The 72089-nt window shown below is 36.6% G+C and overlaps 5 protein-coding genes across 21 annotated transcripts; 3 read left to right on the forward strand and 2 right to left on the reverse strand.

The window, feature by feature from the left end:
• Positions 1-1398: 1398 nt before the first annotated feature.
• Positions 1399-17608, forward strand: LOC110383210 (uncharacterized). Of its 11 annotated transcripts, none has more exons than XM_049844525.2 (8): positions 1399-1545; positions 10538-10655; positions 10768-11007; positions 12913-13155; positions 14412-14576; positions 15426-15656; positions 15969-16055; positions 17295-17608. In XM_049844525.2, exons 2-7 carry the CDS (start codon positions 10565-10567, stop codon positions 16037-16039), a joined length of 1041 nt encoding a protein of 346 aa, XP_049700482.1. In that variant the 5' UTR covers positions 1399-1545; positions 10538-10564; the 3' UTR covers positions 16040-16055; positions 17295-17608. The 11 variants fall into 11 exon arrangements, with proteins under 11 accessions (XP_049700482.1, XP_021199630.1, XP_021199633.1 ...); XM_021343955.3 differs by lacking the exon at positions 1399-1545 and adding an exon at positions 7735-7878; XM_021343957.3 differs by lacking the exon at positions 1399-1545 and adding an exon at positions 7959-8115.
• A 2490-nt stretch (positions 17609-20098) lies between these two features.
• LOC110383212 (uncharacterized) lies at positions 20099-23608 on the forward strand. The gene is made up of 3 exons (XM_049844536.2): positions 20099-20300; positions 20432-20641; positions 21201-23608. Exons 1-3 carry the CDS (start codon positions 20200-20202, stop codon positions 21511-21513), a joined length of 624 nt encoding a protein of 207 aa, XP_049700493.2. The 5' UTR covers positions 20099-20199; the 3' UTR covers positions 21514-23608.
• Positions 22427-30228, reverse strand: LOC110380889 (serine/threonine-protein phosphatase PP1-beta catalytic subunit). 4 transcript variants are annotated; one of them, XM_049844529.2, is made up of 8 exons: positions 30068-30131; positions 29570-29635; positions 28256-28387; positions 27379-27594; positions 26802-26993; positions 26334-26485; positions 25959-26093; positions 22427-23605 (listed from the first exon to the last, which is right to left on the reverse strand). In XM_049844529.2, the coding sequence occupies exons 1-8, from the start codon at positions 30114-30116 to the stop codon at positions 23507-23509; spliced, it is 1041 nt and encodes a 346-aa protein (XP_049700486.1). In that variant the 5' UTR covers positions 30117-30131; the 3' UTR covers positions 22427-23506. The 4 variants fall into 4 exon arrangements, with proteins under 4 accessions (XP_049700486.1, XP_021196714.1, XP_049700487.1 ...); XM_049844530.2 differs by lacking the exon at positions 22427-23605 and adding an exon at positions 24660-25435 and having other exon boundaries at positions 30068-30133; XM_021341039.3 differs by lacking the exon at positions 29570-29635 and having other exon boundaries at positions 30068-30228.
• Positions 30229-30829: 601 nt separating this feature from the next.
• On the forward strand, positions 30830-43377 carry LOC110380890 (nuclear factor related to kappa-B-binding protein). 3 transcript variants are annotated; one of them, XM_064038579.1, is made up of 23 exons: positions 30830-31602; positions 31722-32015; positions 32086-32202; positions 32413-32798; positions 32914-33152; positions 33366-33623; positions 33978-34090; positions 34496-34611; positions 34939-35055; positions 35317-35481; positions 35741-35887; positions 36342-36507; positions 36892-37602; positions 37685-37780; positions 37916-38002; positions 38095-38194; positions 38271-38335; positions 38545-39381; positions 39705-39860; positions 40208-40286; positions 40445-40500; positions 40611-40661; positions 41565-43377. In XM_064038579.1, the coding sequence occupies exons 1-23, from the start codon at positions 31171-31173 to the stop codon at positions 41694-41696; spliced, it is 4920 nt and encodes a 1639-aa protein (XP_063894649.1). In that variant the 5' UTR covers positions 30830-31170; the 3' UTR covers positions 41697-43377. The 3 variants fall into 3 exon arrangements, with proteins under 3 accessions (XP_063894649.1, XP_063894651.1, XP_063894650.1); XM_064038581.1 differs by having other exon boundaries at positions 32914-33050; XM_064038580.1 differs by lacking the exon at positions 40611-40661.
• A 317-nt stretch (positions 43378-43694) lies between these two features.
• LOC110380891 (mucin-17) lies at positions 43695-49556 on the reverse strand. 2 transcript variants are annotated; one of them, XM_021341043.3, is made up of 3 exons: positions 48306-49556; positions 46067-46198; positions 43695-45928 (listed from the first exon to the last, which is right to left on the reverse strand). In XM_021341043.3, the coding sequence occupies exons 1-3, from the start codon at positions 49326-49328 to the stop codon at positions 45845-45847; spliced, it is 1239 nt and encodes a 412-aa protein (XP_021196718.3). In that variant the 5' UTR covers positions 49329-49556; the 3' UTR covers positions 43695-45844. The 2 variants fall into 2 exon arrangements, with proteins under 2 accessions (XP_021196718.3, XP_021196719.3); XM_021341044.3 differs by having other exon boundaries at positions 43695-45925; positions 48306-49550.
• Between the last annotated feature and the right edge of the window lie 22533 nt (positions 49557-72089).

Here is a 72089-nt window from a genome sequence, read left to right on the forward strand (position 1 = left end):
ATTTATTGTAATGTAGGTACATAGCGTCGTAGCGGCTACGTGCTACGAACATAATAATTGCAGTTTTGAAGTAGACAATGTGTCTAATAATAACCTAATTTATTGTTAGTACACTTGTGCCATTAAATAATAGTGTATCTGTCCATATAACACATGTATCTCCTAAAATTACCGATGCTAATTAATGGTTTGTTAGACATTTGGTGCTGTTGTCCACTCCCAATACTTTCATTGCCAAGGTTTGCGACCGAACTGTGTATCATATGTTCTGGCTAAGGTGTTCACACATAACACGGTTACGATATTTTAAAATTTTAACTGATAAAAGCCAAAATAATTTAAATTCACTCATGTTACAAAGAAGCAAGTCTCACACCTCCAAACGGGATTTCAATTATCAAAAATCGCTTGGACCAGCGTTTGAACCCAGGAAGCATCTTCCTATTTATGATGACACTAAACCTAAACTAATTCAGAGAAAACTAACAACATCATCCATAATTAAGTCGTATTTCAACACTCCAATTGCTTTTATAGCAAAAGACACGCTCGATTCGCAAGAGAGATTGTCGGCCATAACTCCAAATTAGACGGAATTTAATCACTCTTTGGTAAGTGGTACTCAACGTTAGAAGTTCTTAGAAATTTCTAGATAAACATGTGCAGAGCTTGTTGTGGTGAACTGCACGCCATATAATTAGCATCGATTAGGTTCCTGAAACATTTCTAGTTGCTGGTGTTACGTTCCGCATTGCGCAGATGATTTATTGTTTAAACAGATTTTGTGCGACGTTTATTGATAGTAAAATGAACGGTGTAGCCGCGGGTGTAGGCAACCGTTTTTACTTGACAATGTCATGGAAGTTATTAAACATGGTAGCTTTCAGGAAATGTGAGCAATGAGTTTTGGCAGGGTAGATTTTTCACAAAGCTTTTCTTTCTATCAAAATATCAATTAGTGAGTAAAATCAGTTTAATTAATATAACCAAGCTACATTTTAATAAGTAGGAAGTGTATCAGTATAATCAATGAAGATGATGAAGAATTGTATGGCTCTTAGGCACATCAAAAGACTACACTCTCACCGAAATTGGTGTTGTAAAGCTTTTCCGAAATATCGTGTATAAAGAGCTACTTAATTTGCGTGTTGTATCGTAAAATGCTTTTATTCTTTCATTTCGACAACTGATATTAACAAATTATTCAAGGTGACCATCAAAAATTCAGATACCATAAAAGGTAAGACGATTTACATCATGTGCACTTACGATGCAAGAGCCAATTTCACATTCCTTTATTGGAAATTTCCGAAGAAAAATAAACAAATTCTCTTCGTGCCATCTCTTTCTAATCCTATAAATAAGACAAGGTGGCGATCGAGTTTGCTATAAAGTTGTCTGTTCGTGTGTCAACAGATAGTATATCTTTGTAACCGAGCTATCTGCATCTGTTTAGTATCATTATTTCTGTAACGAAACAAGCTATAGTTTATTTGCTGTTCAATCTATTTATACTATTACATCAGAACACGTCTTCTTCAGAGTGTAAGTAGAAACGATAGCATAGTCTTTACTTATGCATACTAATAATATATAATAACAAAAATATTTTAACCGTTGGTTTATAAAGGCTCTGAAAATATTGAAAAATTGGAAACCTACACTATCTTCAAGTAACATGGACTATATTTTAGTCCGATTCGGGCAGTAAGTTCCCAAGAGACCCGTGTGAAACCGCGGGAAAACGACTAGTACATATTTATTTTTCGAAATACCACAGACATTCTAAGATACCTTTTGTTTTTAAAACGATTCGGTCGTTTTCATTTACGACGACAAATGCGAATCGTCAGTCATTCAGATATTGCTAACTTGCCAAAATGTTATGTCATGACTGAAACTATGTAAAGCGTATCATAAAAATTGATGGGTTACATCCCATAAACGTATCAACATACTGATACAAACAGTTTTAATATGAAAGTTGCTGATCATAAAGAACATCATGTTATGAAGTGTAATGAATGTTCCGAGTATGGAAAGAAAAAAATGGTTTTGCTTCTCTATAGATAATAATGTACAGTGTAATTGCCGGTATACGTATCTACTATATATCGGCAATTATTACTTCATCGGTTATGTTATGATCTAAAAACACGATAGAGTTATCGTTTTGATCACATAGTCACTCTTACATACAAAATCTCGCCTTTTCCCAACATTTTCATCAAAATTGTATATACGACACCAGCAATTAACCAGTCATGATTTTATTCCAAGTAATCCTGGGCGATTCCATTCCATTAATTGATCCTAAAGCATCTATCTATCATCTAATTCCTTTCCATACTTCTGCAGATGCACAGACTGGCAATTTAAAAGTTTGCTGCCATTCAAAAATAACTCTTAATTCAAACTTTTAATGTTATTTTGTTATATGTTTATAATCTCTAAGCCATATTGCCTCGGCCCATTTAAATCTAAACGAATGTTTAATTAATCATAACAAAGCTGACAATTAAACGCTATTGAACAATAAAATAATGAGACGATTAGCGTTTCAATAATTAACGATACCTAGATGTTTGGACAAATAGTCACAGACAAAAATAAATTACAGCCTATATAATTATCTACGTGTATTAATTACTATTTTATCTACTCGCAACTTGCATCATTTATATCTTAAATGTTTTGGCTAGTTCGCTTGCTGCTGAGAATCTAAGGTGATAGAAATATGTACTCGTAGGTGTATAAATAAAACAAATGAGTGTCGTCACCGTGGTAATGCTTGCTTCGTAGATGAGATGTCGCTAACCGATTGTAAAGGGGAGCTTTGAAAGCTAACTGTCGCCTGCAATTGCCGACCGCACTTGCAGCGACTGCAAGACATCGGTCGATAGCTGAGGGCGATTGTACGTGCTGCTGAATCTTCGATCCAAAACGGTTTCACGTAAATACATACAAACAGTGCGTGGCACTTGCGGTCGGTAGCTGGCATTGAAAACGTACCTTAACACTGTCTGACAAAAGACATTTTCACCCTTTACACCCCCATTTGAACTTCGAAATGTAGCAAATGAGTTAAACGTCATGAAAGGACGAATGCTTCATTTGTCTTTGGCATTAAAATATTTTTGTTGCGATGACAAATGGTACTGTTTTTAGTTTCAACTAATTTTGTAAACATGAACTTCGGACATAAAATAATGAGCAGTGTAAATAGTGTTATCAAAAAATTTTAAACAGTTGATTTTCTAAAAAAAAAACGAGAAAATAAATTACAATAAATCTTCTTATATGTTAATGCATGAAGCTCTGTTCTTCGACAACTTTGCCACCAAGTAGATAAAAAGTCTATCTTCTCGTCTATAGATTCTTAACTGTTACCCTTGAGATAGAATCTTGTGAAAGGAAGTGTAGGTTTAGCTGAATTTTCCAGAATTAAGCTCTAATAAGCCGGAGTTTTATTTGTGTTTTCAAAAGTACTTATTTCCCGCACTTGCTGAAGTGATTATTTTGCAAAAAACTATACTGAAAGGTTTGGTTATTCATAAATTAATGATAGGTACATACATAATATTGTTTCGATTTGAAATCCGTAAAGATTTGTTACGATTGAAAAACGACAACTAGGCGGCTCATTCCCGAGTTTTCCGAAGTTCCCAACATTCTAATAATATCTATAGGTTGAGTATAATTGTGTGTATGTTTGAACAGCTCGTAGTAATTTTAGGCCAGACTTTATAATTGTGCTTGGCAATAACAAAAGGTATCTAGAGAAAATAATTTACGATATTTTTATATCTAGATGCTAAATTCCTGAGATCATTGCTATTTTCAGAGTTTCATTGTTTTTTTCTCAATATCTCACAAATCTCAATATTATACAAGTGTTATTAATAACAGAAAATTATAAAAAAATACTTTAATTTGAATATTTTATTGACGTAAACAAAGTTACAGTACGTTAAATTCTGTAAATTCGTTTCGCTAAGGTGTTAGTAAACATGAGACCGTGACAACATTTCCACCTCCCGATATAATCCCTTCGTCAGCTTTTACGACGGTCACATATGACAAATTTGTCCCAAACGAACCCGGCAAGGTCAGGCTGGAACACAGCACCATATTATTATTAGCTCGCGATAGCCTCTCGAAGGGCAAAGACCTCACAGCACTTCTACTTTCCTTGATCACATAATAATGATTCAAAAATGTTCTAAAAAAGTTACATTACATCACAAGCATAGTCTAGCCAGCTACGTGTGCACCTTACAACTGAAAAAATACGAACGCGACGTGTCGTGACAACAAAGGAAATAGAATATGCCTACCATCGGAAGTTGTCCGATCTTCAGTTGTTTATAGCAAATCTATTTATAAACCAGTTGAATGCGGGCCAAAATTCGATAAAACGTGATGTTTCAGGGTGATGCACGTGGGACGCATGACGGCATACAACCAGACAACACACATACCTAAATAAGTAGGGTTATCCAATGTAAACACGACACACTCATAACATAACAATCGTAAAAAGGAAATGGAGCAGGTTTCTGTGAATGAAATGTTCCAGTGTATGACGTACTAGAGCTTTCGTGCGTCAGGATCGCAGGTCACTCATGAAACGAGGTGACCGATTCGCCTTTCAGAGATCATAGAATTCTAAAACAGAAAATACTTAATTCCAGTGTTGGAAGTGTTACAACCCTGCTAAATACACGTGTAAAACGTGACAAAAAATACGTCTTGCAAGACTAGAAAATTAAACAGAAAATTCTCAAGAGATTAGCCGTGAAAAATTGTTTTCAAACATCTGGGTTTTGGTAGGTATTAAAATATAACACAAAATACTTAAAAACGGGTTGTTTTAAAGGCACATTCTTATAAGCCTGATTTAAAGATACGTTATTATTCGTTACTTCATATTGTTGCATCTACTCCATTTCAGGGAAAGCGCTCGCTTTCCATCCTATTTAACTTGAATTTATTTTGTCTTACTAATAGCTCATAACTAGAGAAAACCATCAACCCTTAGTAGACATAGTTTAATGAAAATGTAAAATAATAATAAAATGGCAACCTTGTCCTGAAAATGTCGAGGAAAACATTAAAACATTATGTGGGCAACCTTAGTGCTAATGCTCACGGTTAGGGCTGCCATCCGTCCGGGTTTCCCCGGATTTGTCCTCGTTTGGAGGCCGTCCGGGGGCCGTCCGGGCGGGGTTTCAAGAAGTGTCCGGGGAAAACCCGGACATTTTTCACAGGGCTGTCTTTACCTATGGTGCTAGGTATGCGAATAACCCGAACGCCGCGGGCTCAGAGGCGCCGCAGAGCGCCCACGCCAACGCCATACAGGCCTATGGCCAGCAGATTTCAGAGGACGATCACTCGATTTGAGAGGATAAGAAGTCAAACAGGTTTTTCAATAACAAAAGTTAAATCCACCATTCCTACCCTGCCTCGCCTCCATCAACTACGAGTTGAAAACATAATATACGTGAGATTGCTTGCCTTGTAAAATTACAAATGACAAGCAAAAGGGCAGAAGTCGAAGAAAAAAAAATGCGCTCGCTACGCTCAAGGTTTTTCTTTCTTTCTAACTTATTCTGCGTTTACTTTTTGAGTTCTCAATATAACAATCGATCCAATCACGGTTTCTTTTCATTTGTGATTAATTCCGAATTTAATTTGAGAGTCCTCAAACAAACAAAAAAAAATCTTACTCGCTAAGCTCTGACTTGTTTAGGTACTTTTATGTCCCAAAACTCAAAAATTTTCGCGCTCGCTTCGCTCGCGGCTTCTGTACTTGTTACCGTCACTGTATTTTTTTTTACGTTTAGCTACTGTAATATCCCCCCAACAGTCAAAACATTTTGCGCTCAATCCGCTCGCGACTTCTTCGTATTTTTTTTATACAAGTTCAGTTTATTTTTTGTCCTAGAGACAGCCCTGACTTTTCATGTCAGGTAGCACGTCATTGAATTTAAGTAAATGGTATAAAAATTAGGTCTTGTTTTGTTTAAAAAAATCGGACTCGTCCGGGGAAAAAATGCGATTTACGCCAAATGTCCGGGTTTTTTTATATGTTTGTCCGGGTTTGGCGAAATTCGAGATGGCAGCCCTACTCACGGTTCACCAGAGTAGGTGTACTGACAGTTTCTATCGAAACGACAGGTGACAGAAATAATTGAGTCATAACTGAAAGATTTGCGCAGCTAACTTCTTTTCGCGAGTACCAAAAGCTTAATTGATTAAACCTCGCTCGATCTTGAGGATTATACTAGCTTTTTTCTAATTAAACGATTTTATTTACCTTTTATCAACTCCAGATTCATCTATGCATTCTACACTAAACACTAAACTTTATTTGAATCCATTCAGTCATTTTTTTGCGAAAGTTCGGGCTTTTTACAAATAGCAAGCACTATGGTCAATCATATTGGGATAAATTAAGATAAGGATAAGACAGTCTTAAAGTTATTTATATAAGTCAAGTTAGTCTAGTTAAATATCTATAACTTTCCTACAAACGGTATCACCGAAAATCTTAAAATACACTCAAGAAGAAAAATATAAGTGTATCAATACGAGGTCACCTGTCGCCGATGGCGCCGACCTTGTAAATCTTTTTCACAAAAATAAAATATTATAAATCACATCAAACATCTTTTATAACTAGTACCTAATAAATTAAACCGTTCATAATACTATAAACATCCTGTTATGATTATGATAATGACGTTTTTGTTTATAGGTACAACAAAAAGGCGGACTTTTTATTTCAATGATCTTGAAAAATCACTACTAGAATACCTGGCTAGACTTGCGTCCGAATATTTGAAATATTGCACATAAACGTTCTTTATACAATCTGTAGATGTCTGCTATTTTATTGTTTTTAAGAAAAACTTATTGATTGATTAAAAAGTTTACAGCATTCGTTATGTGAATGTACCGAATGACGTTTAAAAAGCTTTGATCACAAATACCTACTATCACTTTGAGGCGCATCAAAAGAGAGTAGTGAAATCTTTAGCACAGGAACCTTTTCAGCACATTCGTTCAATTCGTACCAAAGAAGCACGTAATTTCGTATTATTTTTCATCGTATCTTGTCTCGTAATATTTAGACAAACATTCGGTAATATTACACTAAAGAGGCTATACTTGTCTACAAACAAAGAGGATTCATTAACGTGGAATGCAAAGTTGAATCACCCACAAAGTTATAATCTCAGGTGGACGCCGTATCGTTGCTATTTCAGTACTTTCACGGGCGATGCGATATATACGTACTTACATCAACTATGTATAATACCTACCATGTGGGAGGTTTTAATCGTCTCCCCAGAATATTCTACACCAAATGAAGTTATTAAACAAATACTAAAGTTTGTTGTGAAAACTGAAATCTCAAAGCAGGCAGACCGACTCAATCTAAAGAATGCTAACAGACTGACTTATTTTTCGCAGAAAAGTATTCTGGTATCTAACAAAAATAAAAACAGATAAGTTTGAGCAAAATTCAGCATTTGAGGAAAATTCTTCTTTTCCACAATCGTTAAATGATTGTAAGTATAATATAATCGGCAGTTAATGTAATTTTCATGAGCATCTGTTATGATAATAAGAAAATCTGCTACCAGAAAAGTTTGCATCCGGGAACGAATGTAAGCTCATAAGGAGTAAAATACGGGCAAAATAAAATGTTTATTGAATGGTCTGGGCGGGCGGGCGGCGGGAGCGGGGCGGGCGGGCCAAGTGCGGCTCGCGCCCGACGCGGCCAGTGCGCGCCCGCCCAGGTCCGACACTCGACGTCGGCTCGTCAACGAAACCAGACAACTGTGTTATTTAACGACCATTATTTAATCGGTAAGAAACTGCCCAGTGTTGAGTCGTCAAGTCCGCAAGGGCTGGGCCGCGTGAACCCCGCGCGGGGTGTTCGCGCACATCTCACCCCCAAGTGCGTAGCGCCGTCTCGTTCTAAAGTTGCGCAATTGCAACTTCGTCTCTGTCGGTTCGCGACTTCGACTTAAGTCTAGTTTGTATTCTCGCGGGTGATTAGTCGAGATAAGCGGAGATAACCGGGTAACATTTGTTCAGCAGCACGTAAGTTACTCACACGTTGTTCGACAGTGGACGATAATAATACAGGTGAAAATATTTATTAAACGAAAATCAAATAATCAATTTTTAGGAATATTAGTAAACACTGTGTTCAATACCAAAGAAACTTTAATTTCAGTTATTTTCTAAATCAATGTGATGTTTATTTTATATTAGGTTTCCATTAATTGAAGAAATATTTGTAGTGTCCTAGTTTACAACCATTGTGTATTTATACGAACAGGTTCCAGCTTCAATAACAAAATCCATTTGTTTTCAATTTAAATATCAAACAAAAGCAATTAATAAGCTTAGCCAAGATTAAGCTGAGACTGTTCTTCAAAAAAGTATAAAAAATGCTATGTAAGCTCAATTTTTCAAACATCGAATTCAATAGTCTTCTTAAAATGAAAATAAAAAAAAATCTGGAAGTTCTGTATGTGTAACCTCTAACGTTACGTGAGTTCGTGCATAGATCATAGAGCGGAGGGCGCGGCACACCTGTGCGACAATGCTTCGGATCCGGGAATGCTGTGAATCCGATCCGGCCGCGCGCGCCTATTTTCAGCCTCACTCATCCCGCGCCAAATTTGCAATCCCGCCAAATCGACGCGCCTCCATGTATTTTTGTAACCGTTTCACAATCGACTAGCTTTTTTTTATCCAATCCACTTCGTGCCTACATACCTAACCTTCAATTTGTGTCTGATCTAGATACCATGGATTTTTTTACGGATACCAATGGCACTATGCAATCGTAGTACTATGGAATGGAGTATGGAAATGGATGTAGCAAAACATATTTGACATTGGCCTTAAGTCTTGACCTAATTTGTAATAATAGGTGTTAACATCAATCCAGATCACAGGAATCAATTGGCGTTCGATCAAAGATATTGAAAAAGTGCATTGAAAAGCTTTAATCACTTTTTTTATTTTGAATAATTATAGCATTTTTATATGATATTGCGGGTTTAATTGATTAGTATTCAGCAATATTCTAAATTACTGTTTACTGCAGTTATTTGAACGACAACTAATCGTAAAACTGAAAAGCAAAACAATTGTGGATCAATTACATCGACTGCTACTTATTGCAAATGCATTTTTTCAAACAAACAAAAGTTAAAACAGCCTAACCAGATTTATAAACAGAAGCTGCTTTATTTTGATCCATAATTCTTAAATTTATTATAATTTATAAAAAATAACTACTTCAATTTCATGAGCTTAATTGTAGTTATTCAGTTCCGACAAGTCCTTTCACTTTTCTGATAGCGATGATAATGTTACCCAACTCCAAAAATAACAGGAGTTTTAAAGGAGACAAACAAAAAATGAATATTTGGATTATCATTAGGAAAACCTTCCAGTATCATTTCTTTTTCAACAATTTGTACCTGCATTGAAAGTAAGCTACAGCTGGATTACTTCTTTGAAAAGGTTGGCAATGAAGTAACAACTACCTGAAAAGCTTTTTCAATTTCGGACATTAGATTAATGACGTTAGCATAGTTTATAACCGGAGAAAATAGAAAATGTTCAGCATTCCATAGATCCGTGAAGCGTATGTTCTTATCTACACAAACGTCGATCTTAACTGAAAGGCTTCTTGATGAATGATGTTTCTGTTTTACTAAATATAAACCAATGACGCACGTCAATGAATAATCCGAATAAAATCCACACTCTGTTGTGAAAAAGTATTTGTAGGTACGATCGATTTCAGATCTTGTTGACAATTATTTGTCTTAGGTCACAGCGCATAAGTTCATGTTGACAATAACTTATGTTTATTTAATGAACATTTACAAAATCTATAACCTAAACGGCGGGATTTATTGGATTTCAAATGTAACTGTTACAGCAATTTTCAAATAATATTGCTCTAGTATTCCACGATGACAAAATTATGAGCTCTTGAAATACACCGAGGTTGAGTCGTACAACACCCATCAATTCGTCTTCGCATACTTAACTCAACGATTACATAATTAGAAATTGCGGCAGGCCGCTGACTTACCTATCCACATCGTAACTCGCAACAAGGTCGCCACAAACTCGAAAATAGCAGAGCAATGAGTAGACATTCGTAAAAACGGCTGTTTTCAAGTTTCTCCTCGACACCAGTTAGATTGGCGAGTGTCCAAGACCACGGGCCATTCGACACGAGCCAGCCACCGAGACGGCTATTTGCGGCCCTGCTGCTAACTCTCGCGTACGTCATTGCTCTATTTACGAGCCACGAGCACGCTATTGTACTCAATTATGTCACCTGGACATATTTTTAAAAGACATATATTGCCGAACTCAAGGTTAACTTTTGACATATTGACAACACATGCTAGGCGCGCATTCCACATAACTTTAACACAATTCTAAGATTTATAACAACGAATCTTTACAGAAATACATTTTGTTACAGAACACGAGCACGACATAAACTGCCAAAATGTTTAAAAGTCATTTAGAAATGATTGGCAGAAATGAGACGCCGTCGAAGAAAGCCAGATTTTGGCAATCCTTCGTGCGATCTCTAAAAGGTAAGCATGGGACCAAGGACAAGGACACAAGCATTCATATTAGTAAACATTAGAAACAATGTGATACAGAAGGAAGTTTAAGTATTGAAGATTGCTATAATATTTTAATCAGGATCGGAAGACATCAGAGCCGAGGAGAGGTACAGGCCCAGCCGCCGTAGCGTGTTCCCCGAGCTCTTGAGCACCAGCTACCCCTACAGCAAGTCTATCTACGACGACCCCATCGCCGCCGCTGAGAGGATCACCGTCCCCGGATACCGCTACCTGCCCGTCCACCGTGAGGTTTACGGATACTCCCCACGCCCCATCTATGCCCACAACTACCCGCGCTCCCTTGACTCGTACAGGCCAGGTTAGTACCGAACTCAAACACGCACACATCGCCACATACGCACACACGCTACACTAACCAACTTGCCAATCGGTCACCAAAATTGTTTTTCATGATTGTCGCTAATTAAATAAGAACACAAATAATTAATTAGAAAACAAAAATAGACTATGTTGATAGATCACCTGTTGGTAGTGATTCAATAAGTAATCGATTGGCAAGTACATCACTCACACCGATACTTCAATTTGGCAATCAAAGACAATCGAAGTCGGTCACAGAGACCGATCGAATTAGTCTTTCTAGAATTACAAACAAAAAGTGTAATAACAATTAGATGTCAGAAACCAATGCTAAAATGTTCATTGTAAATATTACATTTAGTTCGACTATGTATAATAATTTGTATATAGTGAAAAGGTTAAATAACCGTTACATATTTTAACACAAAAGTGCTTCATACATAGCCACTGTTGTGTTGAAATGGAACACAAATACTTCAACCTGGTTGCATAGTTTTCGCTTCAGTTCTAGAACTGTATCAACGTTTTGTTTCAGCAGAAAAGGTCTCCGGGAGAGTGTAGATTAATTCAGGACTTCTTAAATAACGAACACTACATAATGAATGTATAGTCGCATTGTGAAACATCATAATTATCATTTTCAAAAATGATTGTCATTTTTCTGAAAGCTAACAATGCAGTTTTTTAATACTTTTATACCAAGTTATTGCGGGCTATTCTGCTATCTATATTTTACTATGTAATAAAGTTTTATATTATAAATAAAGAAATTTAAAAATTATATTACGACGATGTACAACCTGCCATCAGCTCGAAGATTGAAATTGGATGATTCGATTTAACATTACATGGAAAACATACAATCACAGATCAGTTTATTTTAAGAGTTAGTTATTCTTTAGTTACACCGTCGGAGAAAGATAGTCATTTGTGGGATATAATAACAGTAAATCGTATTAATGTAATCGTTTTCAGATTTTTTTAAAGTAGGTGTTTCATGATTAATATTTAGCTCATTATATTCATGTATACTAGCTGGCATTATGTATATGTTACTGCTTGTGCAAGTTACGACTTATTGTACTAATACAGCGCATGCGTCATTTGATAGAAGTCACCTCTCTATACATAATATACTCCACACTTAAGACCATGAATGTTATGTCGACTTCATTTTCGCTAGTACATACTGTATGTTGATCTTCTAGCATTTGTCAGGTGATACATTTATTATTATTTATCCCCTTAAATAATACTAATATTGTGACGTAATAAGCCCACAATGATTTTCTCTTATCGCGCCCTCCCGGCAAGTTGATGTAGAGGTGAGTTCTATGAATAACTTTCATCATCGTTATTTTATTTTCCCCAACATTTTCATAAAACCTAAGCTTGGCTCAGCAAACTAATCAAAGACTAACATATTTAGATTGAAACCTACGTCCTATCATTTTAATAGGTGCAAGTATCAATACTTGAATCAATAAAATACCATATACGAATGGTGTACACGACATGTTTATTTTCTATTCTTCAGTACACTCTATTTCTCTATTTTTATTTATAACTACATTTTTATTTTTATTGAAAATCTTCTCTAAAAGGTTACAAAAACTGAATTGTGATGTCCTCTGTGTTTTGTTTGCAATGATTCTATCGACGAATCCGTTGTTTGAGCAGTCGTGTTATCAACGATAGAAATGGCATTGAACGCTGGCTTTGGGTCATATTTTTAATTATGATTTTATTTAACAAATCCTTAAAATTAAGGGATTCTAGGACAAAAATAAATAATAAAATGACTCCCAACCAATTCATTGGCATTTTTGGGTGTAATATTTTAAGGGATTTTTAATGAGTTTTCTACGAGGCTTGATTAACCGATTTCCGTTTCTACTGACAGTATATCACGTACCGAGGCGCATCCGACGAGGCGTCGACCCCTTCGATGCCCACAAGGCGTGGCAGGAACATCTCGACAGACTGGCAGCCATCGACAGGCTGTACCCCTCTCGCTACGGTCTCTACCTGAAGGACCGGGCATACCCCATCACCGACCTTAGCGCTCCCATTTCCGCACCCCTGGAGCCCAAGAGCCTAAAAGGCATCGAATATGAGCCTGACAGCAAGCCCCACTGGGGAACAGGTAAATACTAACAACTTTATGCACGAACAACTTAGGCTAAGCTAGGATAACCACGCCGCGGTTTATCTGTACAAACTTTACTTCTACAACTTACTTGTAGTCGTCTTTCGTGTCTGAGATAGACTGATTGTTATTGTAAATAAAGTACAGGCGAATCTCGGCTGATTGCTGATCCATGTCGTAGGCTATGCACGGAATACCAACATTGCGCTAAACATACATTTCTATCTAATAAGACTAGTTCTAGTTGGGATAGCCGAACATAGCACTTGACGTGGATTCAGTTATTGTAAGATCTTATTGGGACTCCATTCACCTGTAAGATTCAATCACAGTTGAATCTAATACGTGTGGTATGACGATGTCCAGAGAAATACAAGAAGCTATAACAACATCTTATTGAGTTAAAGTGAGTAAAATCTGATTATATTGGTATCTAACTAAATCAACTGATACCATACGAATCTCAATCCGTACATACTTTACCTAGTACATTGTAATAAAATAATCATTCAAAATTCAAAATTGTACATAAACAGAGCTTCATGCAATATAAATTGATGCATTAACATCTGCCATATCAATTTTCGACATCCTATTGTAAAAATGACATAAAATCTATATTTTCTTACTGAGTGAAATTTTAAATTGTATTTGTTACGATATGTAGAAATAATTTTATACTTTCCCATAACTTGTTGAATAGTACAAAGATTTAAGAACATTAACTAACACTACGATATATTTTATATTAAAACATAAAAGACCAACCCGTGTTTTGATTTAGTAGTTTAGTACCTCTCCGCTGTAATTTAAATTATATGATTAGCTAAGGAATACTTTCTATGATTTGGCACAAAAATTATTAACATTCTTACTTAAAAATTTAGGCACTCGAGACTTCCACACATTTCTGCCATAAACTATAAGTAATACAAACACGTATTTTAACACACAAGTCTAGAAATGTGCGCCAGTCTCTGAAATAGAGATGAAATATTCATACATCAATATTTTGAAATGAACATGTTTGCATGAGCTGCATTGTAAATATGAGCAAAGCAACATTCGCTCCGGAATGTATTCGGTATTCATGCTCGGCATACAAGAACACTACACTCTACAATACTCATAAATAGAAGAAGGTGATCTCTCTATTCGGTCTAATGTTTCTGTCGACGTGGTAAATGGACTCTGTATCCAATCCCCGACGTGTGTTACTGTGAATGGTATTGATTATGAGACTTGCCATGAAGGAGCGTGGCCGGCGAGGATATCGGACGTGTTCAAAAGCGACCCTTTTTTCGCTGAAGCCGAAAAATGGGCAGACTTTGACCGCTCACTCCGAGGGAGGTCCCCGACGCCCGTGAAGCCGAGGATTAGCCCACCGCGCGACTGCGAGGTCGCATACGATGCCGACGGTAAGGGCAACAGACCCAACCCTTACACCCTGTATCTTCGTCATGACCCACTCTTCTATCTGGGTTATTGGAATCTTCTAAGTCAAACAAAACTGTTCACGTCCGAAGCCCCAGTTCAGTGTAGAAGCATCTAATTTTTCAGAGCTGTGTGAGACTAGTGTCTGTAGTTAGTAACCTCTAAACTTCCTTTGACCTCTAATTTATGTCGATTTAAATTTTCAAGTGAATAATTAAACAGGACATTTTTATTCACAAAATCTTTTCTGATGAATAATTAAGATAATATACAAATAACAATTACTAGTTCTGTCGAGTCCTGTTCAGTGAGTGTACGTGTTCTTTTACATGAAAAAATAATCATTTTGCTAAACTATCGCATGACATTAAGGCAGAAATAAAACTATCATATTAATAATATTAAAGTTCATTAGTTTGGCAATAATAACACTATTAATACTGTTTATTTAAGAGTCCTTCGTTATTTATTACAGAATCAATGTGGACAACTTATTCTGTATTATCTATATTTCATTACATCTGACAATTCTGTGTAAAAATTTTACCATCCATTTTTTCAAAATGACTATGGGAAATCTTCAAAATTTTTAAGTGATCCATAAGGAAGGAAAGTTCCATAACGTACTTGTTGACACCATTTATACACTCTGTATAAATTCACTAGAATGATAGCATTCCGTGGGACTCGTAAATAACGTTGTAGTACTGTGGCAGTGTCACGCAGCTGTGTTGAACGCTTGCTTACTTAACACTGTATGGGCGGGCGATGACGAAGTGCAGCTGTAGTATGTCTGTTGTCCCGGCATTAAACGTTATAGTTGTGGCGTATAGGTGCACCGCTGTACAACGCTGGCGGACTCCGAAGAAGGCCTTGGGCTGACATTTTCAACCCGAGCCCCTCTCTACCGATTTCGGCGATCACTCGGGACCCCTTCTGGTACGACTGGCCGGAGCTGAAGCCCATTGCCAGATGGGACCGCAGCCCCTCCTACATCCGTGACTCGTACCTGTCGCCTGTCAAACGCACCTTCCTTTGGGACAAACACCCGATCAGGCCGTTAGGTTAGTGGGTTGCTGTAAATACGCAAAACGTCACTCTGCAGCTTTATTGACGTCTTCTGAGCTGTACAAAATAGCCTTTGATTTGAACTACTATATCATCGACATGGATTGCCACCGCCATTAATTAACTTTGGAATTAGCATTTCAACTGTTTAAGACTGTGAGCTATTGCGGTTGGTTACTTTCATTTGAATGAGCGACGTTTGCAGAAAACGCGTTGCTCCTAACTTTTTGATGATCTATCGGCGTCATAGACCTTTTACAGATTTTTCAGATTAATTTTACCTACTAACATATGTCTAATTACGGCAGATTTAATGGTGGCAGACCGGTTGACCGTGGACGATCTAAGCAAGACTTTACCATTTATGCGTAGTCTATAAAACAAGCAATATTAAGGTATCTGTTCGTGGTGCAAGTGAATGTAGTTTGAAGTCCTATTGTCTTGTTCACGTGTTGTTCCTACTCATCTGTGGTAGTTACACGGTTGATAGACGTAGCTCACCGATCTTTTGTTCACCATTATAGCAACTGAATTTTTATATAAAAAAAACTTTATCTCATTAGATTATATTTATGCACATTTAATTAGCACTTGAACCCTCCCATGATATCGAAGAAAATATTTGTTTCTTATTTTCATTTAGGTACATCGTTCGTTTGTGCTCATTACCTACATTAATATTTTCATTATGAATGCAAATCAATGGTATCGTTGTTGCAGCAACTCATCGTGTCACCTGAAATACCTACATATGTCAACAGTAACATTGCATTATAAAACGACATAACTATACCTATCATCTTCATTATTATACTGGGTGTCCCATAAGTCCTTTGAAATCTAAATTTCGAATAAAATTTAAATGGCGCGCGGGAATGGCATGCGGGGTGCGGGGATAGCATCAACGGTCTTTGGGAATTCATTCGCCATGGAAAGTTTTACCGTAGCGGACCGTGGTTTTTGTGTGTTTGAGTTTTATCACAACAATGATTCAACGTTGACGGAAGACAACATCGACGTAGTGCAAGAGTCAGTTCGTGAAAATCCTACTCAATCCATTCGTAAGCGTTCCAATGCATTAAATACACCCAGATCGACGTTACAGCGCATTTTAAAGAAAGCTAAGAAATTACCATCCATAAAAAATTCAGTTAATACAGGAATCAAAAGATACGCCGCGCAATGAACGCGCAATGGTGGCCGAATCATTGAATCATCAGGAAGCACCAAATACCATTTATTAAAACTATACACCTCATCAAACTGTACATAAAACCATTATTATTAAGTACATACCTACATAAAGTTCCTTTATATGTTTACTTGTTCTAAAGTGCCATTTTGTTTTATTTAAAAATATGTACCCAATAATACACCCAAGTTTAGCAAAAAAAAAAAATACGCATCTTGTTTTTAATACATTTGAACTTCGCAGTGTTTTCACTGTCCTTAGTAATTAAATGTTAACTTGTGATCAAAAATTAAAAAAAATATCTTAAAAATATAAATTAAATACCTAAAAAGAAATAATAAATTATAAAGATAAATGAAAGATCTATGTTTATGAAAAAAACTCGGGTACTTATGATTATTGAAGCAAGAACTAGGCTCTTTACTTTTGTTTTCTTTTTCAGCTGCTGCTTTCTAAGGGGCGTGACACCGAACCCACGATATTATAAGAACTTAATTTATATTTTATAAACTTTTCTGTTATACATTGACTATGTTAAAACAATTATTTAACAATAAAATTTAAACTAAGTAAGCTACAAAATAAATTACGAATACTTAATATTTTTTGATCAGTGATCACGCAAGATCTCAAAGACTGCAATAACATAGTCACTGCCACGAATATGAACTTGTTACAAAAGTTTTGTTTTTATTACCTAAATATTTTTATTTATTCCATAAATTAAAAAAATCAATAAAATCTATAAAAACTCAACGCTTTTTTATTTTCTGTTGCGTTTAAACCTGAACATGATGGATGAGTATGACTGAAAATCTAAGGCAACAATGTGTTTTCCGAACTAAACACTTACAACTTTATACCGAAGTTAGTGTGAAATAATATCTTATAGTAAAAACACCCTCTATGTACAATGTACACCTCTTATTTCAACCCATATTTCAACTATGGACAGCTACTATATCTACCTATCTACCTATCAAAAGTATGAAGTAACTATTAGACAAAGAATCTTATGCACGTAGATGCATTTTCTTTTAAAAAGCTCTGTAGCTTTAGCTATTGGGATGCAGATAGAATCATTGGGTAGCTTTTAAGCTTTAGTATTTACCTTCTGAAAGATGAGAACCTAGTATTCCTTTCATGCAGTGTGGAAGTAGACTATGCCGAACCACTGAATATAGTGAACCGCAGAGACTGAGGTGCCAAGCTTATTAAAGCATATAATTGTTTAATTTACCACTAGAGCTTAAAATGAGGGTTTTTGAAATTTTTTCTGCCACCGGGTGGCGCCACGTATGCGTCTGGTCCAAACAGCTGTCAAATAGTATGGAATTGTAGGTGCCGAACTTATTGTTTATTGAAATTCTGTTATATTGGAAGTGTTATTGATTTAATTATGGACTACGGTCAGAATAAGGTTTCCGAACTAAAAATTGAGCTAAGAGAGAGGGTGCAAAAGTCACTGGTACTAAGGAAAAGCTTGTTGAAAAATTTGTTAACACAATATGATTTAGTTTTTTTTATTTACTCAACCTCAATAGTAAAACAATAATGCAGTGCTTTAATTATAAAATAAAAAAAACACTAAAATCGTTCACTATTCATAGTAAAGATAAGCACTTTGACAGTTACCTGGACCTGACGACTCGGTGCTGCCACCTGGTGGACGCCATTTTAGAAAACCCTCATTGGTAGGCAATTTAAGCACACAATATTATATTTTATCATTAAAACGTTTCATAGCACGTCATGGCAAGCCATATCAAATATTTTCAGACAGCGGAAAAAAATCCGTTGGTGCTGATAGAGTTGTTAGTAGTGTTATTGAAGCGTCGTGATTGTCAGTAATTGTAGCCGTTCTGAACTCCCGCCCCTTGTCCCCCCTGTCCTCAGACTCGAATGATTTCCTTCCACTTACTCCAGCACATTTCCTGTTCGGCCAACCTCTGACTGCGTCGCGACGTGCTCTGCGCTACGACCGTGTGCAACAACTCAGACAACACTTTTGCCAACGATGGTCAAAGGAATATGTTTCGGAGCTCGAAACCCGAATAAAGAGGAAGGTCAACAGTGAGGACATAACGCCAGACAGCTTCGTTCTTATAAAAGGAGGAGAATGTTCCACCACTCAAATGGAAGCTGGGTCGAGTCAGTGGATGGAATATCTCGTGTAGCTGAAATCCGTACAGCGCACGGCATCATACGGCGATCATTCGCTAAGATCTGCCCCTTACATCCACAATATTCAAGAGGCTTCAGCGACAACTGCTACTTCATGTTGGAAGACTACATCCAGGGGCACGATTCTCCTAATTTTACTTAAAAACAATCGATTTACGTTCGATTGCGATCCAATCCCGACTCGATTACGATTGAAACGTAAGTGGCATTCCGCTATTTTTTCTTTGAAATAAACGTTTTTATCCTTTTCTGTCATTCAATAATGAATCATTTTGTCTGAAAATGATTAACTATTGCAATATGATTGTAGAGCAAACTACCGTATGGACCAAAATCACCAAAATAGCAGACCAATCGCAAACCAATCAAATGTCAATCGAATACGATTGGTCTTTTATTAGTAGCAGAATGCCCGATATGGTTAAAACTGCTATTACGATCATATTGCGATTCGATTTCTATTAGATTTTGACATTATTAACTTAGGAGAATCGGGCCCCAGGTGCTTCCAAGGCGGCTGGCATGACCAATATCGTTACACTGCCATCTAGTGGAAAATAGCGGAAACCAACCTACGCACGGCGTGAACATCGTGCAACCGCACCGCGAGTGGGCAGCACCGTCGCAACCAACTTCACTTCGCTTGAAAAAAAAATATGTAATAACTGTGTGTCATTTACGTTAAAAACTTAATAATTTTAGGAAATATAATACATTTAATTTCCAAAAGACAATAAAGTACTTGATTGAAGACATCCCTTCCCTCCATTGCATGGGGACTTAGAAAACGTTTGTAGATTTTGGTACATAGGAGAGTTCATAAGAAGTAAACATAAGAGGAGTACACAAGGGGAGTACACAAGGAGAGTATATAAGGCAGAACTTAAGAGGAACACTTATGAGGACTACATAAGAGGAGTACATAAGAGGTCAGTGGGCTGGCACCACAAAAAGAAACTTTACCTTATAAAAAGTTAATATTCTTATCCCGACCACCCTAGCAGCTGACCATCGACAAAGTAGAGATTTAAAAGCCAAACGGCAAACTGTCAATATTTGAACTTGACAGATAACAAACGTTTAACTGATAGATTTTAAATAGGTTCTCGGATTTGTTTATTGTTTGGTCAAGCTTTATATTTTACTAACAATATAGAATAATAATGGGAGAAAAAGTTGAGAACCTGGAAATGAGCAGTTCCGAAATAAATTTCGACAATTTAACCATTCTAAAAGAATTCGGTAATATTGTAAATCTAGTAAGGTAAGTTCGTTGTTTTGAAAGTTTCAATAATTATTATGAACATTATCTCAAGTAAATACATGTTATTAATAATAAATTACAGTCTGCTGTAAGTGCAGAATAGTATAAAATGTATTATTATCTTACTAAAGGAATGAAGATTTTCTGGAAATAGTCCCCAAAGCGAAACTAAGACGTGTGAAATGGATGCCCATGTTCAACTGTTTGAAACAGGGCATTCTCGACGAAATGGTTCAAGAACTAAGTGCCATGTGGGAGTACGAGAACATGCCACTAAAACTAGAAATTCTTGATAAGCAGAAAGAAAAATTCATGGACATGGAAACTGACAAAGTTTTGTGGTAAGATATCCAAACACCTAGTTAGTACTTGATTTATGTTTTATGCACTATTTTCATTTTTACTGAACCTGAGGAACAAGTTATTGCCCTCCAATTGAGCATATTTTGCTTACCAATAGAACATATAGAATAAACACTGCTGTGTTATTGTGAGAAGGCTTCTAATAATCTAGTAAGTAAATTGTTAAATTGATCTAATGCAATGTAATGTACGTCTGTGCATGATATAAAATATACTATTAACCACCAAGTAATAGTTTTCCTCACCTGAAATTTGAAAAATTAATCATATAAAAAGAACAGATAATTCTTTCAACACTTTCATAATCTGGGTCCCTAAGTTTGATACCTACATCAATCGGGTTTCGACGTACTTGGACAACACTATTGATTGGTGGTTGAATTTCATACGTCCATGCATTGGATATAAAGCACAATATTGCACTATTCTGGATGAGTGAAAGTGTTAATGTCCAATTTGAAAAACTGTAACAAATACATTATTTGTTACAATTATTTAGTGACATTAGTCTATCTATTGATTATATTTTATTTTCAGGCGACCACAACTAGCAGATGTAAATGCGCAGTTAAAAGCAAGTGATGTAGACAACTTGAAAAAGCAAAAAGTTCTACTCGAAACCACAGCTAAAGAATATGAAGCTAGAGTTAATAAGCTCAAGAAAATACTAACTGCTAAGAGAGGATACCTAAAAGCCCTACAGTTGGATATTCAGAAGTACCAAAGGAGAAATGAAGATCTTGTTTCAAAAATCAATGACAAATTGGAACATCATCAAAATTTGATTAAATCAGATGATAGATTTGATATTGAGACTGACTGGAAAGACAAGGATTTAGAATTTAATTAAATAAAGTAAAATTATTTGAAAACCATTTATGTACTTCTCTTATGTACTCCTCTAAAGAACTTTCTTATTTAATCCTCTTATGTTCTCCCTTATGTATTCTCTTATATACTCCTCTTATGTACTCTCTTATGAACTCCCTTATGTACTGTCCTATGTTCTTATATCGGGTGTGTTGTCCCTAACCACATTAAATCCTATCACATATTCTTTATTAAAATTAACCTTTAGTTAGGTTTAGCCACAGGAGTTATTTTTCGTTTTCATAATTTACATCAGATTAACATTACCATTCAGGATATAGAAATATCAAACTTTCTGGATTACCAATAATATCGAAATACCAATAAAGAAGTTACAAAACATAAATAAAGTGCCTATTTAACTGTGCTGAAACTACAAAATTAAACTTTACCTCATAAAAAAAGTTAATATTTTTATTCAGACTGAAAGACAAGGATTTATAATTTAATTAAATAAAGTAAAATTATTTGAATAAAATTTATATTTCAGAAAATTGTACACACTTGAGAAAAAGTACAACAAAATTTATAATAAGTTATATAATTTGAAACTCAATTGCTTTAAAAAATTATCTTTCTCTAAGAGTGTAGATGAAAATAGAATGAAACATTAAATATTAAGTGACATTGACAGTAAATTACATAATTTCTAATGTTGCTGCTATCTGTACCAGCTAATTATTATACAGTAATCAGTATAGTTAAAATAAGAACAGATTTACTTTAGAGCAACATAATTATCTTCTATTAACAACAAATTTAATAAAGCATCTAGTGATGTAAAAGTATGAAATAGATTAAGTCACATTTACTTAGTAGATACATAAAGTGTTAGTTTTAAACAAAAATACATTTTGTAAATGCAAACCAAAATGAAAATAAAAATAAACCTCTTAGTTTAAATAGTGATATTTATTAATGAAAATCATACATAGCTAAAAAATAAAATTGTACAATGCAAAACCTGCATATAATTTTATAATATAACAGTAATAATACAGCAATTGCACTATTGTTGCGAGGACTACACTGCTTCTACCACATTTTATAAATTATATCAATTCATTTGAGACTTAACAGTTAACTTTGTGGGGAAGCCTCAGTAGGGAGATCATGTTGAACATTCGTCGAATTTTGAAACATCTACTTAATCGGTAAGAATAATACTGAGTGCAAAATAACATTAATTTCACTGGGTACTTCACTCCCTTCACATTAATGATTGCAATGGAGTCCTAGAACAGAAAAACACTTATTGCTATGACGAGGTGAAGGTTAATATCATGTCTTAGGCCAGCTCCACAATAGGATTACAGAAAAAAAACACTACAATAACAAAAAAAAAATAAGGATGAAGTTCCATGGACGATCATTCATTAAAATTTTGCCTAATCCAATAAACTAGAAATTTCAAATTAACCAATTATCGTCACTTACTCGAGACCTATATATAATTTACATTTATAGGCACATTAGTTACAGAATAAACCAAGCGAATGTGCTTTCGATCCACTACAACTTAATAAATAGGTAATATGAAATGTAATGACGCTTTCGTCTCCAATGCCCGCATCTTTAAGATCGCTTGCCACCTCAAACATTTGTAAAATTAACGAAACGATTTACTACAACATCAACATGTGACAATAACACAACAGGGTACAATACCACTTCAAGGGCTGCCTTATAATCAGGGATCGAAAAAGCCATAGTCACCAAGGCATCGCCGAATAGATAATGTCAGCTCAATACAATCTGTAGAACTAAATTCATAAATTAATATCACTCACATTAATAATAAAAATTAAAAATAAGAAGGCACAAGCAAATCGATAAATAAATTTTAACAATACGCGACATATTATTCGGCTATGTCTAATGACCATACTAAACATAATAATTATAATACATGATATAATTAATTATTTGTAGCATTCCTCTCACTGTGCAGCACACTGGATCCCAAACGTCAGTTATTTCTTCTTGGGTGGTGATCGTTGAGGTGTGGCTGGCCTCCCACTGTTTATGCCATTGTACTGGTATTTTGCCTTCTTCTCAGATGGTTTTAGAATCTGCACGGAAAACAAACAACAATTTAACTTTATCTTATACGCTGGTGTCATTGCATACTAGTGATAGTAACTAATTATGGTATCATGTAGAAATACGTCTACAATACTATCCAACTACACTTGTACACGTCGAGAAAAATCATAATGCCTCAATATTTACTTCACTCATTGTACTCCAAAGGTAGGCTTGACTGTAGTTTCTTGAAGACTAGAATTTAGTCTGAAATTCGACTCTAGGAATGGCGACAAAACCAAATCCTGGGCATTATCACAAAAATAAATAAAAGTATTCGAAATTATAAAAAAAAAAATGAAATAAAACAGATTTTCATTATACCTGAAGACTGCTATGCTATTAGCAACCTCAAAATATTTATTTGTTATATAACCTCAACATAAGCAACTTCATACTCCACGGAAGTTTGAAAGGCTATAGAAAATGATTAGAATAAGTTTGGTTATTTGTAATATTAGTACTCATGGGCATTTTAAAATGTACTGTCACTAGTTCAAAACAGGCTATGGCTCACAGCTGGCATCGAATTTATCTCTGAAATTATTTTAATAGCAGCAGCAGGAGACAGAGATGGCAGAACTGAAGTGTATTTTACTGCATTTGGCAAGTATCTGCCACAAGTCAGTACAGAAATAACGCATGAGATATCAAGAGTAAGTGGTCTATACGCCTTATAAATCAATTGTGTAATGGCCCCACACCTGTGTAGTAGATGACCTGAAAAGTAAAATGCGCGGAAAATGTTGCTGCTTCACCTTACTGTCCGGCCCTGCATTTCAACTGCCATAAATAAAACAAGGGCAAGGTTGTTGTATTAGAACTATGCCCGTGTGTTCCAAAAAGCTAGACATCCTCTTAGGTCTTACCAACTATTAAAACAATAGAGATAGAACATGCTTGTTAAGTGTAGTGTTTAATGTCATACGTGAATGAATACGGATTGTGAAGTAAGTCTCAATTTATAGTTAGTTTTATGGTAAAAAATAATTACTTTAGTGGCCTTAAATTAGGTAACTAAAAACAAATAAAAAAATAATATAATTCAATTTCACGCCGAAAATGCATGAGTGTTTATTGACTATTAGATATAATATAGCAAACCACGTCAATTTTATTAACCATTAAACGAACTTTGTTTATTTTGTGACACATAAAGATACAGTTGATGGACATTGATAAATGTATTAAAATATACTTATGTCTTAAGGATGCACCCGCCATCCTAACGTCAGGATGGCAGCCCACTTTCATTTCGTGATCTCATGCTTTGTAACTAGTTACATTCAAATTATAACAGATAATAAAAATACATTTAAAGTTCATTAATTCAACACAATTATATTCTCCACTGAACAGTGCATCCGCCATCCTGACACTCAAGATATACCTAGTCGTCTTACTAAAATTCCAGTCAATAATATTCTACAAAACAATAAAAATAAAATAAGTGTTTGCTTCGCTCTCAAACACGTTATTAATCTAACAAATCATATCAACCGTTACAGTAGTAAGTAAGCAAAACATTCTAGTACTAATTACTTCGTACTTGGTCACAAAATATAGCATAACCGCTTTAAAATCCGTTTTTACAAAGTAAGGTAAAAAAATATACGGTCATTTTGAATATGTAATTACCGATATTCCTACAAAATTAGTTAATACATAAAGTTCAAAATAATGGACATACTGACGAAAAACCTCAAAAAGTTATATTGGCGTTTTTCCAAAAAAAACTGTATCCGATATACATTGTATTGTCATGACAGGGCAGCATTGTACTGGTATTTTGCCTTCTTCTCAGATGGCTTTAGTATCTGAAGAAATAAATGTAGTATTAGTCTATGGGACCCTTCACTATGTCGGCAAACTGTAACCCTGGGCTTAGTGCATGATGTCGTTAGTACCTATTAGATGGATGATGGAGAACAACTGTATCAATGGCCATGGATACCTCATAAAAATGCTGCACTCCTATTGGGGCTTAGCCATATTCGGGGAGTGAGTAAATACTTACAACGTGAGTTCTTAGAAAATCTGTATTTTACTACCGCACGTGGGCGATGCGAGTGTAGTCAGTTTATGACGTAAGCAAAGTTTGATCTGCATCACTATCGGTAGGTTGCACCATTTAACTATAACGTCGATATTCGGGTATCGTCTTTATCAGTTATCAAATCATCGATTTCGCCAATGGGCGGCAAGTACACGGCTGGTTAACGTATAAGTTAAATGGTGCAACTCACCCTACGAGCGGAAGTTTGAAAATTTACCAACCAGGATTATTATTGTGTGAAAAGTGTATAAGATACTTAAAAAATAATAATAAGTAAAATGTACCTGGAAAGAACACATGAGTGTTTCATCTACAGACATCATTCCACCAGCATTATCGAACTCGCCGCAGTAGTTTGGCGCAGAAAACAGTGTCACCAGCTGTCGCTTTGCAAAGAACTCGTATCCATCTTCCACTACCTAGAAACACAATTGTCGTTACCTTGTGAACTTAGCTAGAAATTTAATATTAGAAGCTCCATGGGCTCAAAGCTGAAATTTTATTATTTAGGTTTAATAATAATTTGTCAAAAGTGTTAAATTGGCCGAACTAAAGGTGTCTTTACTGAGTTGTTCATATTCCAATAAGAATTTGAGTACACACTCAAAGAAAAAATAAAATAATGAACTTTATTAGCAGTTACTTCAAATAGTACAAACCTGGTGAGCCCGACAAATCAAGTCCAAGTCATGTCTGTTGAGGAATTTACTGACAACATCCGGACCGAATGTGAAGGACACGCCGCGGTCGTTCTCTCCCCAACCCTGTACGTCTTTGTCTGGATCTGACCATAGTAGGTCGCAGAGCAGTCCTGAAACATTTGCATTATGTTGTTACTTTTATAACAAGGCAGAAGTCATGCTGAGTTATCACACTCAATTAAGCCTCTTAGTATCAAGTTCCTGTAAAATTCCATTTATCAAAATATTTGATTAGGTCCAATGAACATATACAAAATGACACTTCATGCATTCTGCTAATCATCCTGATCTGCACATGGAACACAATGATACGGAACATGTCAATGACGGAAGCGAATCGTTGGCTTAGTCACATGGTTGAACAAATATGATTCATGAATTAGTCACATCTTGTCTACATATACTCTAGTTGCTTATCGGGTATACCTGTGTCAGGCACGTCAGTGGGTCGCATTATTCGCCTGATCTGCTCCATGCCCTGTAGATCTGGAGAAAGACCGCCATGGCAGCAGAAAATCTTCTCATCAATGATAGCAGCTATTGGCAAGCAATTGAAGCAGTCCGTGAATGTCTTCCACAGCTTGATATTGTATCGGCGTTTGCACTCGTCGTAGAAACCTGAGGAAAACGCATAGCGTGTTGAATTGCAGTCATTAATCATCCATCTAATAAAGATTCCAATCTATACCATGTTAGCCTTGACAGAGTCATAATAACTGAGGTCAAGTATAAATTCAATTTAAAGTTTTAATGACCAATACCAAGTGGGGCTTTACGCATGAGTTCCATTACATAAATTATTCTAGAGAATATCTGTCCATTATGTTTTAGTGACGGCATTTCGTCCAATTTTAATTATACTTGGCACAGATTCGACTTTATAAATTAAGGGTATTTCCAAACTCATCGCTTCAGCTAGTACAATATGTACATTTGGCTTATCAATATAGTTGGAAAGAATCTTGTTGAGAAATCCGTAAGAAGTTTAGTAATACCAACTTACCATAAATGCGATTTATGCTAGCACATTCGTGATTGCCTCTGAGAAGGAAGAAGTTCTCAGGATACTTGATTTTATAAGCGAGCAGAAGGCAAATGGTCTCAAGGGACTGCTTGCCGCGATCCACGTAATCTCCCAGGAATAGATAGTTAGCTTCAGGGGGGAAGCCGCCATATTCGAACAGACGTAGTAAATCCGTGTACTGACCATGTATATCACCTGAAATTGATTCAATTGGATTCAGATGCTACAAAAATGCTTAACATGATATGATGCTGTCTAGATTTAAATTATTTATCTTATTATCTGATATTTTTTGATAGACAAGAAAATTCTGTAGCATGAAAACAAAACAAAAATTATCTTATTACACCATAAGTAGAATTATATGTTTAGGACTATATTGTTAAACTTGTGAGAGTATTTTATCATGTCATGTTGATGTATGCAGCAGCTTATAACCGTGCAAGATGGAGATCATTGACTGATATAGCATATCTTGTAGATTAAAATTGTGTCTCAACATTGTTTTGTTCTAAAGTCTTTGTATATCTACAATTGTTATATAGTTATATGCAATATCAAATTATTTCAGACATATAGAAAATAAAAGAAATTGATCTTTTATGTGAACATTGGTGAAAATGATCCACATTATAGCTAATTACTTTTTGTATTTTATAAGCTTGTAATATTCCTGTAATACATTTACACACACATGCATAATTCACCAACAGTTTAATCAGTAATAGCTTTATCCCAGAGGAATGTGCTACCCATACTAAATAGTATCACACAACAGTACAAATAATCCTAATTGCAGGAAATTGTCCTCATTTTTTTATCACAAATGAATAGAATAATATTCTTAATCACTTACCACAAATTTTGAGCGGTGCTTCCAATTCCAGTAGTATCGGCTGTTGCAGGAATATCTCTCTGGACTTGGTGCAAAGGCCCCGCACCTCTGACTCCGACATCTGTACCGTCTTTCCAGGCCTGCATCCTCGAACTGTGAAAACATTTCTTTGAAGTTCAATTTGTCATAGCCAATATTCCTAACATGTAGGCCCAACAATAACATTATGCGATATTGCGGAATACATTGAATACAGAAGCTTTTACATGAATACACAGGATTTGGGCTACCATCTGTAATTGGAATTCAATTTAATTTTACAGTGCCTTTATACCACTTGACAGCTGTTGTTCAAATGATGACACTGAACTACAAAAACCAAGTCATATAAACTACCAGCCCGAAAACACTCTTTTGTAATCAGGGGTTTCGTCTTGATATCTGTGAACCTACTTACTGATATGGAAATAGAGTCCAGGAAGAATACAAGTCAATCATAACAGATGGCAACCCTGTGTATGACTAAATACTGTATGTAATGAGAATGACTACAAAATTATGAAACAACGTATTGAAGAAAATAATGCAAGTCTTCAAGCACTCACAAATATGCATGAATGAAGTAATGTTAGGACAATGAAATAATTTCTGATGACAATTACTATAAACACTGTACAATACACATAGAACTATAAGTATAATACATTTATCATACAAGAAAATAAACCCAACTGATTCCAATTTGAATTTAAACATGCATTTTTTAAACCAAAACTTTGTAGCCTTAAAACAACATTTTTTATTTTTGGACCATATTATAGGGATAAAATTGCTGATCAAATCAGAAAAAAATACACAAAATGAAACAATACCAGATGAACCTTTTTCATAACTTACATTCATGCCTGTATATCGAGATATTTAAAAAAAGTAGAGAATGTTAAGAAAATAAACAAACAGACCAAAAAATCTCCAACATTTAAAATACGAAATAAATGTTACATTACAAAATATAAGAAAATAACAAATGATGTCACAAATTATTTATGTAGATTTCACAAATTCTTGTATATAAAATGTTTATACACATACTGTGGTATGTTGGTTGTGGTATGACTGTGTAACTTTAGGAAAAGGTATAAAATATGGCCTTCCAATACCAATAGCTTCTCTTTATGAAGTAGGCTATTTTTAGGACCTATGAGGACTAACAAAATAATACAAAATAACAGTAAATTAATTTAAATGGGAATATTTTTAAGGAATTGGTCACTAAAGGTTGAAAATAAAGAATCTAGCTTAATACTTTGGCAAGAATTCTGGATATAACCATACATTCTCCTGAAAAGATGTCTTTCAATTTCCCTTTTCGCCTTGCTGTTTCCTGCTGCAGTCTGTATACTGCGGTAACCCACCAAAAAGCAGCATAATAAAGTGAAATAAACATGTTTAAATCATATAAAGTGATACAGAAAGCGAATAAAAGCTCAACAATAGGCCCATGGAAGTGTTCCATGCTATGGAATCTGACATCATTGTTAGTAGTGTGATTATCTATATTGTAACTATAATTTAACTATTTACAGTGTCTGCTCTATTTCTAACACGGAAATAGTTGCCAGCGACTCATCTAAATATCTAACATCAAATGCAGAACCAGATAAGAATTGGGGATAATCGATTTATTTATGAGTTTGACGTTTCTATACCTACATACTCGATGATAATTACGCAACAAGAGCACACTGAGCGAGGAACCATCATGTTAAAACATAACTTTCAGAGTCAGAGAATCGAAATACACATTAGGAAATGAATTAAAAGTATCTTTACCTTCTAAAAGTCTGTGAATTAGACTGTCAACATTGAGTTCGTCAGCCATATTTACTACACGAATAATTTACGTCAAAAAGTCAAATCTTGCGACACCACCACTGCAAACTGCTTGTTTTTGGTTTTTTAAGTTCAACGTTCCATTCTACGCAAAATGTGTAAAGATTATAATATGATATGATTAAATAGATTTTAATTTGTTCTTCACGTAATTAATGATGAAATACATATTTTGTGTGCACATAACACATATTTTGCACGTATTTTATTTGAAGGACTGGCTGGATTTTTACACTTTGTTAAAAACATTAATAATTAATAAGTTAAGATACAATCTTGTATAACAGAAAGAAACGTAGAACATAAAGTTTAAAAAATCAAACAAATATCATAATGTTTTGAAAACTAGCAAAACGGTATGATATTTCATGATTTTTAAAAACATGAATCCTCGCTGAATCCTTAACGTACGTTCCGTTTTAGCTATGAGAACATTTTTGTTTATGTTTTGAAAAGCGCTTTAACAGCTTGAAGTGCTTCGCTTGCAGAGGCTAAACTTCACCATAGACAATATTCCGCTGCATTTTTGTATCGTAAATACTTAAATTAAGCACTTTATAACGAGAAGCCACTTGTTATTTGCCATTTGTTTGTTGTATAGGTAGGGCGCGAGATATTTTTTGTTTCTATGTACAGACCTTTTTCATGTGTCACATACAGAGACCATAGACATTCTCGTAGGAAAATTAATAGACAATACTTTTTTATTTTTAAATTCTATTTTGCGGGCAAAATGTCGCTGTTCTTGATTGTCAAGCTATTTTCTCATCGTAATGTTCCGTTCTGGCGCATAGTATGTATGAAACGCCGTGGTTTGGCGTGTGCGTTCTATTTTATTTTAGACAAGACTTGACGGCTGTTTAAAAAAACTTCATGGCTCTTTGTTCGATTTTGTTATACCATTGCTTAGGTTTTTCGTAAACAACACGAACAAAACAACGTGAAATTTCAATGAAGTGGGCGGAAAATCGTTATTGTATCTAGTGAAAAACCTAGGCATTTCATCAAGACCGCCTAAACGTTGAACTACATCACGGTACTCAATGGAAGAAAAGATGGAGAGTGAACACAGTTACAGTGGGGAGAGCAGCAGCTCTTCCGAGTCATCAAGCGGCAGTTCGGAGGGAGATGATGAGGTGATGGAGCCGGTGCGCATCATGGGCCAGTCCCTCGAGCTCCCACAAGAGCTCTGTGAAGACTACTCTGTATTCAAAGAGTTTTTTTCTATGAAGACTTGGGATGCTTTGGAAGATAAACACAAGGAAGAACTAAGTAAACTCTTGCCCAAATTCACTGAAAATGAGGAAGAAGAAAAGGAGAAAACTATAAAAATGCTTTTTAACCATGAGCCTTTTCATTTCACATCACCTCTTGGTGATTTTTATAACAATTTAAGACAGGGTAACTACAGACCAGATATAGCTAAAATGAGAAAGTTTTTAATGAAAGCAAGAGCTAAACAACAGAAGCATAAGGTGACTATAAACTTAAACAAGTAGTTACAACACATACTTCTAAAAGTATTGCAAACAGTAAATTAAGATAAGTTAGAGTAGCTTTGCTTGGTTGGTAAACTAGTAATTTGTTATTTCAGATGAAGTCATATTATGCCAAAATATTACCAGAAGTATTAATATCCCGTGAGAGATTACTAGCAGCTGCCAAAGCGGCTCCCCCAGGACCAATACCACGCCTTCCATTATTGCCGCCAAAACCTTCATCCAAGAATAACTTCAAACCATTATATTTGAGAGCTAAACAGAGATATTTTGAAGAGCTGGCAGCTATCCGGGGTGAAGTGGGAGGAGATGAATCTGAAGATGAGAACTATCCGGAAGGTCCACCGGAGCAGTCTATGAGGAAAAGAAAACAAGTGACTCCTGGCCAAGTAATAACACCCTTTCAGATAAACATTATTTGTGTAAAACAAGGACTTCACTACTTATGTTTAATTTCAGATGGCTGATGGCAATGTATCTGGGACATTAGGTGGCTCAGATCAGTCTAACTTAACATCTTTGGAATGTTTAAAGAATGTTTTAGCAGCACATAGGACAAGAAGGCAATATAGAGAGGTAACAACATTAGTAAATTGTAATGTTTATGTTTTATATTATATAAACATGGTCAGTTATATCTTATCTAGATGTGCTTTTAACAAAACAAACAGCACTGAATGAAGTGTGTTACATTTTCTCATTAAGTGTTTTAAATTATAATTTCCATTAATTATAAGTGGTTCTTAAGCCTATAAAATCCAGATGTTGCATGGTTGTTGTTTTTAGAATCATCCAGAACTAAATACATCAGGCATAACATTAGATGACATCAAGCAGAGAGTGGCTCTTGTGAATGGTGCTAAAAAGCTTATGTTCGGAGGCCAAAAGAGTGGATCACCACTACAAAAATTAAGGAGAGGTCCAAAGAAAGATGGTATTAGTAAAAGTAAAGCCTCTGACAAAACAGTTAAAAAGGGCAAGGAGGAATCATATGAGAGCGTTGAAAATAAACCTTTACTGCCAAATATAAAGATTAAATGTGAAAGAGAAGAGTCTGATTCAGAAAGCTCATCATTTGTAGACCCCATTACTAGTCCTAAGTCCTCTAAGAAGGTTGACCAAGTTGAAATTAAGCAGGAAGTTATTGATAAATATCCTAGTAATATGTCAAAGTGAGTATTTTCATAACTTTACAGATTTTTGTTTACTAAATTAGTTAATCTTGTATTAATATATTCTAGAGGTCTAAAACATCAGTGTTAATTTGATGTAATGATGTATTCACAGCCTGAACTACAATGATGCAAAGTTAGAGAGCATAGTTAAACAAGAGCCTCCAGATACTATGATGCCAATGCAGAATTCTGCAAGGGCAGCCATACATCAGGCAGTGCCAATTAAACTGGAGGATTTGGATGGAATTGGTAAGTTACCAAACATACTTGATAATAAGTATGATAATCTTGCTGCAAGAGCCTCTGCACATCAAGCAGTTCCCATCAAACTGGAAGACTTGGATGGTATTGGTAAGTTACTAAGCATATTTTATTTTAAGTTCCACATTAAGCTTTAAACTATGCACTTGTAAAAAGAATTAATTCTCGTACAATCTGTTCAATTAAATAAATAATTCTTTAAGCATGATTAAATTATTATTAGCTATTAGAAACAAAAACAGTACCAATATAATCTATTTCTCTAATCCTCACACTTACAATAAAATCTGATATTTATTTCAGACATGATGGCATTACCAGTAGAATTAGCGGACGACTCAGGTGAAGTGATCCAAGTGGAGACATCTACGGAGACAGTGGAGGAATCTCCAGTGGACCCTGACGAGTCTCTGACGGAGACGACTCACGCGAACTTTTTGTCGCTCGTACGTGCGTTGTTCCCCGCGCGGGCGGCGCATCGCGCGTCGAAGCAGCAGTTGCACGCGCGGTGTGCGGCGGTCATGAGGTCGCCTATAGCGCCGCTCAATACTTGGTACAATTGTAAGTAGACTTCGCTTCAAGTAATTTTATCCTATGATTAAGTAAGCGATCTGTGTATCCTCTGTTGGAAATCCAATAAATAAATAAATAATGTTGGAGTATTGTGACTGACAAAAACTTTACTCAGTACAATTTTAATTTGAATAATTGCACCTCGAGAATACCAATGAAACTCACAAACATTTTGGGTAATTATTCAAACACTACCCATTCCTAAATCATACACAGTACGTAACTGTGTGAACCATATTCTATTTTAGCTCTCTATTTTGATACTGTTGACAAAGTATTTGTAACAAGAGATCCATTTATATTATAGTATTTATAGAATCTTCATATTTTTTTCTTTTCCAGTATCTGATGATTGGTGTGGAGAATTAGATTCAGCTTTAGACTTCCTTGCGGGAGAGAGAGGACAACATCCAGATGACTATGTTCCCTACCTACAATTTTTGCCAGAATCACAGGTACAGTTTGTCAATATTTACCAATACCATAATTTTTTAATTTATCTGAACAGAAAAGTAGAGTCTCTTACATTACTAACCATAATTCAAAAGGATCAGTTTGAATTTTTAAACACAATATTTTTTTAAATTAAATTAGGCTATTTATCACTTTTTCACGTTAATTACATTGGACAGCATCTCCAAAAACGACCTCCTTTTCGCCCCCTTTTGTGTGTTATGGCTGGGAAGAAGAAATGGTGAACAAAGTTCCTTTATCTCATCGTTTTCAGCGTTTTTGATTGGCCTACTGCTGGGCACAGGTCTTTTTTTACAGAAATAGAAGTATATATATACTGAAAATAATAATTATAAAGGGCTAACTACCATGGAATTACAAATAGATCTATAATATTTGTCACACAGATGTATCAATGGATCGGCGCGGGCCGTGACTGCGACGCTATCTTGGGTCGGCTGTGTGAGCGCTGGCTCCGGGCTGCGTCACCGCCACCGCCCGCCAGCGAACCACCGCCTCCGAGGTAACAAACCTTATATAAACCATGTTGTAATTTAATTAACGTGCGCTAACGTATAACAAAAAATATATCAATTACAATATTATAGTCAGTTATGCATGTCATTAGATTATTCATGTTATCTCTGAGCATTGTATTGGAAAAATACTATCTATGTAAAATTGACATCTCTTGCCCTTATCTGAATATTTTTTGGACTTGTATATTTATGTCATATATCTGATCTCACAAGTACATTATTTTATATCCTATCATCTTTCACATACTCGATCCATTGTTGCTTCTCTTAAAACAATTGCATTGCTACAAAGTATCATATTGTTTCATTAGGTATCCAACAACGTGGTCGGTCCGCCCTGCAACTGAAGCAGAATTGGTTGATTTCCGTGCGCAAGAGCGGCGGAGATTTTCAACGGCAGCCAAACCTTTCACTTATGTACAGCATGGGTAAGATGAAGTTTATTTTTTTACAATATTAGACACACTACAATATAGATTGCCTTTAGTTAAGTTTAGTTTCGTATTTATTACGTTTGTTGCATGAGGCAGTTTCTGATTGAACAACGTTGACAAATTGTATTGATTGTTTAATAACTTTGACGTTCTGTTCATAGCTCTGTTTTATTAATGAAGAAAGTATTCATTATAAGTTAATTTTAATGATTTTTTTTTATATATTCAATTGAATAATGTCGTATTGTCTCTCAGTTACCGCTCAGTGGTGGGTCCGTGCGCGCGCGGGTGGGGCGGCGGCGGCGCCGTGCTGCTGGCGGCGCGCCCGCGCCACGCCGCGCTGCCCGCGCTCGTGCGCGACGCGCTCGCCCGCCTGCCCAACGGAGAGGGCACACGCCACCACGTCGTCACGCTGCTCAGGTACACCCACATACAAAATCAAAATCAAAAATCATTTATTCAAACTTGGCTGCTAGACAGCCCCCAACCCTTCACCACTTCCTATGTGTTTTGCTGGGAAGAAGTGCACTCAACTCAACTGAACTCAAGTTCAGTGCAACTGTAGCTAGCACTCGCCTACATACCTTAACTAACTACAAATAAAACCTGAATACAAAGCAAAGAGCTACAAAGCAAATAGTATAGTAGCACCTAGTTTAAAATGTCTTTTTTTCGACAGAATGTCACAATGGGTAGCTAACTGCAGTGATCAAACCCTGCTGAGCGCGGTATCTTCAGTATTAGACAGACTTCTATCCGCCAAGCGAGACCCTGTCGTGAAATATGACCAGAGAACGGCTGTGTGGACTTATCTTCATAGGCATCGGTAAGTATATATAATATATAGACTTGAAATTTCACTTAAATAGGCAATGAGGGCTAGTTTTCTACGTTACACTGGCATAAAGATAAAGATTTTCGTAAAGAATTATATTTATTATTAAATAGCAGCACTTCCTTTTTTTTACTATATAAACGTGAATTATATACTGAAGGGGAAGGTTTATCCTCTTTAATTGCTATCTATTGATAAAAACATCTGTTGCTCAGTTTGAAAGATTCTTATTCCAACAGCATTTATATAACATAAAAATGGCACTGTAAATAACAATCATTTCAAATTGTAAAATATAAGTCTGTATTGTTATATACCTGGGTTAGGTAATTCAAATAAACCCGTTGTATGCCGTTGCGCAGATATTCGCGAGACTATTGATTTTCTATTGTTTTATAATTAGCGACATACACACGGTAAATTAGAATAAAATGTCCATAAACAGGAGTGAAGAGGACTGGCTGAAGATATCGAGCGGTCGCGGTCGTAGCAGCAAGGCGGGCAGCATGCTACTGTCGCCCACGCCGGCGGCGGCGGGTAAGCCTGGCCAGCCCGCCCTGCCCGGGCCGCCGCGAGAGCCGCGACACACGTCGCCACATGCACTCACACAGGTATGACTGCGAGCCTCGTATAACTGTGCCTCTCTGAATCAACATCTCATTCTGCTCATCTCATATTACTGTGCCTGTCTGAAAAAACTAGCAGCTGTCTCACAGAAATTAGTAACCAACTTTAGAGAGGAACTTTAGAGACCTTTACATGGACCTGTTTTAGCGATACGAAATAAAGTGTACCTACGCGTGTTTCTCGAGTTATTAAGTAATGTGTTCATGAGTGTTAATTAAAAAAACGACGCTATGATTTATTCATTTAAAAAAATATGTGTTATAATTTGATCATTTGAGTAGATATTATATGTGAAAAAAGTGAGACTTCCTCGTAATTTATACCGCATTATCGTAAAACGTTGCCAATATCGACATGTCTTTCCACAGATGGAGCTAGAAGTAGGCAGCGTAGAAGAAGTCGTCGAAAATGCATCTGACAGTGACGTAGACGTCGACGACAGTGGACAAACCTCCTCCGTTCCTCACCTTTCCTCCGCCCAACTACTAATGCAAGCCACACAAGCCTCGCAGGGCAAACAAGTCGCGTTACCGCCCAAACCGAAAGGGAAGCTAGTCGCCACGCCCCCTCCGAAAGCAAAGGTCAACGCCCCGCCGAAACCTGCCCCAACAGTTAAACAACCCGCTAAGCAATCTACACTAATGGCGCAATCAGCTAAGCAAGCGAACCTACTCGCTCAAGCTGTTAGACAGAGTACTGTGAACCAAGCGAAGCAGACCGCAGTCATACAACCGCCGAAACCTCCCCTCCCTCAGTCCCCTAAACAAACGACAGTCGCCCCTCAGCCACCAAAACCTGCCAATGTTCCTCAAGCCAAGCAAACGACGGTCATATCCCAAGTTATTAAACCGAATATAGTGAAGCAAGCTACGAGTACTAAGCAAGTCAGTCAGATGCAACCGGCTGCTCAGTCGCCGAAACAAACGCCACAGCAACAAACTAAACAGATCATCGTCAATCAGGCGGGAAATCTATCGGGACAGTTGTCGAAATCTTTACCTTCAGTGGTAGCGACTCCACACAAATCTCCACTTATAAAACAACGGCCGTTACAGAAAGTTGAAGGGTCACAATCTCAGGTAAATAAAGTTATCAATATGTTCCTCTTTATTCCTTCTCTTTAGAATATTTTCTGACAAATTACATGCTTTTCGTTTTCAGATAATAACGAGTACAGTTGCAAGTCAGCCTAGTTTACAAACCACCACTGTGATTCAACCAACTAGTACAACTACTGTTCAAGTATTACAAAATAAGGTAAGAACTATACTATGTAGAATATACGTACATGTTGCATGTATACTCTATATTTTGCAAAAAAAAAATACATTCCATTATATTAATTTCCTACAACTGATCTTTCTCCAAATAATGAATATGTGTGTTTTTCAGGTGACACAAGGTACGCGGTCACTATTGATACGACCAAGTCCGGTACAAACTACTGTCACGGCCGTAGTGTCCACACCAACTACTCAGGTATGTTACAACCACTATAAACTATGTCTTACAGGTATAAAACCCTTATTATTTGAAGAAGTTTGTAGATCAATTTTATTTATGTCAACTAGGTAACACCGACGACGAGGCGTGGTGTTGTCAGAGTACTAAGCCCGGCCACTCCAGCATCAGGAAAGTCACTAATATCTCCGCGAGCGTTAATGCAACAAGGCAAGAATATTCATTCTTAAAAAATATGACCTTTGTAAAGTTTAATACGACGATTAATTATGAATAATTTTTATAGGTACTCCTGCGGCTAAGAAGAGACCCACAGTGCCGAATGCTACGGCAGTTACAACTGTAGCGCAGGTATGTGCCTTCCATTCGATTCGCGCGATTCACTCGCGACCTCTATGAAGCTTAACCACTATGAATTTGTTGATAGAAATGGTGGTACCTTTTCGTCATGTCATAGAAGAGTTTATTAGTGCATGTACTTGTTTTCAACTTCTGAAAACAAAAAAATCCGCGCCCCACACGCTCAATGATGAATGATTTTACTTATTTTGGTGTTGCAGAGCACGCTGGGAGCGACGTCAGTGGTGAGCAGCGCGGTGACGTCAACTCCCCGCGCTGTGCCGCTGGCGGGCACCCGCACTGTACAGTTAGCGGGTCAGCACGTGCAGCTCGCGGGGCAGCACGTGCAGCTGGCGGGGCAGGCCGTGCAGCTGGGCGCTGGCCACACGCTGCAGCTGTCGTCGCTGCAGCTGCCCGTGCGCCTGCCCAGCGGACACACCGTGCAGCTCGCCGCGCCCGTGCGACTGCCGCCGCGCCCGCCCCGCCCCGCCCCACCAACACACATACCCGCCTCCACTGTCCAGCTCTCCGGACAAACCGTCCAGATCGGCGGACAGAGTGTACAGCTCACCGGACAAAGTGTACAGTTAACTGGCCACACAGTCAAATTACCCAGTGGACAAAGTGTTCAAGTGGCTAGTCAGAGTGTGTTACCGTCGCAAAGTGTTCAACTACCGAGTGGTCAAACCGTCCAATTAGCGAGTGGGAATATGCAAACTGTACTTAGTGGATCTAATGTTCAATTGTCGAGTCAAAGTGTTCAAATGCCGAGTGGTCAGACTGTGCAATTAGGATCACAAACGGTGCAATTAGGTGGTCAGACGGTGCAGCTAGCTGGGCAGGCAGTTCAGTTACCGAGTGGACAAACGTTGCAGTTGTCTAGTGGTCAAACTGTTCAGTTGTCAAGCGGGCAGACATTGCAGTTGGCGAGCGGGCAAACTGTTCAGCTCGCTAACCAAACTCCGAAGTCGTTAGCGCAAGTGGTGCGGAGTCAGTCGGCTGGCGACAAGACAACCGCTGGACAACCAATAGTGGCGAAATTATTGACAAACGCACAGGTGAGTAGTAATACAGATCAGACATCAGACACATCATTTTTACCCCACTTTCAGATCGGTCTCTCTGTTACGTATATTCTTCTTTTATAATCTTTTCTTACAGACTTGTGGTAACATGCAAAATTATGACCTACACACAGTAGGACGGACCTGCAAGGATTTTTTCCATGCAGCATAAACGGCCAGAATACCTAACTTCAGTATAAATAACTGGCCTACTGGTCGTGAAATTATTTGCCACCCCATCCAAGTGTCCCAATGTTTGCAAGTTTTTCTTCACCTTTCTAGTACTACACATGACATAATTCCGTGTTGTATACCAGCCACAGATGGTGTCGCTGGACGCGCGGACGCTGCAGGTGTCGGGCATGTCGGGCGTCCGGCCGCGCGGTGCGGTGCGCGTGCTGTCGCCCGCCACGAGGCTTTCTCGGCCGTTGCTGCTGACCTCTGCTAAGCCGCTACATAATATTATACTACAGGTAGGCTGAACATGTATAGTTAAACTAAAATTATGTTGTGACAAAATTGATCTTATAATTTTTTGTAACTGTCATTTTTGGTGTTAAAAAAAAATTATAAGTTTATTATAGGGCAAAAAAGTTATAAGGACAAAAACAAAATCTTTCGACTGTAATAATAAGTTTTTTTTTTCTACTTTATGTATTATGTGCCAGGTTTTACGGTAACCAGATTGTTAATGGACTGAGGGAACGGATGGTCAATATCATAGTTTTCCTTTAAATTAGTTCATACCGCTAAACATACTTGCTTTTACAGTTTAATCATAATTCAAGTGTTAGTGTTATGTTATAAACTATTGTTTCAGCAAAGTGATGGTAACACGATAAGAGTGCCATCGAGTGCAGCTACGCCATCATCACAGACTTTAGTTTTAAGTAATATAGGTAAGTACACCTTTACAAATACCTAGTCTTATGTGCAGTTGACAGCTGTCTGTCTTCAAGGTATGATAGCATTTTTGTACAGACTAACAACTGTTAACTGCACCAAAAGCGACCATCTGATATACCATTTTATAAATTGATATTTCTCGTTCTAATAGGTGCACAAACTGTGTCTACGTCAACAACATCAGCGCCGGTATTAAAACTACAACAGGTAAATATAACTTCTAAACAGATCCTATACTTAATCATTTCACACATTTTAATTTATTTTTACACCATCCAGAATAAGTTAGTGTCATAAAATGTTTATCATTATTTTAGGTGAACTCAATACAACAAGTTAAACTCGCGCAGGGAATTAAAATTCAACAGGTGAATTTTGACAGTTTGCATGGTTTTCAATAACGCTTCAGTCGCGAACTGAGTAATGTAGTTCATGAAGTTTTGCATGAAAATATAATACGGTTGAAACACAAAATGTAGTTTGGACCAGTTGTCAAAAATGTTGGCTGCATGGAGTTGCAACAACGAAGTCAGTAATCGCATGTACTAACTTTAAGATGAAAATTCTTGGTAGCGTTCTGTTTTGAACAGTTTCGATCGAACATTACAATATCTAAATTTTTGTTGAGGTTTTGCAGCTACGATGCAGTTTGCTTTGACCCCAAACTGTATCCAAAATGCATTTTGTGGTTGGTTTGCAACTGGTCTGTTTACACAAGAGAGATTGCATGTGTGATTGAAAACGAGAGGGGTCTTTAAACTTGTAACATACATTAACATTTTATTTTTCTCACTGATACGAATTTGGCTTTAGTTTAATAATAAGCACTTCCTAAATAAATTGTAGTTTGTAAGGTGGCAGTAAGTAGGTACGGAGAATTGTAAAAAGTGATTTCTCAAGCAAATGATATATCAAACATGTATACCTAATATAATATTTTTCCATACTGTTTTACAACTTCGCTAATTTTTAACCTCTACTTATACGTTATACCATTTCTACACACAGCTATCTTACTTTTATTTTTTAAAGATTCACTTTTATCTTCTTTTTACTATTTTTCTTTTTTCTCTTTCTGTAGTCAGCTTCAAAAATATTAAACAACACAGTATTGTTGTCTCTGGTAAAACAAATGCAAAAATGAATAAGTCAAAGAACCTTACTTAAATAACCACTTATTCTTACCAGTAAGCGATCATAGTGTACATAACAAGACCAAATAAAATACATACCGAAATCTGAAATTTAATTTGTATTTGGTCACATTTCAGGCCGTGACGAGTGCGTCAACGCCGACATCTAGCGGTGTCCGCAGCGTACTAATGGATGGACAGCAACTGAAGCTGGTCGGAGGCAGACACGTACTCGCGCGAATACTGCGGCCCGCACACCCGCCGCAATAACCTACCATGTCCTTGTAAACAGCCCCGGATCCATGTTTTTAGTGTGGGAAGACAAAAAACATTTACCACAAGGCTACCTTTTGACAACTATAAAAGATCGTTATCCAATTAAATCACGTGACCAGACTTACCTATGTACTAAGTTGCGTTGTGATGAGTTGAATTTGAGCTGAACTTGCCGGCACTGGCGCAGACATGACTAGGTCCGAATAGGTCCGGATTTGCTTGTAAATATGTAAATATACATAATATAATGTTCTTGCTACACCTGTAACTTAACGTTCACGTTAAACGATTTGTTGCTTAATGCGTCCGAACAATCAGAAATTTTTCGAAGCTGACAACTGATGACAGCCGAATGGGACCTTGCGTGTGTTAGATGTCAACATACACCAGCCCGTAATTAATGTGGAGGATTCTTTTTAACAGTTAATAAAATAATAAAATCAGTAGTTTTTGGGTGAAAAAAAAAAAAAACAATATCCATCCAATTAAACATTCATACACACTCACGCATTTTTTATATTACTACAAACTTCGTATCGTTTAAACCTTCCCCGGACCTCTACAAACATTTTAAAACCAAAATTAACCAAATCGGTCCAGCCATTCTCGAGTTTTAGTGAGACTAACGAACAGCAATTCATTTTTATATATAAGATTACTATAATATTAGTATAATTAAAAGATATTCAGGCTTAACTACGATTACGATTCAAATTCCGCAAGAGATCCTCAAACTAGTGTGTGCTGACCAGTGGCAAAATCATCTGCCATGCCTTCTTGAAATATGTAGGTCTATTACGTATTGAGATGAGTAGCGGACATTTAAAGGCGATTCATCGTGTGGTCAAGTTAACGCAGGTGAAGCAAAAGCATTACAAATACTCCTCTCGATATTATTTCTCAACTGTGTAGCTATAGCTTACATAGAGAATTATTCACTTGAATATGATTTTAGATAAGAAACAAATTTTAGTTTATCTTTATTTCCCTTATAAAGGCAATATGTATTGTACAAAGTAATTATGATTGTAAAATTAATGACTTGTTGAATTCGAAATATTTTTTATAAGAAATAATTTAACAAGTTAAATTATTTGGTTTATTAATTTATGAACTGAAAGAAAAGTATTTAACGTTTCTTATTTGGACAGAATTCGTGTCATGATGGTAGATTAATATTAAATGTAAATAAAAAGCAATTACTAACTAGGTGTTAAAGGGGAACACTAATTATTTGAGTATATTCTTGTTATGATTATGTTAATTTATTATTTGTATATAGAGAACACACATTGACAGTCATGAAATAATGTCAAAATAGCTATAAATTCTTAGCTAAGCTATAGATACCTATAAAATTGTATTGGGTATTGTATTTAACTCCAGAGCCATTTATAATTAAATACATATACATAATTATGTTAAAAGATCTTGATTGCAATGTATATTTTTTATTTAATCTGTTGTTTATGTTACTGTTCTCTTGTACATAATGGGTCTGATCCCCTTTAATTATTGTGACATGTAAGTCAATTGCTCTCACGAGTAAAACTTGTTTATAGTATTTTAAAGGCAATTTCAACTGTATGTTATAGTTTTTAATATTAAATATTAGGTTCGTATTGCACAGTTTTTCACTGTTAGATAAATAAATTAAAATATGTATAAATATGAATGTGTGTTTTTTAATGAAAAGTTTAGTCAGTACGTTAACTTCTTTCGTTTTTCTATTTCAATCGAGTAGCAACCATGTATCGCAACATTAGGACACCATCAGGCGCAATCATTGATTATTAACGGTCGGAAAATTGACGTCACAGTCACAATGGATAACAAACATTTACGCTTTTGTAATAGTTTAATTGTAAACCGTGAATTATTTGATAAACAATAGTTTCTTGTGAAACACATGAAGTGCTAATTGAGCAGACACGTGTATCAGAACTCTCGACGACGCAATTTCTCGAAACAAGGATCAATAAAGCACTAGAATCGGGTGGGAAAACATAATTTATTTTATTACTTATGTACATGGTGTGTGTTCTCAGCAAATACAAAATAATCACACAGCTCGAGGCATTCAAAACTAATTCTAACCCAAAAGCTAATTGAACATAAATCCTATTGGTACGTTAGTGTGCGGTGTTACTTTGCATGATACAAAATGTTAGCATGAATTACAACGATTCACATTTTAATATAGAGGTAATTAATAATATCCAAACTTTGTCTTAACACGACTTCTTGCGCTAGACACGATTTCGTAAATACAAATCGCATCTCCGCAAGAGACTAACAATTCCTTCTACAGGGAAACGATAATATTCAAAGATACTACGGAGGTATCACATTTTAATTTCTAACTAACACTTCTTCCCTCTCCTCTCACATACGATGATTGTACAGTCATATTACATACCTAACATTGAATTACATAATACGCGTAGATAGTGCTTATATATTCTTAGCACACAAAGTTACACATAAATTGAAAACAATAGTGCCGTTATAAAATAATTTTGTAACCGATTACACGTCATTTAAATAAAATATACTAATCCTAAAAATCAATCATATATCAGTCTTATAACTATGTTTTTAAATTATATAAATACTTAATTGAGATGTAAGTTAGATAATTGAAAATGTATAGTAATAAAATAGCGACGTTAAAACACAGATATAATGTTACACCGAGATTGATATAATTCCGTCTTATCCTAACAGGCTACACGAAAAATAAATGAGTATGCTTATCATGTAGATTTATAAGTACCACAGGTTTAGTTAATACTGACGAGTCATACAATCGCAACTTTCAGAGATATGATATACATAGACACCGCGAGTAGCGCGGCTCGCAGCTCCACAATAGCTGTGCTGTGCAGTCGGCGGCACTCGCTCGATAAACATTCTGATAGCGTGGATAACATTGAGTCGCCTGTGCCCGCGCGACCGTTACAACGTATCTACATTTATTCATAATGAATGAACAGAAGCTCCGAATGCCACCACATTATAGTTAGGTTCTAGCAAGCTCATAAGTACACTATCAATATCTAATTTTCATGTTCCTTTACGATGCCGAATGACATTTCACAAGTTGCAGGGAAATGGAAAAATCTGTTAGAACATAACAATACAAAGCTACCGAGGAGCTTCATGATTATTTGAATAGATGTCGTCCATAGAGACGACATGAAAACCAATTTATTTTTGTATTAGCTGTGTTATGTTTGGGCCAGTAACTGAATAATGAAATAGCTGAGTTTTCCCCATTTTCCTGTAACGAACATTTCTACGTAGTAATTTATATGTAACAAAAATATTTTTAGCAATTTTGGCATTTGACACATACGTCCCTAATTTACATTCGAATATCTAGTGCGATTACAAAATATACTTACATATTATATCGTATCTCTGAACATGGAACCACCTCCCGGTCGGTACGAGACCAACAGAATCGTACATTATATTACAAACAATAGGCACTGAAATTTTGAAATATGATCGGTGTGTAAGAAGACGAACACAGACAGGTCTTCTAATGCGACTTCGAGAAACTACACTATTGCGGCTAAATCATTACAAGGTGCGTGGAATGCCTGATGTACAATTGAGGTGACAAGGACGCGTGCACCTTAATACAGTGTTGCCGATATAATCATTGTTCGTATCCAAGAAAATGTCTATTAGTCATACACACAAGCATAATTGAGTATTCTTAGGTGCAACATTTAAGTTATACAATTTATATTCATTATAATTTAGTTAAAAATCTGTTAAATATAAACACAATAGGTCATTAGTCATGCACGTCAAGCAGTCGCTTACAACAGTTTCAATAGTTGTGACAGGTGCCACAACTTGACCTAATGGTGGCTTGTGTTTATGAATGGGTGAGTTGCCGCGATGCCCTCGCTGTTGCTCCACACTTGACGCCTAGCATTTAGCGAATAGCGTTTACTAATAGTCCATTACACGTACAAATATATACTCTATTATTATTTAAATAAAAGTTAGATCCATTATTGGCATATAGAAGTAGACTTAGTAATCGAGTGTAGGATATGTACCAGAGTTGTACACGAGGCATCCTGCCGGTGGTAACAAGCTGGAAGCGAGTGGGGGGGAGGCGCTCACTCGTCGCCGTCGCCATCTTCGGCGTTTTCGGCTGTCAACAAGTTGGTGTTGTCATCAGCTTGAAGGTCGGCGGTTAACTTCTGGAACAAGTGCGGCGATTACGTACCTCAACAACGAGAACATATTCTCTGGTACCTATCTCATAAAGTACCAAATAGGTAGCTGTATTTTCCTCTAAAGGTTATACATATGAATTGTTAAATAGTAAGAGTACGTACCCCAAGCTTGGAGGACGCGATCTGCGAGCGCTTGCGCCGACGCACGGCCAATGCGAGTAGCAGAACTAACGCAATGGATGATAGCGCTGCCACCAGCAACGGCAACAGCAAGTTGTCACCCGGAGAGTAACCCTGGGTACAATATTCATGATGTTTAACTAAGCACTGGTAACTTATACAGCTTTGACAGGTTAGAGTGGAAGCTAATTCGAATCACAAAATATGGGAAAAAGCAAGTAAGATATAACACCACGTTATATCTTACTTGCTTGTTTTCCCTTTGGTATGTATTAAGGCACAACTACATTAGGTAACCTATACCTACATAGTGTAAGATCGTACACGACGATATCAGTCATCACCGGTTTCCGCGATTTCCTCGCATCCTGAGGAAAATGCTTCCCGCACCCAGATGAAACTATCTTATTTCCTTTCAGTAGTTTCAATATTCACCTAGGTATATCGTCATCCCAAGTCCCACGTTCACTCTCAATCTTTTTATTTTGAAAATGAATGAACATAGACAGATAGACACAGTGTGATCCCTATCTAAATAAAATTACGAAAGCTCTGACCACTGACGAAAATTACGGACTGACTGAATATTCTGTCACTATTGTAACGATTTCCTACATGTGATGTAAAGAACCGTGTAATCATTACGAGACTTTCATATCAACTGTTATATAACTAATGTCAAACCTAAGTTACATTAGAGAACAATAATACAATTCAGTAACGTCTATTTTCGTCGTTGAAAGTTTTACTGTATGTAGAGCGGGCCATTCACAATTAGCTCTTTCACCGAATACAATACCATAGAGTATTATAAGTGCATAATAATGGGTTGGGTTGTTAGGTATGTATGACAATAAGCTACATCTCGTACTGCTAATGTTAATAAGCCCCTAAGTATAAGATTTAAGTTTGGTGTTCTGTTATGCAGGATTAATCAACCTACATTAGACACCAATCTATGTTTAAAGCACATTGTAACTACAACATTCATGTAATTGTTTATGGGAAATAAATAGTACTTGATCGATTGATTAGGTGTATAAAAGTTATTTACGTTTACGATACAAAAAAAAGAACTAAGCCCCAACGGAGTTCAAAGCTCCCTAAATCGTTTTGCCAATTTTCCCGGTCCTACAATAACTGTAATGACATCCATTTGTTTCAAACAATATCGTAATAATTTATTTGTCATTAATGTCATTTTTATTAGGCCATGCGGATTGTATTTACAATCCGCATATATACAGAGGCAAGTACACATGTGTTGAGCAGTAGGTAATGTTCTGCTGTTCACTCTCACAATATGGCGACAAAGGCAAAAATAATTGTAATTATTGCCTTGGCTCTCAATGAAAAGTGAGCTTATTATTCTTTCGTAGGCAGCACAAACTATATAATATGTGTAAGTACTTATCTATTATTGAAAGAGGAACCGCACGTAAGTTTGCAAACTTAGTATGTGAGCTAATAAGTAATCAAATCACTGGTAGAAACGAAGGTCTTTACGAACATGGAGTAGAATTTTGATAGACTGATGGGTTTTGCCACCTATTTAGAGTGTAGTGAACCAGGATCAATAAGTTCAAGCCCTCGTTGTAGACGAGTCTGATTCGATCGTCGTACCTATCTTACGACGAAGCCGCGATACAATTTACTCGCCGCTAACGAAAATGACGAAAGATGTATTGTTTAATTTTTTAACGAGGCTTTTTTATTAGGTATTCTTTTACTACCACAAAAGAATGCCTGAAAATTATAGACTTAAAACATTATAGGAAAAAATTAAGAAAACAAAGCACGTTTCTGTACCTAATATCAAATGTTTATGAACGGATGCTGATAGCAACATGAAGTAAATCATGGTTGTTACATGAGCGAATAAATAATTGACTAAAACCTTTTTACAGAACACTCTGCCTACTCGACCAAAGACTCTACTTTCTTAAATGATCGATTACAGTAAATCAATTTCCACGTTGCGTTATGGTTCGTAAAAACGTATCTACTTATTGCAGGTTATCAGAATCACATTACATAAGTACCTACACAACCCGCAATAATCCGATTTCATAAATCTACTACATTTTCCATGTCCGCTTGCATTAAATCAGATATTACCGAAGAATTGTTATGATAAGGCTTATTGAGCACGCATTTGCGTTACGTTTTAGTAACTAGCTCGGCAAATATTACAAAGTCAGGCAAGTTGCATTTTACATACCGTCCATTGGAAGTAAGATGACGTGTCCACGAATGGCCAACGCGCTCCATACCATCCCGCGTCGCCGGCCTTGGACACCGTTACTTCATCTGAATCTGTTCCCGGGGCCGCGTAATCAGGCTTCAACGGTGGCAAGGAAAACACTTCATCCACTTCGAGTGACTCCTTGAATTCATCGTCATCATCTACCGACAGCATGGTGTCCTTCAAATCTCTCAGTTTCGAGTTTTCACTAGTAGTAGCGAACTCTGTGGTCACCGGAGTTCTTGTGGTAGTAGCTTTAGTAGTTATCAAAACGTCATCGAATCCTTTCGTGGCGAATACTGATTTCTCCGAAGGGACTTGTGTTCGAGAGTAGTACCTCAGTACACTACGTAAAGTGATTGGTTCGGGAGTGACGGTGGCTCTGATTATAATATCTTTCTCCCATTTGACTGATGTATCGTGAGTAGGCTCATGACTATTACTAGAGGCAGTCCCAATGAGGGGAATCACATTGTCTTCTGTTGGGATAGGCGGAATCACTGTAGAGGACGTTGAGCTCTTCCATGAGCGTAACGCTGGCATAGTCCATGGAGGAGTAGTCCCCTTCTCACTCGTGACTGTCGTTGCAGCAGTGGAAGGGGTTGTAGTAGGTGAAGTCGAAGTGGAGCTTGTTTCAGATTTTTCACCGAGGGTCAACACGATTTCTGGGGACATCTTGAGTTCTTTTTTCCTAGATTTCACCATCTCACGTGCGGCGGATGCCATTGGTGCAGGGGTGATGATTTCATGTTGGCCTTGTTGATTCCTTGCATCAATGATATATAATGGGACAAGAGTTAGAACCAGGGTTGCTGCCATGCTGGATATTATCCATAATGCGTATTTTAAATCTGATTTCCTGCGAGACCGTCGCACATGTATGGAAGGGCTGTAGTCTCGGCCCTTGCCCTTCAGGCCGCTGTTGCTCAGCACTTCCTCGGTCTGCGGAAGGATAGTGTACTGGAGGCTGTTCTCGCCGTGCCGCACTGTCTTGTACATTTTGCTGTTGCTCCTACTTAGTTATCACAAAAGGAAACACTACGTAACGTTTTCTATTCACACTAAATCTTATCACATGCTCGTATTTTCACAGTGCTGAGATGGATCCGCGGTGGTCGCGTTTCTCAGTTTGGCGAGTCATCAACGTGAAGAGTCGGTGCGAGACATCGCGGCCACTCGCGCTTTGTGCAGCGTTGCCGGCTCGGCGCTGGCAGGGCGCAGCGCGCACGCGCCACAACATTGAGCGGCTGCGCGCTCCCCTATCCGCGGCGGCTCAACCCCCCGAGCTTTTGAGGTTATATGACTTAGAAGCCGGCTTCTATTTTACATCACGCCGCACGACAATAACAATAACATTACCAACTCTTTAAGTAGGTGCCTATCTATCTCGTCTCATTAGCGAGAAACATCGTCAGGGACTTTTCAACATCTGCGAAAGAATGAGGCAGATTCTGAAGCGAACAAAATTTTTGCTGCTGAATGAAACGGAAAATTTATTTCGGGTCCACTTCGCTAATGTAATCGAAAGCCAATACCAACAGCCTGCTGAGTTAATCTAGCGTAGAAGTTAAACTTGATTTGTTATACCTACGGTCGGATTGAATGCTGAGTCTTTCGTTTTTCTCGTAGTATTATTTTTTGTGCCATTTTAACAGGCTCCAAATTGCAGCCCTCTGATAAAAATTATGAGTCACGATGGTAGGTAGCGTTTTTCCAGTAACAAGTGCATGATTCAGTTTCGGGCAACTTCCATCCATTTTATTTTTTGCATGCATTGATCAGATGCAATGACGGATAATTTATCATACCAGCATGAATACGGCGGGTTTGACATCGGTTTCTGGAGGAGGCTGCCGATTTTCGGATGGTACTACTTACAGTTTGCGGTTCGGGGAAAAACTACACCGAGAAACATCTTAATATTAGTAAAAGTTAGTTTTAATACAAATGGATCTTCACGAGTGCACGTTGACGAGTAGACGCTAAATTCTATATAGCTCCAAATAGGAGATTGTCAAAAATTTAAGTAATTGCTAAGATTTTCTGGTCGACCTGGGTTTACCTAATTATCTGTCCGCAATATGAGCGTGATGTTATTTATGAAAATTTAACAAAAAAAAAATTCACCACTGAACTTCGAATCTTATGTCAGCAATTTTGCAATGTTTCAGACTTTTTGTATTTTTTAAATATCAACGTAGGTATTTGAAGATGTTTTACTAGAAAATAATTATCTTTTCTCTTACCATTTAATCTCACAACAAAGGTAACCAGTAAATCCGCCGAGACTGCAAGCTCCAGAAGATTAATTGTTATCTTTCACAAGAAAGCAATGACGCTCAGTAGTCTCGCCATCCCTCGATCTTTATCATAGTCGTTAATACAAAACCGGCAACCATCTCTAATTAAAGCTTAGAAAAAAGTGTACAACGATTATATTAACATGTTTTTGCAGCCGGTCAAACAGCGAACACACCATACGAATACTAATTCACTTGACCTTGAACAGAATCACGTTTCCTTTCGAAATTGGTTCGTGAATGCTATATTTTAAGAATAAAAGTAAAAAGAGAACGTCCAAACCGAATAAAAGGGTTGGACGGACGAATCGTCTCGCCTTTTTTGTTGGCTCACTCTACCAACTTTTTCTACTTAGATTTTTGTGTGGAAGTGTCGAGTTAGGTGAAGGTACTCCATTAAGTGTTTTTAAAGGCGAAGGCGGCTATATCTAAGTATTATTACCAACCTTTACACTTCGTTAATTCTCAAGAGTTTTATAGAAAATCGGTACCTACCTACTGGCTTTAAGAACATATCTATTTGCATCGTCATTGGTTATCTTAAATTAGCATTATTATTGGCAGTTATTACTTTCATGATTCTAGGTATTATGCAAAGTTAGGTATTACACGTTCTCACATACGTATTTCTTAATAAAGATGAGGAAAAGTATCTTTGTATTTCAATTTGCGTCAGCTATAACTTGCATAATATTTTTTGAAAGGAACCTTCCCTGCTCTTTAGACTTTGATTGATAGATATTAATATTTGGGTAACTCAATGTAAAAAATTTGGTAAACAGTTTAATCAGATATTTAGATTCGACGTCGAAATTGAAATTCTTACATCACCGTATCTTTGGTAAAGCTTTTCCTATCAGTTCTAATATTGACTTTGGTCATTTACACACCCTATCTATTCCCGCTAGCGACAATATTTGCTAAAGATTGGTATTTGATACAGCCAGCACTAAGTTATATTTCGTTGACATTTAAATACGACTTTGCCAAATATCGTTCTAATCAGCTGCTGCCTTGCAAACCCAGTTTCAGCAATGCTCAGGTGTTACAAAAGCCTTGACGACACCGGGGCGGTAGACCATATCTGTTTACATAAAAAGATAGAAATAAGCCAACTTCATGATGTGTTTGCACAAGTTACAGTCTATAAAATGTGGTAAGCTTATAACGAATTACCAAATGTTGTGTAACAATATTAGTTGAGTTGGCACCATATTGACCACGTGCGATGATGGCCCATTTCATTCGTGTGTAATCTCATTCATTTTGTGGCCACTGGCTGCTGACATACTCTATATAGAACGACGTTTTACACACACTACTGTGTCGGTAATACTGAAACTCGACATCACTTTTATCCTGTCGCCTGTAAAAGAGAATAATATTATTAGAGCCTTTGTATCAAATATGTATGATACTGAGCGTATTACTGGAGGAGTATCAATGGGATGTGCGCGGAGTGCAGTACAACGCTGGACTCTAGCACGGGTTGCATTAGGGCGTCGTTTGCTCTAGTACAATGACATCGACAAAGCAGCTATTTTCGTAAGCCGCTGGAAGCCGGCCAGCGCTGCGGGGCATCGCGTAAATAAACGTACATGACAAACGCATGCTGCGCTCTCTTCGGGACGATTTCGACAAATTTAGTAATGCCCTGTAGGAAGCTATCGACTCGAAATATGGCTTCACGGCGAACTATACGCCGACTGACGAGAGCAAACCGAACACTTGCATTAGTACTTCAGCGTGTAAACTTCCGTATTGTTAATCCACTGCATAATTAATTAAGTCAGTAGACCTGTGGATTACCTAGTTTGAAGTAATTCGTTACATCAAATGCACAAAAATAATAAAGGAAAAACGTTAGGTGGTATGTAATAACAGGTTTCGTTAACGATTATATATATTAAAGCCAATAAATCTTTACGTTAATTAGAATATGCTTGAAGATAATACTACATTTAGAAGTAATAACGTAGTTATTTAAAGTAACCTCCACGACCTTGAGGGTTCAAAGCACATCCTGTCAGCGGGTTTTACGAGGTTTGCCTAAATAAACATTTTCACGAACACGTGTTTGGTCGCTAATGCTGGCGGGCGAGCGACGGGCGGCCGCTGGCGAGCGCTGCAGCAAAACTCCTTTGTCGTAAAAACTCTATTTATTGCCACACCAATATTGCTCTTTCATCCACTTACAAAACAATTTCGGAGGGAGAAACTATAAGTTACTTTACTACCTGCTGCGTTGTAAACGGCACCAAAGGTTTTTATTATACTTTTTTTAGCGAGGGCTTTCTAAATATTGTTTCGTCTTTCGATCCCGAGCCTAAAGATAAGTCCTCTTTCGGTTATCTTATCCCCAAGAGGCTGACTGAGATAATATTTTAGACCCAATCTTGCATAAAAACGCTTTTCATTTCGGATAAGGCATTTGAATTGATAATTATCTCGACAGTACCCTAAAGTTTTAATTACGAAAGGGTTTCTGTGATAAAGTGTTTCTTACCGTGAGGGATTCGAATCGGTGTTTAGGGAGTGTTTTGTTTTGGGCTGCGTCAATAGGTGTCAGTAATGTTTGTCAGCGTGACGGTGTTGGGTGCATCGGCCGCTCCTGACCCTGGCTGGCCCAATGCCACGATATATTCGCTGAACAGCGGCCCGGTGGCAGCTCGCCAAAACCCGGACCCTTCCGCATCGTTAGCAAATCATCATTCTGCGCAAACTGTTGAGACGGCTATTTTCAGGAACCGTTTAGTGATTCCAGAAAATGCTGATTCATACACCTTTTCGTCTTGCAATAATTGCAATAACACAATGTACTTGTTGAATACAAAATAACAATTCACTGTAAAAAGATAAAATAAAAGCTGTAGAGTTGTGTAGTAAAAAATGAAAGGGATCAGTTGCTCCAGTTAGAGAAGATTTTAAATGTGTCACACTGCAATATGGTAACTATAAAATATAATTAAAATTAAGTAGGTCGATAACGCGGCGTGGGGATCGTTCTCAAAGACACGATTGGTGTCATAGCCGAACTATTCAATAATTCCATAAGTTTTATAACTGTCAGCGAGTTGGGTTATTCTAACAGTGGATCGAGTATTGGCAGCCAGGAGTGTTGGCATTGGCATAGGTTCAGGCCGATGAACTCCACACATGTGATCTATGGGCGTATCTACACGTGAGATTGAAAGTGCAAGTGCATTGTCCGATCTTGGCTATGTTTAGTAGATACAGTTATTATGCCGACGTTAGCGGTTAGTGGATAAGGTTCATGAAAGGATATCGCTTTATCCTGTTTCATGAACTTGATACACGTATTGCAATTGCAGACTGCAAAGCTTCGTTTGATAAATCAGTTTTATTTTCATAAAATTGTCTATGATTAAACTATGTATTATGTACTTAGATTTTCTTAATTAGTTACAGGAATTATTTAATCCAACGAGTGTACGTCAATGTTATGTTAATTAAAAATGATCCAAGTAAAAAACTTTGATTTTGTTTTTAATATTAAAATTAACATAATGTAGTATTATTTACGCACTGTTTACCTTAATCTGATATATCATTTATCTTTTTTTGAAAATAATAATTAAAAGCTTGAAGCAGGTAGACCGGGGTGGGCTTTATGGTTATTTACATATTATGATTATTATCTTAATTAATGTAATGAGCTGCAGTTTGTTACTTGTATTTTCTGGAACTACTGAACTGACTCCAGAAATTCCTTCACTAATGGAAGCTCTATATTAAACCTCAGTGTTATGTACGAATTTACTGGTGACTCTTAGGTGGGAAAATCATTGTACAGTACACATTTCATAATGTTACATGAAAATCGTCATATATATATTTTTTTCGTATAATAATATTCATACTACCATAATATTACGAAATCAACGGCCTCCGAACGAGGGAAAGTCCATGTCCGTTTAAAAATTTCCACATAATATTGGATATCGGCCAGTTTTACTGATCATCTGAAATACCCTGCCTTGAACTTGACGGGACGGGAGTATGGCGTCATTCGCGACCTGTCAGGTGCCAGGAACCCAGTTCTCCTGTCTTCTCTGTCTGATCAACTTTACGTGACATAATTGACATTAAGAAATATGTCTTATGTCGTCTGGCTTGCCCCATATGACTAATTATTACGTAAACATTCAGTCAACTCCACGATACTAAAATAAATGGTCTCGTTGAGGGCTCGCGTTTGATTAATACCAACAACCATTATGTACTGTGATATACACATAGTTTAATCTGGAATGTCTGTAATTTATGCAAGCGTAGCAAGTTGCTAAAACCATAAATCATAACTACCTTGTTTATGTCGTTAATCAAATTACATTATAATTATAAATGTACATAGGTACATTAGAGACTAACACGACATTATCAGGTCTCCAGTGCTGGCATATACCATTAACTAGTTACGCGTAGTTTATTATCTAAATGTGCAAGTGTTCAGTTATTACGAGGTCGACATAGATCGTGTTAGTTTTTATTATTATAAACGTCACGTAATATGCATGGTGTAAGATAAAGCTGCGGTCCATATGTGCGCTTGCGACGTTCCCACGGCTCGCACCCCCGCACTCCCGCGCCCGCGCTCCGCACCATGTGTTGCCGACCATTGTAATGTGAACCGTCCCCTTATAAATTAAATTTGAGCGATGTGTTATTGTTTGGGATGATGGAGGTCACCTTACCCTGGTGATTGTTTACCTCCCGGGTTCGTGTAGCATGTTCACGCCTAGGGTTTCAGGACTGACGGTTCTTTTCGCTAATTGATCGATGGGTAATTGATTAATGAAATAAGAAAGCGACCGCGTAATGCATCCTGCTTAGTACGTACTTTGGAGTTCGCTGATTTTAAATACCGTCAATTTTTCGATTTTGTAAAAAAATAGGAAAACACATGTGCAGATTGATACCTAAGTGTATATGAAATAGGTGACTGGATTTTCAAACAAATTTTTGAAGAAATATATCTGTATGGAGTAGATTTTTATAAAAAATTCACTCCAAAAGAAGCACAATAGTTAGTTAATTCAATTAAAGATGTATTTACCAACGTAGCGTCATAGCTACAGCGTAGCTCATTGCTACGCAGCCCTAACTCATTTCAAAACGTTTTGCTCATGCTTTGCTACAAAAAAACTCGTTGTAGAAACAAATGACGTGTGGTTGATAGATTAGTTTTACGTACTCAAAGATAATGCATTGTGTTAAACACACGAACGCTTCAATAATGAGACTTGCTTAAAAGAGCTGTTCGTAGGTACACTTTACTCTGCCAGATGGGACTTAGAGTAGGCACACTAAAAACTTTTAGTCGGCCGATTGTTTGGGTTTACAAATCAGAATGAAGATTAATATTAGTTATTTATTTATTTATATAGAAAGATTAGTTATTTAGCACGCATCAGATCGACTGAAAAATTTTACTGTAATGAATATTTTCTTTAGAAAAAAATTGCTAACCATTGGGTCAATTGTCAGCCGACTGTTCAGTCTTTAGTTTAGGGGTACTCTTAAAGCATTCTTACGACAAATGTTTATTAGTCAAGATTATCAGGCTTTGTGTGGAGAGCTTCGCAGAAATAACGTTTCCGACTCGTGTAGCCACATGGAATGCTTGTAATTAACATAATTTATTTTATTTGCTGTTTGTTTGGCGAATTGCTGTCCTATTACTGTGTCTGAGAAATTATTTTGAATTGTACCTACTCAACGATTGTTTTAGGTTAAATGTTTGTGTATGTAGGCGTTTTTAATCGAACTAAGCTTCAAAGAGCCTATAAAAATGCTAGCTCAAACTTTACTGCTTTTCCTAATTTTAACAGAGTGGAAAATAAAATCTGATGTGGTCAGAGGTACATAATACGTGCGTCAGAGGTACATAGAGGTATATGAACATGTCTAGATAAAGTAATTATAAAAAATCTGGAAGCGTAAGTAAGTAACTTTGAAGCGTGCATCCTCTTGCCACTTAAAATCTAGGTTTACAATTTCGCAGATGTCGAGTCTCGAAAATCTCGACTTATTTATATGGCTTCGTACTGATTGCTATCATCACACCTGCTGCAATATGATACATGGCAGATTCTATCATGCTTTTACATTTACTAGAAAATTGTCATGGTTACAGTTATTCTGCAATTAAGTAGCTTCTTTAGCTAACTTTCTTGTGTTTGTTAAAATAATATTCTGTATATTTAGATACTTATACAGTTTTGTGAAGTTCAATTCTCAAAATAAGAACGTATAATTAAACATTTTGAAAATTGTTTGAAGCTAGTCAGTAATAAAGCTTTGTATATTTTTGTAACCAGCGAAGACCACACGGCGAGTAGAGAATGATTAAGTTCCAAGTTATTTCAGTAAATACAACAAATACGGAACAATACAACTCTATTATTGGATTCTCGACTCACACTTGACTTTTTTAGTATTTTTTTTTTCTAAACTTAATCTGTCTTCGTTCCCAGACAAGTTATTTTTTTAGAAAAATATTCTAGAACTTTTAAAACGTAAGTACTGAAAACTTGTCCTACAATTACTATCTTTCTAAAAATTTTACAAAACTGTTACAACAGGATATTTTGACGGATCTCTATCAGCTCCGTCCACTTCAATTAATCTTGCTATACAAAGAAAATAATTATCACTAGATTATTTTCAATTTAATTCCTATCAAAAAGTAATTAAAGTCGATTACATTAGTTACAAAACAGACTGTTACCACGTGTAACGTTTAAGTGGGTGTTTGATTAAAGCATCGTACAGGGCCACTCCACTTGAAAGCGTTTCGTAACGAGCAAAAAATCAAAGCTAAACAAAGCATGATTTGTATTAGTGTGTGGCGTCTCTGTCGTCTGCATGTGCAGTGGAGTGTGTCACCTGACCTAACCCAACCCTGCACTTGTAAGTTTGACTCCCGCCGACATGCTAGTGATGTCATCTACGACTTACGACACAGATTTATCGACTCGATGTCTGTTTATGTATCGCGCGACTCAATGGCCGATAACAATTTATAGATACTAAAACTTTGTCGGCGTAATTATGTATAATCCGTATTAAGATAGATATCTCTGTTAATTATCGCGTGTATTTGTTCACAACATGTTTTGTTATGCAGCTCTCGTACCTATTTATTATATTATAAAGCATGACTAGAAGTAGTAAAATGGAGTTGTTTGAATCAACTGCTTGTAATACAATATATTACCATGTGCTCGAATCTGCAATGATAATGTACTTGTTTATGTAGGTAATGTAACACTGGCATGACTCAAAAACTTTTTGCATACAAACAGAACAGAATTGTCGATATCATGAATTGTGATCGAGGTCGAGCCCATCACTAAAATGTTTTGTGTTCAAAGTGAGTGGGGTTGACGGGTGCTACAAAAAATACAGCTTCGCTATGGTGACAACGGAAATTTTTCTACGACCCTTCATAAGGACGAGTTTTGAAGAACTTTGTTATTGAATTTCTCACCCTTAAGGACCCTGGTTGGAGGACTATTACTAATAGGTCGTAAATATAGCAGCGCGGTTTATAATAAATTTACACTTGACAACGTAAATTGCTTTTGCCATCATGTTTTTGTGAATTTCTACGTCCTTTCCTGTCCCGTCAATTCAGGTAGTTTTGATTTGGTAATTACAATGTGCACATATTAATTATAGACTTCCCAAGATAGGGCACATAATAAATTATTTTTTATTCAATGTTTATTTACAAAAACTTAACTTGGTAGAGACTGAATACAAAGTTAGGCAACTCGTACACTCGTAACACGTCGAGATGCGTCAGGTGTCTGAGTGAATATTTTAACACCGACACTCTGGGTACTCGCCAAAACTGTCTACCTGTTAAAAGATATTTTCTTATCGTCGTGTACTTTTAGTTGGTAACGATGTAAAAATATTGAATAAGAAAGTAAGTATTATATAAAAGTTATGCGTGCAGTGACTACGTAATAAGTAACTTGGGTTTTTATTCTATTGGTTGCGTTTTGTTATTGCCTGCGTTGTCTCGACTTGATTGCCAGACTCCTCGCATGTTGAGAATGCTTTATTGGACATAAATTTACTAGTAACGCATTTGTTCTTGATTTTCCTGATCAGCTACAGCAAATTATGTGCTTAAGCTTTGAATACTAAGCTGCCTTGCATCCAAATTATGTTTTATTTTTAAATATCTTACTTGTTTTTGCAAATACCGGTTCAAACAACTCGCTATTTATTACACAGACAGACATAACAATACCTACACCGCAACCATTAAATAAAGATCAGTTAACAGGTAAAATCATATAGCAAAGCGATCAAATAAAACTTTTGCGAATTCGCTCACGTAAACACAAGCGGATCTCTTTGATTACGCCCGTACGTGGCTTGGTTCTCTGTCGAAATGAAATGAGCCATGTAAACCAACGGAAAAGTATTTGGCAAGAATATTTCAACACGAGGAAATTGTGCCGGTCGGCCGACAATTTCACATACACGTAATAAGGACTGGTTTGAGCTTAAGCGTGGATTAAGGGCCATGGATTTGTGTTGAAGCTTGGTTTTCGCAATGTCATAAAGTTGTTACTGTCATGTGTGAAGTAAGTTAACTTACTGAGTAAACTTGAGAAGGGTTCCGAAGAAAATAGTAAAGATATATTTTCCGGTGTTTTCTGTAACCTTGAGCGTTTTATTCAGTTGTGTGTACATGGCCCCTAGTTCGGTGATCCCAATCAAGTGTAAATAGTCTCATCCATTTGAGAAACCTAACAAAGTGGTTTTCCGTACTGGGAATATAAAAGAAAACGATTGTTAAGTAAGTACTTCATACAAAAAACTCTCAGTAAGTCGCACGACTTTAATTGTTAGGGATTAGCACTTAAAGCCATATCCTGTTGATGAAATACGATGACACCCGAATGACGTCACTCACAGGATCCCCACCTCATTTATTTCCTTATGATATGAATAAATGAATAGTATTACTATTCATAGATGAATAAAATTAACGCTAATTGAAATAATAATCGTAAACATTACATGTAACCTTATCTGTTACATGTTTATTATATTAATTGCAATAGAATATCTGATTAAAATACGACTTTAAATCGGTGCCAATGTACCAACTCGTAAAGACACACCTCTCCCATTTGTCTCGTAACAGTCATAAAGATGAGAATAGTAAAGTACTACTGAATTATAAATAAACTCCACCAAGAATCTTTGCATGACTTTCAGGATTTTCATAGCCTCTGAGTCTAGTCTATAATCCACAAAAAAGACCGACTTTTTCGACACTAAGGACTGTCAATCATTTCTCACATTTCACAGATCTGGCATCAAAATGGCAAAACTTTTACACACCATTTTAACAAAGTTCGCTGCGCAATAAAACTGTTTAGACCTCAAAAGATGTTTGATGGAAGAACTCTTTTTAGTATCATTGCATACATAGGTGCATGTAGCTTTTAGTACAGATGGGTTTTAGTTTTGATATTTTTTTAAATGAACTTTTGTTTGATTCTTCTATTCATTACAAGAAAGATCCATGCGAAAGTAGCATATTAAAGTGACCGCATTATGTAGTTAAGGGTGTGGCTGTTGGCACTGCGCCCGCGCCGCGTTTACTCGTATATTAAACATGAGATGACTAGCGATTAACTAGCAATCCGTTACACATTAAGCTTACATTAAATTGCAATTAACACATCTTCCTTATGCAAATATTATAGTTGCATTTTACCAAATAGCCTTTAGAAAGAATGGACAGCCAACTATTGCATTGTTTATCTTCTTTTTTTCTTCTCCAGAATGTCGAATTTCCAAATTATATTTACTCATCATATTATTTAGTGTAACTTATTTCAAAGTTTATGTAAATATAATGCTGCAATGTTTAAGTAACACGAAGGTTACCCACTTTAAAGTTCCAAGTTATGTCGCCATTAGAGCGCTTTGTCCACTTCGCCGTTTGATTTTATCTAATGGATGTTGTAATCTTGTAATACTTGTATTATTCTGTCTAAACTAGGATCGCGAGTCCTCGTCAAGTCTTCAAGAATCATATTTTTAATGGAAGTTATGTCTTACCTCTGTCACGTTTCTGAGAACCAAAGCCGATTGGTTGGGTCTTGCATCCAAAACGAGGTTTGACACAAAAACTTCTCATATGATTCCTGAACGCACGTTCGTATGGTTCTGCTTAACTTTTTTGTCGAAATTTAAAGATAAGTAGTTATAAATCTGTCTAAAATGGTTTTTATTTAAGTTAAGTATTGATGAAGAAGCGCTGTTAATTTTTTCGCTTCCCAAAATTTTGCTTTTTGCACGACGTTAAAAGCTACCAAGGCTTTTTGCTCTAAGTGCTATAAGTATAATGATCTTGCTTTTTACACAGATCCTCCACGTGTACATTTAAAGCGACTTCTAGTCATTATTCAGTATTCCTTTCAGAACCAACATTTTCTGTTTGCATAAACCCTAGATTCTTTGATGCATTTGCTCGCAATAAAGATATAGTTTGTCGTCCCTATTCAAAGTGCAGTGATTCGAACGTCAGCTTAGAAATGAATTGAATAAATCATTTCCAGCACTAAAGATTTAGTGATTACTCGCCACACAGGGAGAGGCTGCTTGTTTGTATTGTACATAAGCATAACTTCAGTATCCGCTTATTATAAAACTTTAACGATCTTTCATTTAACTGTTAATACTGTCGTAGAATTACATAACCACGTCGGCGACGAAGTTCGTATTTTATGATATCAGCTTCTTATAATAAATATAAATAACGATGCAGTTACAGCCTGTATGTAAATATGTTCAGATGACGTACTATGATTTCCAAGAGGTGTACAATGCACTTTTATAGTATGCCAGCCGCGTGAAGCACACCACAAGAGTGTTGACCTGTGCTCGATACTAACTTATATCGATATATTTATGCATGTATACGTTGCGACAGCAGTTTACTTGTTGTTCTGTAGGAGGAAAAAATAAATGCATCGTTTGACGCATTTTCCTTAATACCTATGTAGTAAATAATAATTAAAATACGTGGTATTAATTCATACTATAAACGTTACCTATATTATTTATACTTATGTACTTACTTTAATTTATCACAGTTCCTGGTTCATAAACATCCTTTATGATAAAAAGGGCATTTTTAAGTCATTTGTAGACCGTCTTTAATTTAAGATATTCATAGTTAAAAAAGATGATTGCACATTTAAGTACCAATAATGTTAGTTCCTCTAATAAGTTGCAAAAAATAGAGCATTGAATCTGTTATAATCTAATCTCATGTTTACATCTAAAGAAAGAACTTTTTATAAGCTAAAAAGTTACAAAGCTCATTAATATCGATGATAATCCTAACGTACACGGTACATCCCTATCACTAACCGCAAGTTATAAGGCTGGTCACGCACTTCCCTAAACGCGTCCCGTCGCATTGTCCTCCAGACGTTACAGCACATATAATATGTATACCTTGTGTTTTTTAAAAAGCTATTCAAAAACAACCATAAAAATTTTACACACAGCACAAGGGCGTACCTGTTTTCTATACATATTTGTATAGAAGGGCTGCTTTTATAATTTTGTGCATATGTTACCAGCAACGACGAATGGTGTCTCCTTTTATTTTGTGTCTTTCAGCTTGAACAATACGAAGTACAACAATAATGGTGACAGAAAAATGTTTACCTCATTGAAAATTATTTTTACAGCTTTTTAAGGTTTCAAAAAGCTTAGATGGATTTTACTTTCACATGGATTGCAGAAAAATGGGGATTTTGGGGAATATGAATAAGAAATAACTTAAGAGACTGTTATATCGTATATTGACTCTAAAGGAGGATGTTAAGAATTGCATTAACGCATTTATTCATTGCGCAAATTGCATATTTTCTCGTTCTACCACTGGCGTTTTTCTTTTTATCAGTGCAGCAAAGCAAATACAAAAAAGTCGTATTAAATGGCAGTGCTAGTAACATGTGTTAATGCGATATGGAGCTGATTCATGTGCATTAATAACATGGAGAATAAAATCACTAACAGAGGTGCCATAACCGAAAATCACTTAAGAAATTAGTGCGCCAAAATGCGGATGTGCGGGGGAGGAGATACTGTCTTCGCACTTACACGCCTCCTTTGGACCAGACCACTCTTTGTCCACAGCAAAATTGTAGACAGATGTGTCAATAAACCCTAATGCCTCGTTAGTTTACTAGTAACTGATTGTTTTAGTCATGTCCATCGTACGATTTTGACCTAGAAGAAGGCCTGACCTACCTGCACTAGTGTACCTCCTCTCATCTTTTCTTACTCCGTCATTAATAACGTTTGCAGTACAGTCGTACATACGCAGTAACAGGTTGGCTCGCTAGTGCATCGCTAAAAGCATTAAGTACACATATCCGGGACGTGGACCACTTGGGTGGGATATCAGACACATTCTACTTATATTTAACATAAACTACGTACTAAAATAAAATACAATTTTAGTTTGTGCGTCGTTTTTTTGCAAATAATTGCCGTTAATGGATATCGTGTTTTAACCGCTGTGATGTTGTAAAGGAACACGTTTAGTGTATTTACATCTTGTAATGTTACTCGTTTATGTATAGCGAAAGAATTTATTTTATCAAGAAATCTATAGGTACTCATACAAAAAATTAAAAGAGATTCGATCTTATTTTTAATATTTTATAACTTCATAACATTCGCGATTTATTCTATTAATAAATTGAATATCAAAAGTTTTGTTTTTAGTAGGTAACTGGTTTATAAGAAAAACTAGGTAAATCTTGTTTAGATATCAATGTCCGATCACCGATAATGATTTATTTTTCTTAGACATTTCAAGGTTATGTATGATATACATAAAAACATATGAATGCTTACCAAAAAATATATGCATGCCAAAAAATAACAAGTACTTATTTCGCAAAAAAATCCATAACTTGATATTTATATGGTTAGGTTAACTGTTAACTAATATATGAATGTAATCGAAATAACTTTATATTCAAATGGATAATTAGATTTTACAGCCTATTAAATAACATTTTCGCATAATCGCTAACGTAATTATTGACTACGAGGAACGCGTACCATTTAACTATGATAGCTGGTACCTATTATCGTGTAGATACAATATATTGCACCTATATTGTGTTTCTGGGAAATATTATAAGCTATTTTTCAAGGAATTTTCTTAATTTTATCTTAATTCAGCGGGGTCTAAAAGTCTTGGAGATGAAATTATGGAAAGAAGACTTTCGATATTTAAAGTGGATTTTCGATTTCCACGAGGGTAAATAAAACCTTAATAAAAAATCGCGAATGACTCATCAAGACATTAGACGACAAAATATAGGAAACAGTAACGCGATGCTACCAAGTCAGGAAGGCTAAGCGACCTCGTGTGTATCCGTATAGGAAGCGAGCTATTTAGTTCCTACATTTTATTGTTCTTTGTCGTATAGCACATAATGCTCACCAAATTAAGATGACGACAAACGTATTTTAAAGTAAACAGCCATATAATCGTTTTGTTTAAAGAGACAAAAATGTGCAAAGCCGTCTTTATTGGCGGCACGTGCGATATTGTGTTTGCAAATGTTAAAATTCTATTTTCGGTAAGTCTTGATTGAATTGCTGTCACGGGTATTCGCTAAGGTTAAAGCCACTACGCACAATGTTGTGCATTTAAAAAATGGCTGTCTCACAAAATTTACATGCCTTTGTTTAGATAAATGGATGCCAATCCTGAATACTTGATGGAACTCATAAAGTGTACAATGTTTCACGCAAACTAACGACCGATTAACCGCCTCTCCCCATAGATTATAATAATTATTTGTTGCTAATGTTCAAATGCACAAAACTCGTTTGAGAGATTCTAGTTAAGCATATAAGCATATCTATTTTTTACACACAGAAGCCTTAGGCGGTATTCAAACCAGGGAGGACCTAAAAACTGGTCCTACCAGTGGCGGCGCTCTTTGAGATCCGCAGAGAATGTGTGCTCGCTCGAAAAGCGCCAGCTCCATTTAGTTAATCAGTTTGCAGTGGTTTTTTAACGACTTAACACTTAACATACGTTTGTACGTATAAATATTAAAGTCCATGCCCCTAAATGGTGATAAAATGCCCGAGATGACAGGCATCTAGATCAACTGACTTAACTAGTCTTTATTGATCCCTCAGAGAAAATGCGATTCGCATTCTGTTTCCATACAAGGTGGTAATTATGATAAAATTGTATTCTATTAAAGGTATTTTGTCTGAGCTGGGTATTATCAGATCAACCGAAATAGCTGAGACGTGCCAAATTTTCGCAAGAAACAAAGAGTCGACTGTTTCGAGTTCCCTACACTGAAGTTAATTGGTGCCGCGGCCGAGAAATACCGAGAACTTTACACATTTATACAAACAAAGCTCCTACAGACCGGCTCTACATTAAGCGCAAAGTCACCTAAAGTTTCAGAAGGACTTGCTGTAGTTTGTAATTGGATATGTAAGGAAACTACTTGTGTATGTTTAGTGATGATGATTGTACAAATAATTTAAACTTTGGGCTAGGGTTAGTATGCTTTATATGTAATTGCTTACATTCTCATCTCAATCAAGGAAATCCGAATGCTCACGTGTTCAATCGTGCTCCATACCAATTTATTCATAGTTTCTTTGAGTCGCAGACCGATATAGGTTTTTAGTGATTGTAATAATATATGTATTAGCATTACATTCTTCCTTCCTCGTTCTACAACATAGTGAGTGCCTTATAAGCCGGCAGCGGCAGTCGGCGGGCGAGGCGAGGCGGCGAGGCGGCTTGAACTCATGCATGCGACACAAAGGGGCCTTGTTCGTGAACCACCGAAGGCCGCCCAGCTCTGCGACAACGAGTTTCCTACATGCACTAGCAATGTACTCGCACTTACATTTTGAGAAGTTCATGGCTACTTTTATTTTTAAATAAGATAAACTCGGAGCACGAAGGTCAAGGACTTTATTTTTGGCGGATGCGGCGCGCTGTTGTTGCCAACGACCTGCTTAAACATTTCAGTTGTTTATCTTTCTCCGAACGATGTTTCTGTGTTGGTATTCACGTATTTATACTACATAGTAAACATCGTATCTAAGGGAGCGTCATCAATGAAACTTTGTAAACATATTTATCTCCGACTAAATCTGTCGGTACATAAGTTCTACATCAGTATCTAGATACTTAATTTAGGTCATAGGTGTCACATTACACATCAATAATTACATCTTATTCATACGCCTGTTTTGACATAATAGCTTAGCATCGAAATCAATTTTCATTGAAGTCCCATTCGTGTCCGAATAATTAACGTGAGCAATTGTCGGTCGTGGTGTGTCTGTATACATATAAAGTATCCTATGCTATGTTTATCTTCGGCATTTTCCTATGGCAGTCTCTTAGTATGTAGGTATGGCAGTTTTTTAAGATCGCATAAGGTATTCACCGTAGCGAACGAATTAGCATTTGGTTCGCGATTCGCCGGCGCGGGCGGCGCGCGGACTGACTGTCCTTGGAATAAGGAAGTGGCAAATGGGTGTCTTATCTGACCGTTTGGCCTGTCAGTAGGCTTTAAATATAAATACAAGACGCCGGCGGCATCACTGCTGTAATAACACCTTACTTTGCATGTACTTAGCATCCCCGGCCCTGTTCCTGTCCATTGTTTGTATAACTCAGTACACGTTAGATTATTCAGTTCGTGATTATTGATTAGATGGAGGACGTGAGATGAGTGAACTTCAGAGCTGCTTATGCGCTCATTTCTATGCGTCCCTTGCGGGATACCGAGAACTTTTAAAATCCTAAATAATCGATATGGGTACACAGCTGTATAAATTTAAATTTTCCTCGACTTGTAAACATCGCAAATTGTAACATTGTTGCAAGCAGGTACCCATTGATTCACAGTTCGCAGTAGATAAACACGTTTGAATGCAAATCATTAATATTACGGCTTCCTGTTAAAATACTCCAGCAATATGATCGGCAATTTACTATGAAGTGTTGGTAGTTAGACGAGCGGCTGTGATGGCTGTCGGTGGGTAATATTAGCGAATTATTAAACAACGGCTAAGGTTTCCCCTTGTGAGATTCTGGAATGCAGCCTGTGTTGATAAATACTGTGCATGCTTTTGTATTTAGATATTTACCTCTCAGTGCGGCGACAGCGCTGGCTAAAATGTAGGAAGAAGTGAGGTTGGTTATTAGTCATTGTCTATTTTAACTAAACATTTATTATTCAAGTGAACGTTAGAGCGTTCACGAGTTTCTGTTCCTATAATTGAGCTTTTGTTTTCCCGGCAATGCGACACTGCGCACGAGTTCACGACACATTACATAGACTTTATTATTTCATCGCAACGTTTCCTGCGACTAATAAACCCACGCGCATTGTACTGGTTAATGCACACTCAAGTTTAAGCGTTGATTTCAGTTTACGACGGTATAAAAGTGCAGAATCACGTCGTGCTTTTTAAATCAGAAACCACAAGAAAGGAGTTACTAAATGTTTAAAAGATAAAAGATGGAATAAAAGAAATACAAAGTAAACGCTTAATTCTCTCATTTCGAGGATTAATACAAATTCATGTATGAATCGATTTTAAAATCGATATCACCGAGTTCAACGGACAGATCAAGTTCTGCGTCGTAATTGCGCCGTGGCGAGCAATTTACCAGAAATATCAGATAAATATTTGTGGCGGTCACAGACGCACTCGGCTGCGCGAACAAAAATATGACGTGTGTTGGCAAGTTTACTAATAAGGTACATGGGAGTGCGGCTAGTTTTTACGTCGGCCGGGCGCTAATGCATTCTAGTGTTGACATCTGTACAAAATAAAATAACAAGCCTCCGAGCCGGCTCACTCGGCTTGTAGCGTTTAGTTCACGTTTTGTTGATGATATGTTTCACAAACAGGATTGTATTTAATAAGTCAAACAAAATGAACTAGTGAGTTTAGAATATCCAAATCAAATTACCTTTTACTAAGCAATTTTATTGGAGACCATTTAACCACTTCAGAAATGTTCACAAAATAATTAAAGACAGTGTAGATTTGTAATTAAATTTCGTCAAAGCATAATATGAAGGAACAAATAAAATAAATAAAAACAGGTAACATTAAGCTTATTAATTTCACTTTAGCTACATACTTATTTATACCTACAACAATAAGGAAAATCTTTATTGAAAGGGATTTTATTGATAAGAGATTCTGCGAATTGAAGATATATTTCTTTCAATAAGAGATGCCATTTTATTATACATACAGAAAGTAGTTAATGTATGAAGGTTGTCACGGAAAATATGAGGTAAGTTTAATGTTCCGTGAGAAGTTTTTATGGGTTTTCAATCAACCTGTACTTAAACATTTACGATCAATTAATCTAAGGCCTAGGACAACATCATAGCCAGATTTATGTCATAGGTATTCGAGATAAGATATATATGACTATAAAACTAAAATTATGTATTACCTCAGCGTCATTGTATAATAATATTATGTATATATATAGGCCTTGCGGATTCCGGTCAGGGGGCATATTGCACAAGGATTGAATTCATTTCAAAGTGTATCAACGACGAGCTCTTTCTCAATACACCCATAAACGGTATGGAAATTTGTATTTTACGCCTTATGGCGCTGTAAATTGATACTAATTTTAATATCTACGTATTTCCACATAACATCTGTAAATAAATATGCAAAGAACCTGTTTTGCGTATAAGGGGGATTGAATTTTAACTTGTTTTCGACATGTTGAGATTTTACCTTCTTCACGTCATGCGTTTGAATTCGATGGAAATTACGTCATTTTGTATGAATGTATGCAGAATGTATTGTAGTATGTTTATAATGACGTTATTTGATGCGTTATCTAAATTGCTTGACGGTGTAAAAAAGTAATGCCCCTAAAATTAGGATTATTACAGACATTTTTCCCTTCTTCAACTAACAAAATTCGACAGACTTGCCCTACTATACCTACTAAGTAACTGGATCTTAAACTGTTGCCTGAATAGTTAGCATTCTCCTTATCCTGAAGAATTTACTTCACGTGCCCAGAAACAAACTTCCTCTGCGATTCCATCTAACAACAAATCGAACGCATACCAATCCGTTTTCCAGGAAAATACCCATATCAGAGGGAAAAACAAGTAGAGTAAGAGTCAAACGTCATTTTGCAAAAACTATTTTTAATAAGAATTTACAGCATCAGAATCCTAAGATAATGAGCTTATTGATTATTATTTATATGTACATATTATAAGATATAATGCGGAACATCGGCCGGCCTCGGCGGGAGTGCCGTCTCAGGAAGCTTGCCACTTCCGTCCGGAAGTCAGTGCAGACGGAAGACTTGCGTCACTTCCGATCGGCCTCAACATGCGCCGATATGTAGGACCACGGGGATCACAGAATGTATCTCAATTTTCCGCAAACGATTTCTAGCAGGCATTTCACTTTAAAACTTTAATATATGTATCTAGATTTGTATATATAACATGATTATGTATGCATTATACATATTCGTCAAATTACGTCTACACGATATTTGAGAACGCATAACATCAAAGTAGGTTTTAAGTTAGCGATAAGTTTTGATTACAACACAATTTACAGTCCGGTCCTAAACCGTTAAGTTTTCTGGTGAGGCAAGTGAAATATAAGGCAGGCTAGGCGTTTCAAGGAAAAATACCGTCGGATGCAAATAGTTTGGTAACTAACTTGCAGTTATTAGGTGTCCACTCGAGAACCTGCGCTTTTATAATCTGCAATGCTTTCAACCTTCGTCAAACTTATCGCCTGAGACCTAATCCACTGCTGGCTTTGTTCGTCATCTTCGAGATAGATCACTAAGCGAAGGTTCGTTGTATGGTGTGTGAATGTAATGGGTGGCGTGGTGGTGGTGAGCTGGTGGACTGGTAGGTGACGCGGTAGAGGCGGCGGGCGTTGCGTGGGCCTGTAGAACGAGTGCGACCGGTCCCCAGGTGTCAGCTCCGGGGCACAGGGACGAACTGACAGCTTGGTTAGTCAAGAAAATTGCTAAATTTAATTGGCAAAATATAATAAGAGGGAGAACAGAATTTTATCTCAATAACAAGGTGATGATCCTTATCTCACATTTTGAACACAATCGGAAAGAGGACGGATTTTCGATTCAGGGTTTATGCAAAATAACTCAAAACGCAATTGACCTTATGAACTTTGTCTTTGCATTGTAAATTCTTTCAAAGTCGTCTTGCATATTTCCCAAGAGCTGCTTAAAACTTTTGTATGACAACATTATACAGAATATAATCCATTTAAGGACGATTAAGAATTTAAAACAAACAGTAAACAGGAAGTACCTAACTTGAAAATCATAAAGCGTAAACAACAACAAAACCGCGAATTTCCATACAGAGCTTCAAGAGTTCCTCAAAAGTTCACACATTGATAACTTTATAATCTCATTACAGTTCCCCAAGTCCTCTCCTGCACGACTTACAATCTAAGGAGTCGCTAAGTTGAGAAGCCAATACGGTTGTTTGCGTAAACATTCACTGCATCAGCTGGCTTACTTAGTTCTTAGGCTCTCGGTACATTTACCATATTATCTTCATACCTTGACTTTGTAACAAGTAATAGAGATGTAGACGATTTACTTCATAGCTTTGGAACTTAAGGAATGCAAATGCAAAAATCTTCGCACCTTTTAGTATGTTACTTGGTAAGTAGACACTAGATTTTTTTTGTTTTCAACATTCATTGGTCGCCAGGACTCGGTCGTAAAATTATTCGCAGTCATGAACTGCGGTGCATCGACAAAGCTAAAAACTTTATAAGGTCTGTAGATTCTAGTCAGCCGTCTTGCAATTGCAATTGGCGTTTTTTTTATTTTTAATAAGTACTTTTTATAAACATATTGAGAGAAGCTGTGATTTGTAAAGCGGGAAACTAATATGATATTCGATCATTTTCTTAGTTATTCATTGTAAGAGAATATTCAAAGTTCTAACAAAAAAAATATGAAAATAATAACAAAGCCTTTACACAAAACTTGGAAGTGTAGCACAAGCCAAGAGGTGCGTCTACAAGTTAACCACACAAGCCTCACCTCGGAACAAAACAAAATACCTCGTGCGAATTCCAGGAATCAAACCCGCGACCCTGAACGAGCTTCGCTACCCGCATTCAGGTCATCTCCGAATGTGGACCGAGCCATGATTAATGACTTCTTTGTCTCTACTACTGATGTTTTTATTATAATTTCAATGTCACTACAGAATTTTCTACCTCAACCAATTCTATTTTATCCATTATGTCATCTTTCTTAAGAAAGGCTCGTGACTACCGCAGCTGATGCTTGGATTGGTGATCCGTGTCATTTCAGAAATATTACGTGCTTCGGAAAGAAGCTACATGCCAGCAGTCATTCATAAATATTTGACAGTCATTACAGGTAATTAGAAGATAAGTAAGGTAAGGTAAGTCAGACATTTAGTCATACCAAGGGAGGTCTTATTATGTAATCCGTTAACTAGATTATTGAGATATATAATCATGCAGTAGCTCCATGTAAAGTACTGGTATTTAGTTGCATCCGGTGTGTCTGGACTGACTAAAACGTTGTTCGGAAAAGCCTGTGTGACGTCACATTCTTTGAAAAAATGCTATCTTACTCTGAAATAAGCTTCACGTCGTGTACTATTTTCATGAGTATTATCCTCCTTGTTTATAAAATTGTCTTTTCGTCTACTTAGGTATAAACTATTGGACATCTTTGCTTAGTTCTACTGACGTAGTTGATATGACGTTTACACATAAGATCATGAACACAAATAAATTGTATGAAACATCTGTAAGCTGTAAACATTTTCGTCCTAACGAGGGAATTGAACCCGCGACCCTGAGTGCAGCGTGTGGACACTGGTGTTTGCATATGCTGTCATCTTTGCTAATAGATCGTTTTTCGTCTATAAACAGTACAACATGTCCTTATTTAGAACATTGCAAATGTTTGAGTTATTGTGATTTATCATTCATAGCCGATAGAAGATACCTAGTAGTTACCTAGTAGTATATAGTATTTTTCAATTAGCATTTTTTGCTAATTAAAAGAGGTCTAGACGCGATGGCACTCAGAAACTGGGAATTCGTGAGTGAGCTGTAATTTCGAAGAATCGAATCGATTTACTCACAGATTATTTTGCTCAATGTGTCACTAATCAAATGAACACGATTATTAAAACAAATCAATGAAATACCCAAAATCATATTTGCAATATTGGCATACAAAAATAGCCTTCGCGGGTACTCTGTCAAACATTTAGGTGTGAGTACACAAAAGTTTGTGTTCAGTCACTAAGCAGAAGGCATTGGCAGT

The sequence above is a fragment of the Helicoverpa armigera genome, chromosome 16 (assembly GCF_030705265.1).
Source record: "Helicoverpa armigera isolate CAAS_96S chromosome 16, ASM3070526v1, whole genome shotgun sequence".
In the NCBI taxonomy this organism is placed as follows: Eukaryota; Metazoa; Arthropoda; class Insecta; order Lepidoptera; family Noctuidae; genus Helicoverpa; species Helicoverpa armigera.

Excerpts from the sequence above, each read along its gene's own strand:
- LOC110383212 (XM_049844536.2), top strand. The coding sequence starts at position 20,200 with ATGGGAGAAAAAGTTGAGAACCTGGAAATGAGCAGTTCCGAAATAAAT. Across the intron at positions 20,301-20,431 it reads AATATTGTAAATCTAGTAAG|GAATGAAGATTTTCTGGAAA; the intron begins GTAAGTTCGTTG and ends ATCTTACTAAAG. Across the intron at positions 20,642-21,200 it reads GAAACTGACAAAGTTTTGTG|GCGACCACAACTAGCAGATG; the intron begins GTAAGATATCCA and ends TTTTATTTTCAG.
- LOC110380890 (XM_064038579.1), top strand. The coding sequence starts at position 31,171 with ATGGAAGAAAAGATGGAGAGTGAACACAGTTACAGTGGGGAGAGCAGC. Across the intron at positions 37,603-37,684 it reads TTGAAGGGTCACAATCTCAG|ATAATAACGAGTACAGTTGC; the intron begins GTAAATAAAGTT and ends TTTCGTTTTCAG. Across the intron at positions 38,336-38,544 it reads CAGTTACAACTGTAGCGCAG|AGCACGCTGGGAGCGACGTC; the intron begins GTATGTGCCTTC and ends TTGGTGTTGCAG.
- LOC110383210 (XM_049844525.2), top strand. The coding sequence starts at position 10,565 with ATGTTTAAAAGTCATTTAGAAATGATTGGCAGAAATGAGACGCCGTCG. Across the intron at positions 13,156-14,411 it reads CAAGCCCCACTGGGGAACAG|GAGCGTGGCCGGCGAGGATA; the intron begins GTAAATACTAAC and ends CTTGCCATGAAG. Across the intron at positions 15,657-15,968 it reads ACACCCGATCAGGCCGTTAG|ATTTAATGGTGGCAGACCGG; the intron begins GTTAGTGGGTTG and ends TAATTACGGCAG.
- LOC110380889 (XM_049844529.2), bottom strand. The coding sequence starts at position 30,116 with ATGGCTGACGAACTCAATGTTGACAGTCTAATTCACAGACTTTTAGAA. Across the intron at positions 29,636-30,067 it reads AATTCACAGACTTTTAGAAG|TATACAGACTGCAGCAGGAA; the intron begins GTAAAGATACTT and ends GGGTTACCGCAG. Across the intron at positions 27,595-28,255 it reads AGCACCGCTCAAAATTTGTG|GTGATATACATGGTCAGTAC; the intron begins GTAAGTGATTAA and ends AATCAATTTCAG.
- LOC110380891 (XM_021341043.3), bottom strand. The coding sequence starts at position 49,328 with ATGTACAAGACAGTGCGGCACGGCGAGAACAGCCTCCAGTACACTATC. Across the intron at positions 46,199-48,305 it reads CATCTTACTTCCAATGGACG|GGTTACTCTCCGGGTGACAA; the intron begins GTATGTAAAATG and ends TATTGTACCCAG. Across the intron at positions 45,929-46,066 it reads TCGCGTCCTCCAAGCTTGGG|AAGTTAACCGCCGACCTTCA; the intron begins GTACGTACTCTT and ends CACTTGTTCCAG.